The 72,089-nt window shown below is 38.9% G+C and overlaps 2 protein-coding genes across 5 annotated transcripts; one reads left to right on the forward strand and one right to left on the reverse strand.

The window, feature by feature from the left end:
• Nucleotides 1-13,377: 13,377 nt before the first annotated feature.
• ENKUR (enkurin, TRPC channel interacting protein) lies at nucleotides 13,378-30,833 on the reverse strand. 4 transcript variants are annotated; one of them, XM_032473578.1, is made up of 5 exons: nucleotides 30,285-30,395; nucleotides 27,483-27,629; nucleotides 25,312-25,535; nucleotides 21,476-21,622; nucleotides 13,378-14,856 (listed from the first exon to the last, which is right to left on the reverse strand). In XM_032473578.1, the coding sequence occupies exons 1-5, from the start codon at nucleotides 30,367-30,369 to the stop codon at nucleotides 14,683-14,685; spliced, it is 777 nt and encodes a 258-aa protein (XP_032329469.1). In that variant the 5' UTR covers nucleotides 30,370-30,395; the 3' UTR covers nucleotides 13,378-14,682. The 4 variants fall into 4 exon arrangements, with proteins under 4 accessions (XP_032329469.1, XP_032329467.1, XP_032329468.1 ...); XM_032473576.1 differs by having other exon boundaries at nucleotides 13,380-14,856; nucleotides 25,312-25,538; nucleotides 30,285-30,833; XM_032473577.1 differs by lacking the exon at nucleotides 30,285-30,395 and adding an exon at nucleotides 30,144-30,248 and having other exon boundaries at nucleotides 13,381-14,856; nucleotides 25,312-25,538.
• A 108-nt stretch (nucleotides 30,834-30,941) lies between these two features.
• On the forward strand, nucleotides 30,942-40,517 carry THNSL1 (threonine synthase like 1). The gene is made up of 2 exons (XM_006186980.3): nucleotides 30,942-31,206; nucleotides 36,668-40,517. Exon 2 carries the CDS (start codon nucleotides 36,716-36,718, stop codon nucleotides 38,960-38,962), a length of 2,247 nt encoding a protein of 748 aa, XP_006187042.1. The 5' UTR covers nucleotides 30,942-31,206; nucleotides 36,668-36,715; the 3' UTR covers nucleotides 38,963-40,517.
• Nucleotides 40,518-72,089: the final 31,572 nt, after the last annotated feature.

Below are 72,089 nucleotides of genomic sequence, written 5' to 3' on the forward strand. Positions count from 1 at the left end.
TCTCATTAACTTTGAAGGTGGTGCCAACTTTCTCATAGAGAGTAACCGTCCCCCTACCCTGTTTCCTTCTTCCTTTTCTCCCAGTGCCTTGGGACTTTTTCTGGACACCTTCTTCTGAGACTTTGTGGCATCGACTGAGCAGCCCCTGCTGCCAGCCTAGTTCCTGGGTACCTTTTCCATTATGTAATTTCCCTCTGTAGAACGTGCCACCCCACCTTACATAGGCATTAACCTGGATGGACTATGGGACCAGAAAGGTGCTTGGAGATTAAGTGAAGTCTTTGTGAGCTGCACACCGTTTACTGTTCAGGTGCCCGAGTGCATGCGTCTGTTTGTGGGCATCCACACTCTCCTCTATCAACACTTCCATTGCCAATCAGTAACGGTGAGATGTTGGACAATTACCTAAACCGCTCTGTGCCTCAGTTTCCCTATGGCTAGAAGAGGAGGAAAATCATACTTAACCACAATCATAAGGTTATTATGAGCATTAAGTGGATTTATTTGAGTTAAGCACTTAGAACGATAGAGACTCTGGTAACTGCTATATGTTTGCTATTATTACTATTTTGGAGAAGAAAATGTGGCAATATCTCTGTTGCTCAATCTATTGGCTATGTGTGGCTTTTAAAAGTCATGCAATAATTTAGCTTTTTTGGCCTAATTTAATAAACAGATGTGCTCTCTACTATGAACAAGACTCGCTGCTTTGCTCCCCATAACAGAACCAGAAGATTTTAGATTCTGCGAATACCAGGCTCAATCTCTTCCTCCACAGATTTGGAGCTTCTGTCTTCTTTTTCTGCTGTGTGTGTGCGCATACGCATGTGCACACACACATACTCGCAAAAGTGGTAGAGATGGATCCAGCTGGTCTGGACTGCCCATTCCTCTGTCATTACTCTACACAATGAAACCGTGTGATTTCTTCCATCATGTGCAGCTGGTACCACCTGGTCTGCCTTTGAGGGATGGCGTGCCCAGAAATGATGAAAGGCTTTGGATCTTACAAATGAGAATAACCTTCCAAATGGGCTGAATACTCACTGGGGAGGTAGGGCACGAAAGATCATGAATTCTATGTCTTTTCCTTCTTTTAGTTAAGCCCTAGTATTTCTCATTTTCTCTCACTCTTTGCTTAATTATCCATTTAGATCTTTGAACAAAAAAATTATGAGACACTTGTTAGCTGTCTCACTGTGATCCTGACCCTCTTTTATGCCCTTATTTGGAAAGTAATGACACCTATTTATATACATGTGTACAAAATATCTATATCTATATATGCACCCATGTGTTATATGTGTAATTATATATGATATAATTATATCTATCTGTATGTATCAGCTGACCAAATAATGCCTTCACACTCAAGAGACTAAAAGAAATCAGTTGTAGCCTAAAGATATAAGAAAATGCAGTCAAGTAACACAATTTTTAAAAAAGACTTTAACCAGAGACCAAGCTTCTGGTATATCTGGCCATCAGCTACACCATCACTGGGACACCCAAAGAGTGGAAAATATTGCTACCTGGTAGATTTTTTAAACCCATATACTACTAAGATCTTGGGCTCCCATTCCTTCTGCTTCTGATCTGGATACAGGGAGCAGGGTTCTCCCAGGCCCAGGAGGAAGAAGAACTCTGTTTCCTTTCTCTCTGACAACAGTCATCCTGATCCAGGGCTGATGAACAAGGGAAACAAAGCCTAAGCTGAACCTGCCCATGAGGTCTGAGGCAGTGCAAAGTTGACGTCTTGCAGAGCCAACACGGCAAACTTAGAAAGAAGCAAAGCCTTCTCCGTCCTCCACCAACCTCCTTACACAGTAGATGCTGACAACCCCGTGCTCATCTAGCAGCTAATATCCTTCATAATATCCTTTGCTGTCCCAGCTACCCCTGAGATGCCTTATCTGGACCTACCTTGAATGGTAGAACTGCACATCCATGGCTTTTTCAGTTCACTGCGCTGCCCTTCTCCCTCATGTGTCTTCTGACTCCTTCAGTTGGGGGTCTTTCTACCATTTGGCTGATCTAATTCAGAAGTGCTCGATAAGACATAAGAGTGAAACTGCAGACACTGTCACATGTGACGAGGGCAGGCAGGATGTTTGGAAGCCCATAACATCACCTAGGAATCCTGTGTCTTACTCAGGGTTGACCTGCACATAGGGACTGCTACCTTCATTGTGGCAGAGTCCATAGTCATGTTTGCTGAGGATGGGGGTTATGTGTTTAAGGTATTATGAACATTCACCCATCACAGGACTACCACATCCACAGATCTCTTTCTGTAAGTAAGCTCTGGAGAAAACTCCACACACACACAAGAAGAAAACTAAAAATGAAAAGGAGACCATAATGCTGACTTTTCTAATGAATACAAAAAATTATAGTTCTGATGTATTTGTTTCTTTGCTTTAATGAGATTGTAGCATATAATTTTTAAAGGGAAAAAATCATAGAGGCTAAAGAATTTGAAGAAAAAGATGGAGAGTCTGCTGTTTGCAAAATACAAATAAGAACTCTTTCAAAACTGTGGCTTAAGTGATAGTAGTAGTTACAAAAACCCTGGAACTGATTAATTTCATCATGTGGAATGACATTTTAGGCCATTATCAACGTTTACCCTTTCTTATCACGAGCTTTCTTGAATCATTCCCTAAGGAATTCAAAAATTTTTTGAGAAACTTTTACCTCATCCTAAACTTGCATTTTCTAAGCTTGATTGCCTTAGGAAAAAAAAAAAAAGACTCTTTTATATCATTTTGCATAGCAACATTCCAAACACAGCAAACATGATGATGCATGGAAAACAGAAAGAGTCTGGGAGAAATACAGCCATACAGAGATTGAGCATGTGTTCCCAGAAACCACTGAGAGCTGTGTTGTTTTCCCATGACAGCTGCAGGGGCCAGACCCATCCACATTTCTCATTTCCTCAAGCTCTTCCTTAGCAATTCTTACAAACAAAGTTTTATTTTTATTCTGAAATCAGGTGAAAGCGGGGAAAAGAAATCGATGTTTATTGAAGGGGGAAAAATCCTTTCAAGATGATGTGTATTCCCCTAAGGATGAGCTGCATATTTTAGAAGTATAGTAAGTATGCCCTGCTCTACAACAGTTACCATAGGAACAAAACTTTTTCCCCATTAGATGGAAGAATAATCATGGAAGTAAATTTCCACACAAATATCTAAGCTACACAAATCAAGCATTGGTTGAGAGGCAAATCCAACAGATTGTGGATTTAGTAGGCAGGTGTTACAGGCGGAGAAGAGCTATAATAGAAGGGAAAATGTCTGCACATCTGATGATCAAACTGTAAGTTTGCTAAACTGACCATCAAAGGGGGTGCTTTGATACCCACTGCTTTTTTAAAATTTTGCTGTAATTTCCCAGGAGGGCATCACCCCAGCTCTCAGTAGAAAGCCATGCTGAGCAATATCAAAGAGGATTCTTACAGCCTGGTTCCTAAGAATTTATTCCGAAAAAGAGAGCAAATATGAAACACCACTGCGTAAGTGGATACACAGGGTTCTGTGAGCAATGTGATGTGTTAAGTGATGTGATGATCACAGACGTTTCCACCGTGAGCTGGATTTGAGCCAGGTTTTAAAAGAAGGGTAACATCAAGGAAGTGGTGGGATGTTTTAATAGAAGGGCTACTAATATATTTCGTCTGTTTTAAGATGCGTATTTTTCACATTTGAGCATCTCTGAAATGAGGCTGCCTTAGAGTTCATGGTATCTCATGGTTACTATCAACCAAGTGGCAGTGGTGATCTCTCATTATACACATCTGAGCAAATTTGGTCATTGTCACTTCAACTGAGTTTTGCCCATTGATGGTTCTACACATGTTGAGTTTAGCTGACACTTACAAATGGTGATACTACTTTTGTGTACACAGAAAGGCATGGGAACAGAGCAGAGTGGCAAAGATTGATATTAGTTGAAGGATGGAGTTGTCATTAGAGGAAAGACCAATATCATCAGAACTTCAGTAGCCAGGAATAAAATCTCAGAGACAATATTGGAGTCCTCTTGTATGAAATGTGTTGTCAACACTCCTGACTGCACGGAAGATGGTAAGGATGAACACTGACAATTCCGCATAGGAGAGATAGAGATGAGTCCAGTTCTGAGTGTAAACATATTTTAGGATTACCCTAACCTTAATCTTCTTATGTCACATGCAAATTGGGGGAAAAAAATCTGCATCTTAAGTTGAGAAGAGCTCTTTCATCAAGTATAAAATAAAACTCCTGAGTGATAAGAAAGCGTTGTGACAGTTTAATCGTTGGGGTTTTTCTCTTTCTTAGCGATACATCTCACTATGATGACATCTGAGATTTAATGAGATACAGGCATGGGAGAAGAATGAATAAGCAAAATATGATCTTAAGAACGTTCAGTATATAAGGTGGAAGAGGGGGTGAATAAAACCCCCAGAAAAATACTGGTTAGCAAATATAATAATTTTAGAATTAGCTTTCTCTTGAATTTGAATAAACTATCTACAACATGTGAATTCTGATGTGACTTGAAAGAATCTAACAATTTAAAATAGTTTTTAAAAATCTATTTTAAGACAACCAGCCTCCATGTGTATATTCAAAGGGATTTGTAATAACAAAATATTAATCTGAACACTCACTATAATTAAATTCCACTTACATGAAAAGTATGAGTCCTAAAAAATACCCAAAGAGCCATATGACAAACCAATGCCAGATAATTAAAACGTACTTAAACTTATGAGATAACACTAGAAACATACAACTAAATTGTGCTAGAATAAAGCATTTTTTTTTGCAAAAAGGATAGTCTCTGCGAGGCCCTTCACTTATGTTTTTGCTTTCTGAAAAATTTCTGTTTATTTAATTTTTAAGGGACAATTGTCATCAACTTGTTTGACTAATACTAAAATGACTAGAAATTTTGAAAACTTGGCACCGTGGCACATTATTTTATTTTTTATGTTATAAAATACTCTTAGAAGAAACAGAGTCTTTTAAGCTTTACTACTGTATTTTGAATCCCCAAAGGGTGTGTCAAAGTGATTTTCGAAGGAATTTTGGACGAGTTTTGGATGCATTACATAAGAACTACAGCACTTTAGTGATACAGCAAGATGGTGGTCCAAATTCTAAGATAATGTTATAATTTGAAGCCTGACTCACCAGGCTCACTGTTTATACCAAGCCTACCCTATAAGGCCTTCGTGTTAGAGCTGACACCATCTTACTACGTGGGTGGCAGCTGCCTGTCATCTCAATAATTCTGAAGAAATGCCAGGGAATTTGTTTTAAAATGTTTGTCCAGATGAAACCACATGTGGCCTCCAGGGTGCTCTGGGCCTGAAGCCTCGCCTGCTGGCTGTGGAGAGCCAGGGAGCCTATCCAGAGGAAAATCTGTCTCCTCAAAGCCAATAAAGATAAAAGAAACCCCTGTGACTCCAAGAAAGCCCAGCTCATATGTGTGGGAATTGCACAAGATTAAGGTTCGTCCTCTGTGTTGGCCTCAGAAGGGCCAGGAGAGAGAAAGTAGACAGCTGCTGGGTCCTTCTGTTTTGTTGTTTTTCTTATTGAAAAAAGAAACTTTGGACCCTACTGGGGAACAGAAGACCCTGAGCACATAAAAGCAAACTCTGGTTACTATGTCCACTTAGATGATACAAGAGCTACATCGCTGGAACAGGATCCTAATATTTGGTAAAACTGTCTCTTGTACTGTCACAGAAGAGAAATCATACAACTTGGCCATGCTCTCAAGGCAGACTGTTTGTAAAAATTTAGACCATTGTTGTGGTTTGACTGCTCCTTGCTGCTTTTAACAAAGTCCTGTGAAAGAGAAGAACTCAGACCGTGGCGAACAGCTTGCACAGAAAGATGGGAGTGGCTAGGGTTGTGTTATGGGAGGTTCTGTGAATGTGGCCTGCAATCTAAAGTGAATCAATGTGCAGGTTTCCTGTGTTTCTCAAGAAACACAGGAAAACAAAGGAATCAGTAGACTGAACGCAGGCCCCACCACTAGGAAGATGAAAACAGATCTCAGATGGCTGCAGTGAATCCTGAATTCAACACGGGATGGCCGAGGACGGGGCAAGGTCCCATGTCCACGGCTCTTGTCCATCTAGAATGTACATGCAGGTGTAGCAAAAGTCAGTAAAAGCACTGCTTTCTTGATGGAACCCACAGCACTGATGGTGTGTGGCTGGTAATGGAAAGTGGGACAATAAAGCTGTTTTTACCTGAGTGCTCACACTGACTGTACAGCCCTCTCTTGGCAAGAGTCTTCTGATCCCCCTCAACTTGACAGAAAAAAACATCTATCTGTGAAACTGGAGTATAGATACTCCTATAGATACATGTATCTTTAAAACAAAATATTTCTTTAAAAAACATTGTTTTCTTGGCTGGGGGAAGTAATTAGTTTTATTTATTTTTAATGGCAGTACTGGGGCTGAACCCAGGACCTTGTGCATGCTAAGCATTCACTCTACAACTTGAGCTATACCCTCCCCCTGGATCATCACTTTTATCTCATAAATACGCATATGCATAGAGTATGATTTGGAAGGTACTCTAGAGGCTGGTCCAAGGGTTGCTTCTGGAAAAGGGGGTTCAGTGGCTGTAGGAAACGGGTGTGAGGGAGACTGACTTCTCCTTACTCACCTAGGGGTAGTTATGAATTTTGAATTTTGGACCATGTATATACATCACCTACTCACACACACACACAAAGAGCAAAATTAAAAGTAGTTTCTAACAAATTTACAAGCACGCATACCTTTTGACCTAGTTATTTCACTCCTGGGAATGAGTTTCTACAAATATAACCAAATGTGTAAAATGATGTATGTTCAAGGTCAGTTACTGTAGCATTGCTTTTAATAGCAAATATTGAAAAAGACTTAAATGAAATAGCTTAAATGTCCATCAACAGAGTAAAATATATTATATACATCTATAAAATTTAATACCAGACATCTACAAAAAGGAATGAAGAACATTACGTATTGATAAAAAATAAGCTCTAGATATAACTAACTGAAAAAGGCAAGTGTTACTGTGTGCTCTTATTCTGAGTTTTAAAAGAGAGAAATATATACGTATATGTAATATATACAATTAGGTGTGTTTTGTGTAATATATATAGCTCATCCATATATATACACATATATATGCATATCCATATATATGTATATTTCCATTCATATATATATCCATGTATATACATGCATATATTCCTTTGCTTTTATAAAATATTTCTGAAAAGGTACATAATAATTGATAACATTGGATTCCTCATGAAAGAAGAACTTGGTGGTAGAGGTTCAGGGGTGGTTTGAATACTTCTTATTCCAAAAGAATTCTGCAGATATTTTCCACATCAACAGCATCATTTAGATGAGTGTATATCCTTGCTTCATAGATAACATTCATCTGAGTGCGTAAGGCAGGTGTAAAACAAAATGTGTGTGTGTGTGTGTGTGTATCCCATCCAGTCTCATTTCCTAAAGAGGCAGCATCTTTTCAAATAAAAAGTCTGTATCTAAAGGCCAGACCTACATGTGCAGTTTTAAAAAAATTAATAAATGCATGGCCTTTTTACACCAATCCTGTGAAACAATATTTTAAGTCTTCAGGAATAGTAGTATTAACTGAGTCTGTTGCTAATTTCAGTTCTTTATCATCAAGTACATTATGTGCGAAGAAAAAATGACCTCACTTAGTATTTTTTTATTATGAATTTTTTTTTGTGGGGGTCACAGGTATTGTCTGAAAGCATAGTGGCTCTGGCATAGTCATAGAGAATGTTCTTCTGTACTTGGAACCACTCTTTCTAGCTATAAGGATAGACCCCATTCCTTCCTACACTCTTCTCCTCCCCTCCCTCCTGCCATCCCTCTTTCCCTCTCTCCTGTTCTCCAGTCCTTCCTTCTTCCTTTCAGCCCTAGTTTTCTAGAGAGACCTTCTATTTAAAATCCTTAGAGTGAGGAACCCCCTGTGATTGAAAACCTCACATGACTGTTATTAAGAAAGTTTGCAGGACATAGCCATTAAAAGAATGACACAGCGATCAGCACCAAGATGGTGAAGAGTCAATTTCCAATAGACCCTGAGGCCCAAGGTGGTGGGAGATCTGACCTCCAATGGACCATGAGGTACATTATACACATTGTAAAGTACTAGCATGGTGAATGACACACCCACATATGCCATGACAGTTCTGAAGTTAAGCATGAAAGGTCAAAGAAAGGGCGGTGGCCCAATTCCTGGGGATCCCAAAAGTAGTTGGAATAATCCTCTCACTCGTTAGCATATAAAAACTAGCAACACTGCACCTCGTGGTTGCTCTCTCTCTTGCCTTCCAAGAAGGCCTGCACTCTGTCTACAGAGTGTGTATCTACCTTTACTTTACCCTTTACTGTAACCATCCTCCCCACCCCCATGTACATCTCTTCTTATCTAAAAAGATCTAAAAATGAGTGATGGTTTTTGCTTTTCTTAATGTTTTTCCAGTATGTCAGGTGGTGGGTTGGGCTGATGAGAGCTGATGCATCATTGGCTCTGGATCCTCTGACAGCGTTCTGCATTCTGCTCAGCCTAGAGACCAAACTTTTGCTTAAACTAAGTTGAAAATAGTCATACAGTTTCATGGTGAGGGACCATTCAAACTGGAAGGAGGGTGGGACAGAATCCAGTTCAGTCTGTTTTGCTGATGGAACTACAGTTGAGGGACAATAAATGACTTCCCAAAGGTCACATAACTAACTGTCACAGTCAGACCGGCTGTTTTTTTCACCATAGCACATCTCAGCAGGAAGAAACCAACCCTCCAGAAAAATTACCTTGCTCTTTTAGTCCTTTATATGTGTTAGTCTCCAACTTGGAGCAACCAGTGTTTATGAATAAATCACCTTCTGTGAAATTAGATTGCCCTCTTAAGAGTGCATTATAATATTAACCAGCATTGGCTTCCTTAACTGCTGAAACATGTCCTTGAGCTGTTGAAAAGTTTCCTTCACTTTGTACGTCAAATTGTGTTCACACGGACTGTATTAATGGGCACGTTAAGCTAAGTCACATGCTAATTTTGTGATATCGACCAATGAGATTAACATATCTAGAGAGATGAAAAGATTTCAATTTGAAGACTTTGGACTGCAAATATAAAACAGGGACAGTTGACCTGTATCCTGCTCAGAGCAGGGGAGAGGAAGGCTTGGCCGGGGGGTTGAGAAATTCATTTCCATTGTGAAATTTCTATCTTAGGGAATAGGTGCTCCTTTCTTGAATTTTCTTGGCTTCCTGGTTTTCTTCTGACCTCTTGGACCACTCAGTCTCTCATCTCCTTGCTCTTTCCAGCTCTCCCATCTGACTTGTAAATGCAGAAGTTGCTGAGAGGTCATTCGTCTTTTCACTCAATACTTTGTCCCAAGGTGATCTCATTCACACTGTTGAATTTTGAGATTTATCACTCTACTTCAGATCACTTTTCTGACTCAAAATATCTATCTGAATTTCCAACTAGATGTCCCAAGATTATCATATATACATGTTAAAAGTTATATTCTTCATCTCTTCATCATAACCTCCTCCAGTCTGCTCCTCCTTCAGATTTTTCCAATTCAGAAAATGGCAACTCCACTGCCCAGCTGCTCAAATCAGAAATGTGTTTTCGTCCTTGAAACCTCTCTCTTCTTCCCCTTTCAACCCACCACCAAGTTACATTTTTACTTCTTAAGTATTTCTGGAAGCCAACAGCTCCTCTTTGTCTTCACTACCACAGTCTTGGTCTATGCCACTATCTTTACCTGGAGGACTATGATAGTCTCCTAAATGGTCTCCCCGCATTCACTCGTTCTTCCACCTCAATCCATGTAGGAAGTGATCATTTAAAAATATTTTTGCATCGTGCCACCTCTCTGCTTAAAGCACATCAGCGGCCCCTGCTTCCCTCTGCATCTTCACCTTGCACTTCCTCCCTTTTCTAAGTACACTCCAGCCCCAGAGGCTGCCTTCCTCTTATGGGCTGAGGGTTTCCTGCCCCAGATCCTTTACACATTTTATTCTCTCTGGTTGGATTCTTTTTCCCTCCACAATATTTCTCTTCCCCATCACTCATTCTTTAGTCTATTTTTAAATGTCAGATCCTCAGAAATGCATCCTCCTAACTATAAAATATGATTTAGGACTCCCTTGATATTCCCCTGCAAAATAGTCCCCCCCCCTTTTTCTTTCAAATCACTGATTTCAATTTCTAATTAAAAATGCATTTGTGTGATTATTTGTTTTCCAACATAGTTACTTTGTTCTCTCTTCTGCCCAGCAACCAGAACAGTTTCTGGCATGTGGTAGACGGTTAGAATTTGCTGAATGACAATGAATGAGTTATGTTAGCTGAAGAGATTTTCATAATCTAAATTACTTTTTTTTTTTTTACTCTTTTCTAGCCAAGATATTCTTTTGATTACCATTTTTCTTCCCACATAGCTTGATATCTAGGAGAGAATGCACTGATCATTTGAGAGATATCTCTTAGGTTAAAAAGTAATGTTCACAACAGCTTTTCATGATAGAAACACACACACATGCACACAAAAACCAAAACTAGGAATAGAAGGAACTTAACATAATAACAGCTATATATTAAAAACCTACAGTGAACATCATGGTGAAAGATCAAAAGCTTTTCCCCTAAGATCAGGAAAGAGGCAGGGGTGCTTGCTTTTACCACTTCTATTCAACACAGTACTAAAAGTTCGAGTCAGAGTAATTAGGCAAGAAAAAGACATAAAGGCATCCAAATCAGAAATGAAAAAGTAAAAATATCTGCAGATTATTCACTATTCCATGTAGGAAACTCTAAAGATTTCATACACAAAAATCTGTTAAGAATTAATAAATGAACTCAGTAAAGTAACAAAGATATAAGGTCAACACACAAAAATCAATTGTATTTCAATAAGCTATGAACAATCTAAAAAGGAAATTACAAAAACAATTCCCTTTAAAATAGCATCAAATATACATAAAAATAAACTTAACCAAGGAAGTTAAAGACTTGTATAGTGAAAATTACAAAACATTGCTGAAAGGAATGAAAGAAGACAAAAATAGATGGAAACACAGCCCACATTCATGAATTGGAAGACTTAACATAGTCAAAATGTCAATATCACTTAAACCAATCTACAGATTCAATGCAATCACTATCAAAATCCCAATGACCTTTTCTGCAGAAATAGAACCCATGCTAAATTCACGTGATCTCAAGGGACTCTGAATAGCCAAAATGATCTTGACAAAGAAGAACAAAATTGGAGGATTCAACACGTTCTGATTTTAAAACTTACTACCAACTGAAAGTAATAAAAACAGTGTGGTACTGGCATAAAACAGACATGCTGACCAATGGAATAGAATAGACAGCCCAGAAATAAGCCCTCACATGTATGGTCAAATTATTTTAGACAAGAATTCCGAGACCACTCAATGGGGAAAGGACAGTCTTTTTAACAAATGGTGCTGGGAAAACTGGATATCCGCATACGAAAGAATGAAGTTGGACCCCTACCTAACATCACATACAATCATCAAAATGGATCAAAGACCTAAATGTAAGACATGAAACAATAAAACTCTTAGGAAAAAACAGGACAAAACCTTTACAACATTGGACTTGGCATTGATTTTTTTGGATATGACACCAATGGCACAGATAACAAAAGGAAAACTAGACACACTGAACTTCATGAAAACTGAAAAGTTTTGTACATTGAAAGACAATATCAGTAAATAAAAAGGCAACTCATAGAGTAAAATATTTGCAAGTCCTATATCTGATAAGGGATTAATATAAAGAATATATAGAAAACTCCTAAAACTCAACAACAACAAAAACCAAACACCACAATTAAAAAATTGACAAAGGACTTGACTAGACATTTCTCCACAGAAGATACACAAATGACTAATAAGCACAAGAAAAGATACTTAGCATCACTAATCAGTAGGGAAATGCAAATCAAAACTAAAACGAGGTATCACCTCACACCTATTATTACATGCTACTATCAAAAAACAGAAACGAGTGTTGACAAGGGTGTGGAGAAATTGGGCGTCTTCTACATCATTGATGGGGATGTAAAATAATATAGCTGCTGTGTTAGAGAGAATGATACTTCCTCAAAACCTTAAAAATAGAATTACCACATGGCCTAGCAAATCTACTTTTGCCTATATACCCAAAAGAATCAAAAGCAGGGTCTTGAAGAGATCTTTGTACCACCTATATTTATAGTAGCATTATTCATGGCAGCTAAGACATGGAAGCAATCCAAGTGACCACGAACAGAAGAATGGATAAGCAAAATGTGGTATATACATACAATGGAGTATTACTCAGCCTTAAAAAGGAAGGAAATTCTGCGAAGTGCTACAACATGAATAAACCTTGAGGACATGATGCTAAGTGACATAAGCCAGTCAAAAAAGATATATACTGCATGATTCCACTTATATGTGGTATTTATAGTTGTCAAAACCTTAGAAACAAAGTAGAATAGTGGTTCCCAAGGGCTGGGGGGAGGGGAAAATGGGGAGTTGTATAATGGGTATAGAGTTTCAGTTTTACAAGATGAAAATAGTTATGGAGATGGATGATGGTGATGGTCATTCAACATTATAAATGTATTTAATACCACTGAACTATACACTTAAAAATCTCTGTGTCTTTTAATTCATCCTGTCAAGACAGAACATCTGATCAGTCACCTGAGTCAAGTGTCTGTGCCTCCTCTTACTGGTAGGATGATCCAGTGTGTGTGTGTGTGTGTGTGTGTGTGTGTGTGTGTGTGTATGGGGGGGTATGCTGCACTGGAGGTTTTCAAGGTTGGGATCCCAGGGTAGGGAGAACCTTCCCAGGAAGAATGGATGGAAAGTTTCCCTAGGAAGCCTGTGAGTGAGAAAGACAGTAAGTCTATCTACTACAGAATTGTGGGCCATGAAGAAAAGTCTATACTCTTTAGTAGACATTTACAGAAAGCAAGAGAAAAACCATCTGTTAAAAACACAAAGTTATCATTTTAACATTTAAGGCAATTCTCATTCATGACTCCAAAACATAACCACTGTAAGGCTGAAGCAATTAGAATATTTTTTGCATTGCTACTGATTTTGAATTATTTAAAACTTAGTATGTGTGGGAATTATCTTAGAAAGAAAACACTTAACTTAAACATTTATCCTTAACTGTGGCAGAGGAGGCTGGCTGTACCAGCAGAGCCACTGGATAGAAGGAGACGAAGTCCCTGAGTGACAGCATGGAAGAGCGTACACTCCCACCCTCATTCACAGTGCATGTGATATAGATGGGAAATTTATCTTTTTTTTAATCAGACAACTAAAATTTGGAGGTAGTTTGTTAAAGCAACTAGTGTTACTTAGAAAATGCAAGTGGAAATGATGTGCACCTGTCTAGGCCTGGCCATGCCACCCCTCAACTCTGCAGAGAAGGGAGCTTACCCAACCCTGGAGTCTGGGGCCCTGAGTGACTGAGTGGAATAGGGATCCTGTGGGTCTCTTCACAGCACAGTCCTGCTATGGGAGCCAGAACTGAGTTTCTAGTGTGCTTTAGTAAACAGACATTTTGGGGTTTCTTGTTACAGCTCTTCATCTTCCCTCAGTAGCAACCAACCATTCTGGATAAGTGAGAATTTCTTATATACAGTATTGCTCTGATATTTTATAGTTTCATATATTTTACCAAGTTTCTCTAAAAATTTCACAAGAGAATCTTTTCCTTCTTGGTTACTTATAGGTTTATTTATTTTGGGTTGAAGACAGCTCTACTTGCATAAACTTACTGCTTAAGAAATTATGTAACATTAAAAATAGAAACATCAGAATTCACAAAATAGAGAAAACCAAAAAGGAAAAGTAAGATCCTATTTTAGTGAAATACATATAATAAATTATGGAATAAGGCACCGAGAGTAGCCAAGTTTTTAAAAGCTGGATGTCAGGAAAGAAGCTCTTCTCTTTATCCTCAATGAATGCATTTGCTAAGCTGTCTCCTTGACTTTATGTTAGCTTCTTAATTTTTCTTCTTCCAAATGTAAGCCTCTCAGCCTATATAACATTATGGATATTGAAAATATTTATAGGTGTAAATAGCTGAAAATGACACAGGCCACCAGAGAATATATGTGATTTGTAGCTCTCTGAGACAATATGCAGAAAACACTTCAGAAGTAGTAAAAAAGCTTACAGCACTATTTCTCATTCAAAATGTTAGTTTTGAATGTTATGTTTATTGTATTATTCAGTGTAGAAAGAAATGTGAATTTCTGAGTACTGACTTTTTCAGGGCCTAGAAATTAGTGTTTATCTGAAATAAGTACACAATAACAATTAATTATGCTATAGAGCTGGAATACCTAACATCAAACTTTAACTGGGTTATACATGGAAACCCAGACACTGGTAAAAAAAAAATTTTTTTCTCTGTTAGTAAATAATCCATTTATTCTTTAAACTTTGCCTAAGCCATTTCAGTAAAGACTATTTTCATACTCCCCATAGCATTTTCCGCTTTGAATACTTATGGTTTCATTTTTTTCTGTGTTTTTTCTACGTTGAAATGACTATGTTTTTAAAAAATCCACTATTACTTATTAGCAATATAAATGATTTTGTGCTTTTCAAAGACACCAATGTCATGTTCCAGTTGCTTCATTTCTTCTTCCAGCTTCTGCTTGCGGATCTTCTTTGATATGGAGTCGATGAAGACCGAGAGGGACTGGAATTCTTTGTGCACCTCTTCCCATTTCTTTTTCAGCCCCTGTAAATGGTAAAGGAGGTGTTACATCCCAAAGTAAAAGGCAAGAGTAGAGTGAATCGCAAAGAAAACTGTGCTGGTGAGGAAAAATGTAAACAGGTAGAGAAAACTGACAAAGATAACTAAAAAATGATAAGTGTTTATCAAATTCTTGGCCACAGTAACAAAAAATACTGTACAGAGGCCAAACCCTGTCCTTGACTGTGTGCTCAATTCCCATTGGGGGTGTTTATTTTCTTTGTTTTTAATGTTACTGCACTTGTTTTTACCATCAAATATGCATATACGGAGTTATGAGGAGTATGAAACTAAGCTCATAGCAAATGCTTTGGTAAAAACAACTTAGAATTGATATCCCCAAGCCCAAAAAAATTTATGAACAGCAAATTATTTCTTATAAGAGTTTTTAGGTTTTTTTTTTATTTAGACAAAAAAAAAAAATCCTCATTCTTCAATAGAGAAATCATATCACAACACTTGATTCTGACTTACATGGCCATCTTTTCTTATATCTGCCTAAATGAAGTTGCACAAAATGCCAAAATTCAATTTAACAAAAGATGACCTTTTATGTGTTTGCAATCTTAGAAAGAACTCTTCCTCCATATAGTTAAGGAATCTGTACTTTCTATTAGTTTATTTTAGAAATGATTGAAATGTCATTACATTCAACACATATGCTAATTCAATAATGTAATTAATGTTTTATGTTCTCAGAAACCAACAAATTCAAACTTAGGATCTCTTAGGAGCAATAAAGGTTATTTCCATCTCTGCATAGTTATCATTTCTTATCACAATGGCACTAGAGGCCCCACTGACAAAATGGTCTTAAACTAATTGAACTCATGCAATGAAATTTTATTAAGTAATGCTTTCTATTATTCACTATAGATCCTCAAATCATTTTATTTACACAAAAATTAAAAGTAAAACTGAACATAGAATTTAAAACATTGTCTTGAAATTATGATCCCTGACACACAGATGGAAAAGAGCTCCCACACAAATGCAAACCAAAGGAAAGCTGGAGTAGCTATACTTATATAAGAGAAAGTTGACCTTAAAACAAAGACTGTAATAAGAGACAACAGGCATTACATAATGATAAAGGAGTCAATACAACAAGAGGATATAACATTTGTAAACATTTATGTACCCAACGTAGAAGCACCTGAATATACAAAGTAAATATTAACAGATTTTATAGAAGAAATAGACAGCAATACAATAATAGCAGGGGCTTTTAATACCCCACTTAATATCAATGGATAAATAGTATAGTCAGAAAATCAGCAAGGAAACACTGATTTTAAATGATAGGTTAAATCATATGGACTTCATAGATTTATACAAAACTTTCCATCCAAAAGCAGCAAATACACATTCTTCTTAAGTATACATGGAACATTCTACAGGACAGATCATAGATAAGGTCACAATTCAAGACTTAATACATTATAGAGGACTGAAATCATATCAAATATCTTTTCTGACCACAATAGTTTGAAACTAGAAATCAATTATTTGAAGAAAATTAGAAGATTCACAAATATGTGAAGATTAAACAATATGCTACTAAACAAACAATGAGTCAAAGAAGAAATAAAAAGAGAAATTTAAAAAATACCTTGAATCTCACAAAAATGGAAATATGACAACATGGAAATATAACATACCAAAATTTATGAAATGCAGCAAAAACAGTTCTAAAATGGAAGTTCACAGTGGATAAATGCCTACCTCAAGAAACAAGAAAAATCTCAAACAACCTAACTTTAAACCTCTAGGACCAGAAAGAAAAGAACAAACAAAGCCCAAAGTTAGTAGAAAGAAGGAAATAACAAAGATTAGAGCATAAATAAATGAAATAGAAACTAAAAAGACAATAGAACAGATGAATAAAATAATAGCTGGTTCTTTGAAAGGATAAACAAAATTAATAAAGCTCTAGCTAGATTCACAAAGAAAAAAAGAGAGGACTCAAATAAAATCAGAAATGAAAGAGGAGATATTATAAAGGATACCACAGAAATACAAAGAATAATGAAGACCACTATGAACAATTACATGCCAACACATCGGACAACTTAGAAGAAATGAGTAAATTCCTAGAAACATACAACCTACTAAGACAATCATGAAAAATGAGAAAACATAAACAGTCCAATAATGAGTTAAGAGATTGAAGCAGTAATCAAAAATCTCCCAAGTCCAGGACCAGATAGTGAATCCTACCAAACATCCAAAGAATTATTACCAATCTTTCTTAAACTCTTCCAAAAATAGAAAAGAAGGGAACTCTTTCATACTCATTTTACAAGGACAGCATTATCCTATATCAAAACTGGACAAGGATGCCACAAGAAAAGAAAATCACAAGCCAATTATCTCTGGAACATAGATGCAAAAATCCTCAACAAATTATTAGCAAACTGAATTCAACAGTACATTAAAAGGACCATACACAGGCATACTTTGGAGATATTTCAGGTTTGGTTCCAGATCACTGCAATAAACTGAATATCCTAATAAAGTCAGTCACATGAATTTTTAGTTTCCCACTGCTACATAAGTTATATTTACCCTATACTGTAGTCTATTAAATGTACAATAATACCATTATGTCTAATAAAATAAATACCTTAATAAAAATATTTCATTGCTAAAATATGTTAACCATCATCTAGTTGTGCAGGATTGCCACAAATCTTCCATATGTAAAAACCTCAATATCTGGAAGCACAATAAAATGAAGTGCAATAAATCGAGGTATATCTGCACCATAATCAAGAGGGACTTATTCCAGGAATGCAAGGCTGGTTCAAGTATCTGCAAATCAGTCAATGTGATACACCACATTAATAAAATAAAGGATAAAAACCATATGATCACCTCAACTGATGCAGAAAAAGCATGACAAAATTCAACCTCCATTTATAATCAGAACTCTCAACAAAGTGCATATAGAGGGAACATACCTCAACATAATAAAAGACCAAACATATATGACAAGCCCACAGCTACTATCATACTCAACAATGAAAAGATGAAAGCTTTTCCTCTAAGATCACAACCAAAGATGTCCACTCTCACCACTTTCATTAACATAATATTGGAAGTCCTAGCCAGAGTACAGGAGTGGAATCATTTAAAACTACTGATTAAAAAAAAGAGAAAGAAAGAAAATATGTTCCTTGAAAATCATGGCCACAGATTTAGATTTATGAGCATATTAGAAGTGTCCTATATAATATCTTCATAATGAGCCCTAGTACAAATTTAGTCTCGTAGAAACTTTTTGGGGACAAGATAGCTTCAGTGATTTATTTCCATGCTCAGGTAAAAAAGATGACAAAATTGGGCACACTTTATAGGAAAACGGGTTGAGAGAAAAGGTCACAAATATTGAACTCTTCCTAAGTGAGATTAGGATTTGGGAAAGGGGAAAAGACAGAAGGGAAAGCATCTTTTAAATTTTAAAAAGAGGGGAATGAATTAACACAGTTCTTGATATTGTATGAGAAGTATTCCAAAAAGAAATCCTCAAAAGAATTCTATTTTTCCATAGCCTTTCATTATGAAATGGGGTATATGTTTCCACAGCGCTCCATAGGAGTGCCTATTGCAGAAAAGAAATCTATGTTATTTAGACACTTTGAAATATCAAAGGTTTTTCACAGCTCGTTGGGTGATATTTCCCTATTACTTATGGTCATAGCAGCTACACATTTTGCAGTATTTCTTTTAAAGAATACTTTGCTTTATCTTCCAGTGTGTACAGTAATATTTGGATCAAAGTCAACAGCTAGGGATGGGAACTAAATGCGATTCATATTTCGTATTATATTGAAATAGCCTCTTTTCTGTTTTTAAGAGGGTTTTTTTTTTTTGGTAATTCCATCTTAAAAAATGTTTTATCCACTGCAGCAATAGAGATTTTCCCATATTTTTATTTCTTAATTTTTCTCTCTTTTAGTTTGGCACCGAAATAATACTGCTAATTTTGGAAAAGTTTCACACAGGGAGAAGCAGTCATAAAATAAGTAAGAAGTGCCTTCAGTTTCAGGCTCCTTCTGTCTCCACCCCACCCCATCCATTCTGCACCTTCTTGTCCTGCCCTATGACTGGGGTGTGGTGGGATGGGGTGTTAATTCCTGTGGGCTGCTCCTCCCTCAGCACTTTTGCCCTCCAGCCTCTCCCTGAGTTCAGCCAAGGAAGGCACTGGTGGGAGAAGAGACCGCGAGCTTGGGGCCTTTCTTTCCCCCTCACTTGACATGACCTGGACATGGTCAGCTCTTCCGTTTGTGACTACAATGCCTATCAGGGCCCCTCTTCCAGGCTCCAGCTCTCACCCGGCTCTGGTAATGCTGTTTCTTCCTCTGCCCTTCAGCCTAGGGTGGTGGTGATTCCCACCGCCCCTAGTCCTGGTGCCTCAGTGTTCCTTGTTGGTTCCCTTAGCCCAGCTTCACTTCTGTAAATAGTTCCTCCATAAATTCTCTTCAGAATCCCAGCCCAGGTTGCCTTCCACTTCCTGCTGGATCCATAGCAGACAGAGCTTCCGTCTGTCACCTCCTATGCACGTGTGTATAATGCGGTGGGAAAACACTGGCCTGGGAATTGGTTGATGTGAGTTTTAGTCCCTCTTCAGCTACCTGATAATTTTGTGACCAGAGCAAAGGTAAACCAAACTGCAAGTTCACTGACAGTAAGGACCACATTTGCTTTGCTCACAGTAGTATCTCCCAGGCTGGGTACAATGCCCAGAACATAGAAGATGTTCAGTAGATGAATGGACAGATGAAGGAACAAATAAGCCCACTTAATACGGTTGCATTTTATATCCTCATCTATGAAATGAGAAGTTTGGCATCATTAGACCAAAAGATCCTTTCCATAATAATGAGATTGTTATTTCATGAAGAATGAGCAGAATGTGTCCTCCTCGGGGACATGTAACCATGCTGTCATATAACTATATGCAGCTCTTAACCAGGGAGGGGAGCAGGGTTCAGGGCTTGTCAGGAGCATAGCTAGTGGCTGTTACCATGGCAGCTACATGACCTGGCTAACAAGGCATCCAAGGGAGGGTTAGCTATTGTCCATCAACGTGGATGCAAAGGAACTCTGTAAGTGACCATGTTAGGAAGCTGAGACCTGCTTACTCACCTCAGCCAAGAAGGTGCAGGGTGGAAGAGCCTTTTTCTTCTGGGGGAAGTTCTTCCTCTCTTTATTTTTCAGCATTATTTTAGATATAAAAACCTGGCTTTCACAAAAGCATGTCTATTTTAAGAATGGCAGAATCCAAATGAGAGAGGGGGAGGGAGAGAGGAAGAGAGGGAACCAAAGAGCAGTGCTCTTCCTGCAAGGGACATACTGTCCCACCTGCACATCTGCCAGCCTTCTTGCCTGCCTGTCTTCCTTTCTTCTTTCCAGCATACCATTATGAAACACCTGTGTTTATACCAGGCACTGGGTTAGGCACTGGGGAGACTGATAACAACAAAGAGACACAATCCTTGCCCTCAGGCCACTCCTGCTGTCTGGGAAACCCTCTTACTCTGCAGCTTAAGGCCCAGCTAAAGACCTACCTACATCCTGCAGTGAATGTTCATGCCTTGCAACCTGGTAAAACATATGATCTGTACTCACACAGACTCCTACCTCTATATGTACACATATACACAGCATCTCTCATCAATTAAATTACAACATTATCCATACCAGAAATTTTATCTTATGCCCCTTGGGGCTCAGCATGATACTCTGCAGAACAGGCATTTAATAAATGTCTACTGATGACTGTGTTGACATTGATAAAACATTAAGAATTTAAAACAGCATATGAATCCATTTTTCAGTAGAAATTATGCAGTAAGACTTTTTTTCCTGTTTTTAAAAGGTCACTAGATAAAGCTTTGTAGAAATCTTTCAAACTAACAAAACAAAGACTAAAGTGCTATCTTTACCTCTATAAGAAAGAGCATGACTACAGAAGAGCGTAAGCAGCTGATTAATAAAAGCCCTCTAATGATGATGGAGCAACCCTGATCACATTCCCTGATGTCTGAAATGCTTCAAATTAAGTCTCGCATTAAAAACTCCAATGTAAGTGTCTTTAAGTCTATTTTATTCAAAATAAAGAAAACATGTAAAACCTAGCACCTGGTTATTTTGAACTCTGGACATTTGGCTTAGAGGAAAGAAAAATAAAGTTGGTCTAGGGACAGTTCCAATTATTCTAGAGCTCCACCTAGTGAAAAAACCTCTATTTTATGGATTTTTTTTTTTTTAAATTCAGGGACATGAGAATGAAAATAATGCTCTTTTGCTTTATTAATGCATGTGTGTTGCAGGAGAATGTGAGCTTGCTTACAATACTACTTCAGGAAAAAACAGCAGCTCACTCAGTTGGAAACAAATCATTATTCAATAATCTCTATGTTACAACTTTTTGCTCTCCCCAAAGAGCCAGCTTTGCTGTGTTTAGCTGCCACTGTAATCAAAAGAGAGTGTTCTGATTTCAAAATCAAAGTGCTGGCCTTAATAATCATTGATGGTGGACCTTGCTTTTGAGATGTTCTAAAGACTCACACGTGAATGTACATTACAGAACACTTACTTGCAGAACTGCCTCCCTTTCTTCATCAGATACCCTTTTAATCGCTCCTTTCCTAAGGTTTTCTTGGATATAGTTATCATACTCCTCCTGGGCTTTCTTCGCTTCCTTATTTCGCTTACATATATATTCAGGCGTGACACCATAATCCTTAAAAGGAAAAGATAAAAAAAAATCCAACAACCTGAAAGTAATCTTACACATGTGTACATACCAACTGATGATCAGGAGAAAAAGACATATTACAGACGTAAAGCCTTTGTTCAGAACACTGCAAATTGAAATAAGTCAGTGATTTTTTTTTCCCTATTGGGAGCTAGTGGATTCTGGTCATTTAAAACTGCCTGCACTGCTATTGTGGCCCTTTGTTTTCCCTCTTCTTCCCAGTGCCTGTTCTTGCCTGATGACTGGGCCCTTACTTTACCCTTAAGACTTGGCTTTTCTTTATTTCTTCAAGGTGCTTCAGCTTTTACCTTGAACTATCTTGAGTATCTTGAGGTCTGTTTTGCATGCTCTTGTTTAAAAAAAAGAAGAAGGTAAATACTTCCAATGTGTTGCAAAAACGAAGTGAAAGATACTAAGCACATCTGCTTTAAGTAAAAAACTGACTTGGGCCCCTAAGGCAGTTTTTGGAAATGCAAAATACATTTTTAGGCTCCTGGGCTGCTTACAAGGACTGATGCTGAAGCAATCAGCTGTGATTCTTTCAAGCTAGTAAACGTGTTGACACCACTATAAAGAGGACTGCTCCCTGTTCATCCTTCAAAAAATTATTTGAGAATGTACTTGGTGCTAGCTACACTAAGGAAGAAGCAAGGCAAAGTTTCTGTCCTCACAGAATGTGCATTCTATGGTGAGAGGAACTCAGCAAAAATAAAGTATTAACTTGTGTGTGTGTGTGTGTGTGTGTGTGTGTGTGTGTGTGTGTGTGCGTGCGTGTGCGCACGCGCACGTGCCAAAGCAAAATCCAGTAAGAAGAAAGGAGAGCTATTTTAGGTAAACGATGCCAAGGAAGACCTCTCTGAAGAAGCAGCTGTTGAGATGGTAGGCATTAGAACTGTTTACAAATATTCTGGTTCTTCTCCTTCTAGGCACTTGGCAGGACAATGCTTTCCCCCTCCCCTTTGAGTAAGATGTAGTCATGTGGCCTGAATTACCCGATGTGGACGGAAGTAACCTTTGCCCTCCTTGGGTCTTGTTAACCATAGCATAACCTAACTTAATCCTGACTGAACCAGGGGTAGAAATCCTAGTTATAAATGTGTTCTGGAAAGTTGCAAAGCACTACACAAATAAACTCTTAAGAGCTCAGTATTCTGGTAAGTTAGTTCAAGGGTAATCAGTACAAGCAGTTTCAGGAAACAGTGAGGGCAACACCTCATTTCAGCTCAGTACAATCACTGATGTTCATAATGCTGATTTTGCGTCATCACAAAAGATTAAACTATGTTTGGCATACTCTGTTTAGGAGAAAAAACTATCTCACAAATGGGTTAAAGGTGCAGTGATCTGAAATATTTGCATGTGCGGGATCACTGAAGAATTAATCATATCATTAATAATTGCATATATTATAAGAGCCACTCTTTATCAAACATTTATTAGGTGCCAGGTATTGCATCAACTGCTTAATATATTTTACATCACTTAATCCTCACTACAGTGCTGTGGTAAATCCAATAACTTGTTCAAGATCACAGAGTTAAGTAAGTGGTGGAGTTAGAATCAGAAATGCTGCCTCACTGTTACTGCTGTAATACTCAGGCAAACATCCAGGCTTCAGTTTGCTTACACAAACTGTCCTCGTGGCACAAATGGACATGTAATATTTTATTTGGAGCTAAAACATGAAGGTTCACCCACTTTTTAAAAAGTGGCATTGCCCTTACAAGGACTTACTATCTCACTTACCAATAATAGGTTTTAAATCTTAACTCTAATAAGTGGCAAGTAAGCTGAATTAGTCCTTCATGAGCCCTGATGGCTTAGCCGGCTGGAGTACATACACTAGGAGCAAAGAATTGCATGGCTCGGTGAACAAGCCCAGGTGGACTAACCTAATATTTTCCTGTCTCCAGGATGGAGACTCTTAATTTTCTGTTCAATGCAGAAATTGTACTGAAGCAGAGAGATTAGGCAGAAGGCCGCCAGAAGGAGGGGCAAGTGTGCGGCTGTTGGTGGCATGACCATCAAAAGAGGAGCGGTTTTACACAATAGTGGAGAAAGGATGGACTGTGAGTGGCTTTAAAGAGCCTGAAGAGTGAAATTTCTGCTTTTCTACACTCTATGGGTCAAGGACTATGACCAGCCTCCAGGGGCCACAGAGAGATGAAGTTTCCAGAGAAGCCTGAAGTCTCTGTTGGCACGTGCTGCCGACTCCTGGATCCTACTAAGGACTTCCAAGGTGTCTCAGCCAACTGAGTGACGAGGGTTTCTCAGGGAATAAGCAGTGCTCCCTGACAACAGCTCTGAGGTTCCTGTTTTGATTCTGAACAGGCACTGGACTTACCACGGCAGATCACTGGACCACCTCAACACACGCCTCTCCTACATCACTGCTGCAATTCCTTTTTTCTCTTCCTTTCTTCCTTCTTTCCTTCCTTTCCTTTTTGACATATGTTATATCATGAATTATTATTCTTTAGGGTTTTGCACTTGTCTTTTGCTATATGTTTCCAGCAATGTTGTGCTCTAGAAGCATGCAAAGTAAAATAAGCTTTATGTGAGGTTTATTTGTAAGCTTTCTTTTTAAATTGATTTTTTTTTTTTTGGTGGGGGGAAGTAATTAGGTTTATTTACTTATTTATTCTAATGATGGCACTGGGGACTGAACCTAGGACCTTGTGCATGCTAGATGTATGCTCTACCACTGAGCTGTACCCTGCCCATCTCTTCTGGTTAGCTTTTTAAATTTTAAAGTTCTCTACTGAAACAAACCCAAGCTTCTACAATTTTCAAAAGTGAAATTATATTCCTATCTGATAAGCACTTTTTCAGATAGAAATGAAGGTCCTGAAAAGACTATTGTACAGTACTTTCAAGGTCTGCTTTACTTTAAACCAAACACAAATTAATATATTCAGGTCAAAATAGTACTGTGAATTATTCACACTACACTGATAGGATGGATGGTTCTAAAGTTGTTTTCCTCTTCTCTTCTCTCATTCTGATGCCAAGATACTGCAAACTGATGGCTAAATATTAGGCTCTTCTGAAAGGTCATTTCTTCTGGATTTACAGTAATGACTGGGCTTCTTATGACATTTCCACCTCACCAAAAATGAGTATCTTTTAGTGAATGTTTGTTAAAATTGTTAAATATATTAACAATGGAAATTAAGGGAAGCAATCAGAGCTTTCCTCTACTGAACCACATGTTGTTATTCATTCCAAATTTTCTGTAATTTCATCACACTAGATTTAGACCAAACACAGGCTACAGAGAAATAAGAAGTGTCAATTTAGATAATAGGATTGTCCAGTGAGAGCACAATTTTTTTTTATTGAGGTACAGTTGGTTTACAACAGTATATTAGTTGTAGGTATACAACATTGTGGTTCAAAATTTTTATGGATTACACTCCATTTAAAGTTACTATAAATTATTGGCTATATTCCCTGTGCTGTATAATATATCCTTATAGCTTATTTATTTTAACCATAATAATTTGTACCTTTTAATCCCCTACTCCTGTGATGCCCCTTCCCCTCCCACTCTGCCCACCAGTAACCACCAGTCCGTCAGTGAGAGCACTATTAATGATCACATAGAGAATCATTATGAATAGCATATTTAAATTACTGGAATCTCAGGTTTCATTAATATATCACAAGACTACCTTTTTATTGATGTACTTCGGAACCAGTCCTGAAGTTTCAAGGTCATGCTTGTCTCCAGTTCTTCTGTCAACATAAACTGGTTTAGGCTTTTTAGCCACTGCCATAATGACATCGGCTGCATTTGTATTTATAAAATTTTTTTCACACTGTATTCCCATGACTGGATGGTCAGTCCTCAAAGGCACAGGAGGCTTTCTGGGCTCACTTCGATCAAACTTTTTTTCTGCAGAACATAACATTCCCTTGTTAATATTAAACTATACATACACATTGCTACTCAGTACTATTTATAACATCCAGCAATTTTACCACTAGTATATTAGAGTTGTATTAAGAATATATTCAACTATTTAAGGTAAAAATCAGTAATCATAAATGCAAAAAGTTAAGTGTAGCAGTCAATTAATATGCTGAAGAACAATATAAAAATCTATGGGAAGAAAATAAACACCTCAAATCATATATTAGCTAACTAATGCGTTTTTATTAGCTATTGTGAAAATATTTTCTTATAATGTTCAGTTTTCCCACTGAAAAAAGTTCAAAGAAACATTAAAACTCTTCTCTGAGTACTTTCAATATTACTAATAATTTCTTCTTCAGAGGAAAGTTACCATAAAAATCACCAAGTAAATAAATCAAACTTGGTGTATTGAAAGTCCAAGAACTTGTGAATTTTTTTCACTAAAATTATTATTATAAGGTATAAAAACCATGTAATAGCTATGTACCTAACATGCAGCTTAAGACATAAAGGATTACCAATACTGTTGAAGTTTCCTATTCATTCCTCCCCGACTACGTCTCACCTCCTAAAATAACTACTGTCCAGAATTTATCTTATTTTTTTCTCTATACCACATTCTCTTCATTAGCAGCAGATCAAACTGGCCATTTTTACACAGCCTCTGACTCATCTATTTTGATACAGGACATCAAAATAGTTTGTCAAAATGCTAAAATGTAAAATAGTTACAATTTATTTTTAAGAACCGAAGGCAACAACTATCTTGACAAAACCTTACTCAAATCTTAACCCCAACACATTCATCAAGGCTCCCCCATTTCATTTAACTCTTTTATTGTCCTAATGGTCTTAGAGATCTGAGAGAGTTAAAGCCCATACTCAAACCTATAGTGACCTGGTAATTGCTTCAACAACTGATAGTAATGGTTGTAATTTTCATCTCTTTGAGAAAAGACTAGACAGGGTTTAGATGCCAAACAATCTTGCCCATTGGGGTTTAGAACTCTTCTTATAATAGCTGTTTGCTATTGAAGTCATTTGGCTAGGGACAAAGATGGTGAGACATGTATGTGGTCCTGGAGGTGGGGCTTTATTGGATAGTCCAAGACGTAGTTCAAGACTCCTGTACCATCCAAAGGAAAGTCTGTTTGGAGGGAAACTTAGCATTGTCCACTCTCTTTTTCTACTACATTCTTTTTTTGAGAAACTTTGAAAACAATATTTAAGTTGAAGTATAGTTGATGTACAATATAAGTTACAGGTGTACAATATAGTAATTCACAATTTTTGAAGGTTATACTCTATTTATAGTTACTATAAAATATTGGATATATTCCCTGTGTTGTACAATATGTCCTTGTATCTTATTTTATATATAATAGTTTGTACCTTTTAATCCCTTACCCCTGTATTGCCCCTCCCCTCTTCCCTTTCCCCACTGGTAACCATAGTTTGTTCTCTTTATCTGTGAGTCTGTTTCTTTTTGGTTCTATTCACAAGTTTGTAGTATTTTTTAGATTCCACATATATGTGATATCATATAGTATTTACTTTTTTCTTTCTGACTTATTTTCCTTAGCATAATACTCTCCAAGTCCATCCATATTGTTGCAAATGGCAAAATTTCATTCTTTTTATGGATGAATAGTATTCCATTACATACATATACCACATCTTCTTTATCCAATCATCTGTCAATGGACACTAGGTTGCTTCCATATCTTGGCAATTATAAATAATGCTGCTGTGAACACTGGGTGCATCTACCACATTCTTGACTTCTACTTTTTCCTGGCCTCTCAAATTCTGTTTAATACAAGGCAAAATTGCTATCACTGTGAACATTAAATATTCACAGACAAAATAATTTTAGTTAAATTACCTGTTAACACTTTTAATATTAAAAAGGGTAATAAAACTTACTGGGTGGTAGAGTTTTTTCCTTTGAATGTTTCTTCAGGAAATCCTTTGGGGAAGGTATTTCAAGTTTTGCTGGTCCCATAGTTTTCACTGCAGTTTTAAATTTTTGCATGTCCTCTTTTACAGCTGCCTTAAAAAGCTGATACATACCTAAAATTAAAAAGAAAAGTTGCAGCATATATGTTTCTAGTAAAAATTATTTAAAGTTTAATAAGGAATATACATTTCTAGTTTGTATATGTCTATATTCATTTGGAAATAGCTGTAAAGCATAATTATCTGTATTATCTGAACCCTGTCCATTAGGCTTAGGCAAATTAGGTAGAAGCTTTCCCCTAAGAAAAAGGTGCCAGGGTAAACGTGTTCATAGCATTTCCTTGTTATCCTTTGAACATCTGTAGCATCTATAGTGATGTCACCTCTCTCATCCCTAATGGTAATTTGTCTTCTCACTTTTTCTTTTTTCTTTTTGCTGATAATTCTGGCTAGGGGTTTATTCATTTTATTGATGTTATTAAAGAACTAGCTTTTCATTGACTTTCTCTAATGTTCACATGCTTTCCATTTCAATGATTTCTGCACTGATCTTTACTATTTCCCCTTATTTGGGGTTTAATTTGCTTTTCTTTTTCTTTAGTTTCTTAAGGTGCAAGTTTAGATATTTGACTTTAAACCTTTATACACACACACACACACACACACATACACACACACACTATACAATTCCCTCCAGGTACAGCTTTATAGCTGTAGCCTACAAATACTGATATGCTACGCTTTCATTTTTATTCAGTTCAAAATACCTTTTAAAATTCCTTTATGATATATTCTTTGGCTTAGGTGTTTGTTTAGATGTGTTTTGCTTGGTCTCCAAATATTTGGGGGTGTTCCAGATAACTCTCTGACTTCTGATTTCTATTGTGATTAGAGAAAATATTTCTGTACAATTTCAAGCCTTTAAAATTTTCTGAAACTTGTTTTATGGAACAAACCATGGTCTTTCTTGATAAGTGTTCTACATACACTGGAAAAGCAAGTGTACAACACTGCTGTTGACTGGAGTGTTCTATACATGACAATTAGGTCAAACTGGTTGGTAGTATTTTCAAGTGTTCTAACAAGCATTGAAAGAGAGATTTTGAAATCTCTGACTACAATTTTGGATTTGTCTATTTCTTCTTCTAGTTCTATCGGGTTTTGCTTCATATATTCTGAAACTCTAATAGTAGGTGCATAGCATTTAGAACTATCATGCCTTTTTAAAAAATTTCACTTAATCATTATAAAATAATGATCTTAATACCTTTTAAAATTCTGTATTCTAGAATATACTGTCTGATATTAATATAACCAATCCAGCACTCCTTTGATTAATGGCAACACAGTGCTTTTCCATTCTTTGACTTTTTACTTCCTTATGTCTTTCTTTCTAAGGTGATTTTCTTACAGAGAACATAGAATTTTTATCCTTTATAACAATTTATTTTATTTGGTGTGTTTAGACCATTCACATTAAATGTGATTTTAAAAATGTTTGTGTTTAAATTTACCATCTTGCTATTTGTTTCCTACATATACCATTGTGGGTTCTTCCTTATTTTATCCTGCCTTGTTTTTTGTTGTTGTTTTATTTTGTGGACATTCTAAGGTTTACAATATACATGTTTAACTCATCATAGCCTACCCTTCAAGTATTATTATATTCCTTCACATAAGGTATAAGAACCTTATGAAAGAATATTTACATTTACCCTCCCCATTTTTATCCTAGTGTTCTATGTGTATTATAAAACCCATAATTCATTGTGATTATCTTCTCTTTAAAAAGTCAAGTATATTTTAAAGAAATTCAGAAAGATTCACTCATATATTTAACATGTTCAGCGTTTTTTATTTCACTGTGTAAATCCAAATTTCCAAGTCATACCCTTTTCTTGTGCATTACGGACTTTTGAACTTCTGGCTTCCACTGTTTCTGATGAGATATTTGCTGACCCTTTCTTCCTCTGTATGTAATGTTTCTTTTTTGTTTCCTTTGGCTGTTTTTAAGATTTTTCTCTATATTACTGGTTTTAAGAAATTTGATTTTAATGATCAGTTCCTTTCTTTTCTCCCCATAGATTTAAGTCCTTACACCGGACAGTAGCTGGAATGTTTACTCTGTGATTACTGTCTTGAAATTTGGGGAATTTAAAGGTCCTAACACCTATGTAAGAATTTTTAACTCAATCACATCTTTTTGGGTCTCTATCAACTCTTACTTCTATCACTATTAGATTTAAAAAAAGACCTTAGAAACTAACATGTCCATTTATTTTCTTTCACCAATCAAAAAACTAAGGCTCAGAAACAAATAGGAACTTATATTTGATAATAATCTTGGGGGGAAAATAAATATCTCTTTAGAAGGCATCAGTAGTGTAGTCAGAAGTAAAACAATGAACTCCTGAAACCGAATATCAAGTACCCTAATGCAATATAATAAAATTGTGATTTTTCTCTTTTCGACAATAAGAAATGTCAGGCTATGTTGTATACCACATCATGTACAATTAGATAAAACACAATATAAATACATACCATATAAACAAGAGGCTAACACAAGAAAATGGCCCTCTCACAGCACCTGACCGCCCTGTGACTTGTGAGATGCCAAATACTTATATTTCGCAAACTCTTCTTTAAGAAGCTGTCATTCAAGGCTACTTCACTGAGGTAAGAATATGTTATTTTTTCAAAAGTCATATGATGCTGAAATGGAACAATTATTTCCCATTCCTGTTTGAAGTGATAATTTCTGCTTACCCACATACCTAGGAGGCTGGGGAGGCTCCTTCCAGTCACTGGGTATGAGGTTATAAATGCTCTCAGAAGAGCACGGTGGCTCCATGGCCACCAAATGACTCCTTAAAACTATTCAGCTTTTTTCTCACTAGGCCAGTATCTCCATCCTTTTCTTCGCCGCTTCCCTTTTCTTTCCTACTCTCCTGCCTTCTCAAGGAACTGAGGGTTCTCTCACGTATTTCTCCTTTGACCTCTTCTTAGCAGTCTTCTCTTGGGAATAACATAAAACACCCTTCCTTCTGTTACTCTCGGGGTTGCTTAGAGTTGTTGACGGCACGGTTGCCCTGGAAACAGTTACCAGGCACCGGGGTAGGGGAAGGCGGAACCGCAAACTACATTTCCTCTTTCCCTCTCTGCAGCTCTTCTCCGCCTGAGAAGTTCAATATGTGCCCCTGTGAGTAAAGGGGTGAAGAATGACGTTCCCTTAAAAATGTTGCTCTTTCCTGGCTCTATTTCTGAAGAGAAAAACTCCTGGGAGGCAGTTGGGAAGCGAAGCTGGCGCTCAGGCGTCACAGAATAAGGTCCTTGTGCGCAGGCGCCAACCCGCTTGGGGGCGGGGCGATCGGTTAAGGCTACACAGTTGAGTGGGCTCAGGTGGGGGTGGAGCGCAGGCGAGAGTCCGGTAGCGGGTGCGAGGCTGCTCCGGCTGTGGGCGCGGCGCGCGGACCCGGAGGCCCGCACTCGCGCAGGCGCAGAGGCCGCTGTGTGGGTGCGGGGCGAGCCCAGCGAGGCCTGGGGCCTGGGCTGAGGGCCAGAGGGGGCGAGCGCCAGAGGGGGTGAGCGCCAGAGGTCTGGGGCTGCGTCCCGAGGCGGCGCTGGCGGCTCCTGGACGCTCCTTCCCATTTCCTTTCCTTTCCCGCGACTTCTCAGTGTGATTTTCTTGGTGAGTTGCATGAGGAGAAGGGAAAACACTGTAGATCCAGTCTGTACCCATCGCATGCGTTTTCCCCTCCGCTGCTTCCCCTTTCCGCTGCTCCGCGGTGATCCCCACGCTCTGTCCTCGCTCACCTTTGCGGCCGCAGGCGTCCCGGGCTCAGCCCTGCCGCTACCTGGGCGAGCGCAGCCCGCGCCCTGTCGTCCTCCCCATCCACCTGTCGCGCTGCGTCCTCCCCTCGGCCTCCCGCCTCCCTTCCTCCGGCGCCTCGCCCCTTCTCGCCTGTTTACCTCGTGATTGGACCCCTGCTCTTAGGTCTTGACTTTGTTTCTCAAACAAGCAGCCGAAACCAGAAGAAGCCTTTTAAACGGGGCCTTGAATTTTGCCCGTTTTTTGATGTCCCTTTTTGAAAATAATCTTTCTGAGGTTTTATTCCGTTTGAACCATTTGTTCTTCCGTGAACCTACTTAGGCCCCTTTGACTGCTGAAAGATGCTCAGTTAGAAGCCTTTGCCATCCCGAGGCTCCAAAAGGCATTGTGGCAACCTTACTGAGGCCACTCTGCCCAAAGGGAGTGAGGATGCTCGAAGAGAAGAAAAGGCCGATTTTGGTCGTCTCACTGCCAGGGTGCTCTGTGGAGGGATCAAAACAGCATGGTGGCTTAGTTAACTTAAAAGGCTGTGCTGAATGTGTAGGGCCTTTATCATCTTGGGCTGTTAGTGAATTTCGTTAGATAACAGCAAATTTAGTTTCTTTTATCCAGTTGATGAGATTTTAATTTTTATCCCAGGCGTTTAACAAACATTTTATTTCACATGAATGGCACCTTGGGGATGCTCCTGCTGTTCTTCACATCAGATTTTATATTTTTCAAAACGTAATATATGTATATGCCATCTTGCCCTTTTCTTTTCCAATTTGAGTATTTTATGTTTTGGGGTATTTTGCTTAGCACATTTGGAGAAAAATTCTGTTCTCTATATATGCTAAGATTTGAACTAAGGACTCAGAACGATAACACCGTTAGCCAAATGGATAGTCATTGGCCAAAGCTTATACATTTTCTAATTAGAAGGAACGTTTTGGGACTGATTATGCTAATTAGTTCCTTAAAAAACCAACAAGGACAAAGCATGATTTCTTCAGTTAGGAAGCACCAGCTGGTCTTAGCTTGCCTTGAATCTCCTCTGTTAATGAATACAGTAATTTCACTCATGTCATACTTCCTGTGGTTTTAAAAATATGAAACAATTTAAAGTCTCACTGTAGTGTATTTAGTGTACAGTCTTAATGAAGTTATTAAATCATTTGGAAAGGAAACTTTTTCCTTTAGATACTTGGTCTTTAATTCTTTTTGCCTTTGAAAGCATGTTTACAAAGAATATATTTCTAATTATTATAATTCCCTCAACATGGCAATCATGTTCAAGGAAATGCGTATATCCAGTATGTCCACAAGGAATTAGGATTGGTGTACAATCGGAAGTCATGAACTTTTTCTGTTAAGGGCTAGATAATAAATATTTTAGGCCTTTGCAGGCGACATGGATTCATTGAAACTACTCAACTCCCCCATTATAGCTCAAAAGTAGCCAAAGACAGTAGTTAACAAATGACGAATGAATGAGCAGTGTTGTTCCCATGAAACTTAATTTACAAAAGCAGCTGGGCCAGATTTGACCTATGGATTGTAGTTTGCACAAGACCCTTTATATAAATGGTTGTACATACAAATTATATTTTTCTGCTAAAGATTATCTTAATCTACATAGATGAATAAAATGGGCAGAGGTGGGAATATAAATAAGACAATTGGGAGGAAAATAAACCCTATCTAAAGAATTTCTTTACAATATTTTTCTAAGTCAAAGAATTGCAAAGGATGCTTAAAGATTCATTTGAATTAGATACTCAAGACCATTAAGAGAATATCTAATAGCAAAAGACTAACAACAGGAAAGGCTTAGTCAACTTGGATTCTGAGATGGAGGCACAGATGAGTGGTGAACTTGTAAAATGCTTTAATTGTGAGATCCTTGTGATTACCACGTGGCGCTGAACTGTGGTCCTTTTCCCCCTCCACCTGGCTGTTTCAGTCAGCTGATTGGAAGGCTTTTTAAGAGGATTTTTACTTAGTAGTCAGCAGCAGCAAAGCTTCTAACCTTCCCCTGGTTAGTTTATATTCTAGTATATTTGCATTTTTTTCTTATTACTTATTGGAAAACATTTGATTGCTGTAAAAATGCAGAATTTTTTTTAAAACCTCAGAATATCTTTCTTCATGACTTAATCTAGTCCACTATCTTCTTAAGGCAACAAGGCTGCTGTGTGCCTTACAGAGAAAATGTGTATGTCAGATAAGTTTCATTCAGGCCTGAGTTAGCGTGCTGTTGGCTGAGTTCAGTGGTAAAGAATCACTATGTATGTATATTAAATAAGATGTCTTTAAGTGGAAACACACATAAAATATTATGTATTGATCGGTTGGCAAAATGTTGTGACCAGAAGCTCACAGGAACCTAACCCTGTATTTCCCCTGGGAGCAATGATTCACTATTCACTAATTTGCATTTATGGTGACTTTATGGAACATAACTACCATGAGTAATGAGAATTGACTATATTACCTCTTAAGTAAAAATTCAGTTTTCAGATAAAAGTTATGTGCTATGGGCATTATTCCATCTTCTCTTGTCCTAATTTGCTTACAATGGGTATTGAAACCCTAAAATTAGTTTGTGGCTAAATGTTACAAAACAAAATTTAGTATATAGCTTCTTTATTTTTCTTTAAAAATGATAATATTTGTTACATGTTATGGCACTTAATAACTGCTTTCTGCTAGTTTCAGGAAGATTTTTATGATGAAATATTACTGATACAGAATTAATGCATTGAACTGTCAGTTTTCTACTTTGGATTCATATAAAACAAAGGAAGAATTATAGTTACAAAAGATAAGGTGATGTTAACATGCATAATATTTGTCTTTCAGTCTTCTACTTATAATGGAGTTGATGTTAAGCGTTCAACTCACATAAAGTGGAAAGGATCAGATAATAGATTTAGTGTCCATAAAACAAACCAGCTGCTCAGGTAATATACAGTTATTACTAATACAGACATCAGAAAATTATGCGTTGGGAACTGAAAAAGAAGACACTTTGTGATGTTATAAGCAAAGGCCACCTGAATAAGTGAATCAGACTATTTTATACAGTTGCCCTCAAACAGCTAGTGTTAAAGAACAGTGCCAGAATGCAGTTTAATAAAAGAAATTACTGATAAGATTCAAGTGTACAGTTCCTCTGGTCCTTGGTTTACTCTAGGGAAAGGATTACACTGTACATGTCAAAACAGTTCTTGATTCACAGATGAGTATCACTATTTTCTCAGTTTATAAACAAACCAAACCATTAAAAAAACAAACCTTGTGCCTAGATACTCTGATTGAATTGATGTTTTTAGTCCACCATCACTGAGTGACAGTGATTAATATTACAATATATGTGAATATTTCTATGTGCTAGCCACTATGCTATGTGCTTTGAACTCATTATAAACTCATTTGAATAGCCAAGAGGTACCCATGTGTGGCAGACTTTCTGCACTTTTTACAGTAGATACTATTACGTCCAAATCATGTAGTGATTCAGATGGATAAAACAATTTAAAAGAATAATTCAGACACCCATTTCATATCTTCAGTCCACTGACCTTCTTCCTCTGATCATTAAACATACAGGTAAATCATTAAAATTTTAGGTGTCATTGGGAAAGGTTTATATTTATCATTTGGTTGTATTGTCTTGTGTATTGCTTGATGGCAGAAATTCAGTACTGGTTAGTAAAGTTCTTTTCTATCATAAGATACACGTGTTGAAAAAAAAGACAGTATTGTAATCTTTTAATAATAGGTTTAGGGAACCATGGAAAGGGTCAGTTTATTATTTTTCTGTACTTAAATATTTTCAGGTGGATATTTTAATAATAGTCTATGTGTGGAGTTTTATGATATTATATGCAGTTATGATTAACTGGAAATTTTTTCCACTTAGAGACCCCACTTTTTGCAAAGATTGACTTTGCCTCAGCATTGACAAACTCTTCCCCCTAAGATTGGTTCCTGTGTGTCATTTTGCAAGTCAGTGGGATTTAAACACATACAAACTGAAAAGCCAAATAAGGAAATGTATCCCTTCTCTTGACAGTTCTAATTTAGCTTATAGGTTAAATTCAGTGTTAGCATAAAATGGTCTAAGTGTTTTATTAAAGAACACAGTTTGAATAGCATAGATGATTAGAGTAGTAAATGTAAGTTTTCAGAACACGTTTAAACACACCATCTAACATTTAGTAAGACTTAGTTGCATACTGGCTCTACCACAGAACATGTGAAAAGCCCCACTACACGTCTGTAAATTAGTCAATTTAAATAAACATTGCTGCAGTTATTAAATTGTACTTTATATAAAAATTTGACTTGTCTGGCATACGTTTGTGTTTTAATGGTGAATATATTTCCAAAGACAGAGATGTGACCAGTATGGGGAATTACAGAGTTTCTCTGGATGCCAGAATAATTTTGTCCTCTTATCATTGGAAACATTCTTGAGGTTTTTTGCTGTCACTCTGGAGTCTGGAATTGGAGTTAAGCCTCTCCACTGATGACGTTTATAGGACAGAAATAAAAGTGACGGTCCCATGCAGATGAGGTTGTAGATATATAGTCTTTGACTTTGCTACTGATTATCAATTTTTTTTAAGTATTTGTATGTTATTATTTCTTTCACTAGCTTTTTAAAAAATCCTTCAATATGAAAAGTATGTAAGAATGATTCCTAACAGTATGCCTGTAATAGGCACATAAGAAAGAAAATGTCATACCTTTGCCCCATCGTTTGGAAAATTACTTAAGCATTTTATAAGCAAATCATTTTATTCTGGTTTCTTGCTGTGAATTCTTTGACTAAGAAATTCATGAGTAACGCAATAGTCTATCAACATGTTCATATAACTAAAGAGAAGTCAAATGTAAAGAATATTGTTTTGCTTTTTACATTGCAAGTAAATAAATAAATAGCATTCCAACTCCTAATAATCCTTATTTGCATGGGTTATAAACCATGAGACAGTTTCATTACAGGAAAAGAAAAACTAATTTGATTTAGTATCTTTAAAAAAATCATCTATGATATGGCATTTTCTGAATAAAGTTTCCGTTGCTCATACTTACAGATTGTTTTGATTACTCACTGTCTTGAGATTTGAAAAGATTATTAAAAGAATAATATGCAGTATATGAGAATTTGGGTTCCAGTACTTTTTAAAATGTCCCATAAATTTGGAAACATTTTTAACAGTTTATGTACTGTGGCATGGTTATATGCAATCCTAATGGGGTTTGAACTCTATTGACATTAGTAATCAGATGTCTTTGCTTTGTTGTTTTGTCTTCCTGTTTTGCAAAGGGCTAAAGCCAGTTTCTAGGTTGGCTTGGGCAGAAAAGTGAAGAGAGAATGCTCCACCTTAACCGATGTCAGCATCTGAAACGAGTCATTCAGAAATGTTTTGCTAGTATACATGTTAAAACAGATAAACACACACAGCTGTTTCTTTCAAGAACCTTTGCACTTGCGGAATTAAGGAAGTCATGGCACTCAATATCCTCTCTTGTTGGAGACAAAAATATTATCCTGATGGGACCGCCTGGTGCTGGGAAGACAACAGTAGGCAGAATAATAGGTCAGAAACTAGGCTGTTGTGTCATAGATGTGGACGATGATGTCCTTGAAAAAACCTGGAATATGAGTGTGTCTGAAAAATTGCAGGATGTTGGTAATGAGCAATTTTTAGAAGAGGAAGGAAAAGCTGTGTTAAACTTCTCTGCATCTGGAAGTGTGATTTCCCTTACTGGGTCCAATCCAATGCATGACGCTAGCATGTGGCATCTGAAGGAAAATGGAATAATTGTGTATCTGGATGTTCCTCTAATGGATATAGTTAGTCGCCTAAAATTAATGAAAACAGATAGGATTGTAGGTCAGAATTCTGGAACGTCAATGAAAGACTTACTTAAATGTAGAAGACAGTATTATAAGAAGTGGTACGACACTCGTGTTTTTTGTGAAAGCGGGGCTTCCCCGGAGGAAGTAGCTGATAAAGTGCTGAATGCAGTTAAAAGATACCAAGATGTGGACTCAGAAACGTTCATTTCCACACGACACATTTGGCCTAAAGACTGTGAACAGAAGGTTCCAGCAAAATTCTTTAGTGAAGCTGTGATTGAGGGGTTAGCCTCTGATGGTGGACTCTTTGTTCCCGAGAAGGAGTTTCCCAAATTAAACTGTGGGGAGTGGAAAAGCCTAGTAGGAGCAACTTACATAGAAAGAGCACAGGTACTCTTGGAAAAATGCATACATCCCGCAGACATACCTGCTGCCAGGCTGGGAGAAATGATTGAAACTGCTTATGGGGAGAACTTTGCCTGCTCAAAAATTGCCCCCGTCAGGCACCTGTCTGGCAACCAGTTCATCCTGGAGTTGTTTCACGGACCAACGGGATCGTTTAAAGATCTGTCTTTACAACTTCTGCCTCATTTTTTTGCACACTGTATTCCACCAAGTTGCAATTACATGATACTTGTAGCCACCTCAGGGGACACAGGGAGTGCAGTCTTACATGGCTTTAGTCATCTTAATAAGAATGACCAGCAAAGAATAGCTGTGGCCACATTTTTCCCTGAGAACGGAGTGAGCGATTTTCAAAAAGCGCAAATAATTGGCAGTCAGAAAGAAAATGGATGGGCAGTGGGTGTCATGTCAGATTTTGATTTTTGCCAGACATCTATAAAAACAATTTTTAAAGACTCTGATTTTACTGGCTTTCTTACTGTGGAATATGGAACGGTCTTAAGTTCAGCTAATTCCATAAACTGGGGCCGACTGCTTCCCCAGGTAGTTTATCATGCCTCTGCATACCTTGATCTCGTTAGCCAAGGATTTATTTCTTTTGGAAGCCCTGTCGATGTCTGTATTCCCACAGGAAACTTTGGTAACATTTTAGCGGCAGTGTATGCCAAAATGATGGGAATCCCTGTTCGGAAATTCATTTGTGCTTCTAATCAGAACCATGTTTTGACTGATTTTATAAAAACAGGACATTATGATCTAAGGGAAAGAAAATTAGCACAGACCTTTTCGCCAGCCATAGATATTCTCAAATCTTCAAACCTGGAACGGCATTTACACTTGATGGCAAATAAGGATGGACAACTAATGACAAGATTATTTAACCAACTGGAAGAGCAGCATCACTTCCAGATAGAGAAGATCCTAGTTGAGAAACTTCAGCAGGACTTTGTAGCCGACTGGTGCTCCGAGGCAGAGTGCCTGGCAGCCATTCACTCCACCTACAACACCTCAGGCTATATTTTGGACCCACATACTGCTGTCGCGAAAGTAGTTGCAGACAAGATGCAAGACAAAACCTGCCCGGTGATCATCTCCTCTACAGCTCATTACTCAAAGTTTGCACCTGCCATCATGCAGGCTTTAAAGATCAAAGAAATCAACCATACTTCCTCCAGTCAGGTTTATTTACTGAGTTCATACAATGCGTTACCTCCACCACATGAGGCTTTATTAGAGACAGCAAAGCAGCAAGAGAAGGTGGACTACCAGGTCTGTGCAGCAGATGTGAATGTCCTGAAGAGCCACGTGGAAAAACTAGTAGAAAACCAGTTCATATTAAAGGTTTCTGAGTAAAATAAGAAATTTTTTCCAGTGATAAGCATTCAATAATAAATCACAAAAGTTGATTTGGAGTGCAAGAAGCATTTTGTTTTTTATGTAAATATGTATGCCTGTATGTAGATCTGTTAACTTTTGGAATTTCAACAGCCTAATCTCTAGATCTGAACATTGTGCTTGCACATGCTCCTTGGATCCCTGATCTAGAAGACAAAAGTTAGCCCAGAGCACAGATCCTTGTGCTGTGCTTTGCACTCATGAGAGATGTATCAGTTTCTAGTCCCTCATCCCCATTTTTAAGTGGACCAAAATACCTGGTATTCAATCTAGCAATTAAAATATTTAAGCATAGCCGTTACGTGGTACATCTGTAACCATTACTGGTTCTCTATTGCCTAGAAAGATAATTTACCACTCTAATGGCTAACTTCGATGTAGTAAGTGCATCTATTAAGACAGGGCTAGTGTTTTTAACTCTCCTCAAACCCCATTCTGGACTGTACTTAACGGTGTGTATCCTATGCCAACCAGATTAGAGAAGTGCTCTGTCCTTCACTCTACACTTTGGATGTTTATAGTTAAGGTGATGTGGTTTGAAAATCAGGACACAAGATTTAAATCCAGGATTTAACAATCAACAGAACTAGTTAGTAGTGGATGCAGAAATAAAATTACTTATCTATTTCAGGAGAAACGCTTTCCAAAAGTATTTGAATAGTCTTAGTAGAAGTATGTTTATAGTTATAACAGTTTTCATGTTTATAGTTATAGCAGTTTTCCTGTATTATTTGGGCTCCATTCCTATATAATTTGTTTACTGTCTCTCTTTTCAATGAACATTGTGGTTTTTTTTGGCAACTAAAATCACATACAATTGAAGCAAGTATTTAATTTGTCCTTCTTTGTGGTAACAGTACATTATAACTGTGATTTACATTTGTGAATTTCCTGGATGTTTTATTTCTGACTTAAAGATGATCACTGAAAGGACCTGTTAGTGCACTGGACCACTCTCAACCACAAGATGGCATTCCTAACATAATTTGTCTTTGCTGATAGGGAGGACTTCATTTTCTGGAGAACTACCTCCAAAAAGAAACATACTATAACTTGTCAAGAAAAAATTGTAAGTTTAATAAGCAGAAATAATTTAAAAATTAAAAAAGTTAAACCAATTATGTGCTAACTTTGGCTCTCTGGCTTCTAAAAAAGTAAGTTTAAACCCAAAACTTGAAAATCAAGAGTAGTTGTAAGACTTTCGAGAAAAAAGAAATGAGATTTTAAAATTACATATTAATGGAAATTGCAATATAGTTTTTCATCAAAATAGAGTTTAGAAGGTAATAAATTGTTTTGTTTGAGGTTTTTGTTAGGTTGTAATAGCAATTCACTTTCAAAAACAATCATTTATGGCAAATACTGTTTGAACCCATTAAATCATTTATAAATGTTTTACAATTCAAACTACTCAAAAAGTAGCTGTTTTCATGTGAGCATCAAATTCAAGGAAACAGAAATAATACAGGTTTTGTGCCACACAGGAGCATGAATAAAGTCTATGTATGAAATAGTTATTTGTGTGGGCCCTCTCTGTCTACTGTAACCACTAAAATCACTCGTTTTTTATCTCTTGGAAACTTTAAAGACAAATAGCCTCCTTTAAAATCAGTTTCAGTAAGCCCCTCTGATTCAAAGAAGGTGAAGCCAAGCAAGTTGCCAGTGTCATGGAGTAGGGAGCTGTGAGACACAGGAGACCAACTGAGCATCGGGAGAGCAGTTCTCTGATCAGCTGGCTGCACCGAGACCAGAGCTCTCCATCAGGAAGTTCTCTGCTTCCTACAGAAGGTACATTAGTCCATTTAGCCATTTTCCTTTCTAGACTCTTTGGGTTCTTAGGACTTTTTCACAATTGCCTCGAGGAGTCACTGCACTGAAGTTCCGCATTACTACTCATGAGGTTAGCCTCACAGATGGACTTTATTGAGATTTTAGTGGCCTGTACAATGTGGAGTTGCTAATGGCAGGTTTAATTTCATTTAAAAATATTAGGAGAGTTTATAACTTTACATTACTTAAATCTACAATGAGCTGATTTAAATAAATTCTCGTATTTGGTGAATGAGTCCTAAAATTAGTCAACACCATTTTATAGTAAACTCAGCAGTATCTTTGTAGGGTTTTTAAAAAAAAAAAAAAAAAACATGCTTTATTGCCATTTTTCAAAATGGAAACTTTGAGGTAGGGATTCCAGAGCTCATAAGAAATGCTAAAGTAAGAAATACTGAATAAGAAAAAAACTTTGAGGCAGATATTCCAGACCTCATAAGAAATGCTAAAATAAGAAAAAAACACTAAGAACCACATTGAACAGAAGAAGGTAAAAAAAATGTTTAAACAACAACAAAAAAATTTCCGTGGTACTCTTTTAAGGCACAAAGATTAACACGGGTTAATGTTTAAATCACTCAGTTTTATTTCAGATTAAACTAGGCTTGCTTGCACTCATGGCAACATTATAGTTATAGATTAAAATAACCATATACCCAGCAATAGGTTTTCTTTTGAAGCCATGTAAAAATATTGTTTTGGGCATCCTTGGCCGCACATGCCCCAGATTTGCATTGCATGTTGTAGTATATCATTTTCTTTAAAATTAGAGATCGTCTAGGTTCTCAATCTGTTTGGTTTGGTTTGGTTTGCAGCATTTATTGCCTCCTGTTCACACTGAGTCCTTCACTGTCTTTCTGTGCTGCTGGTCTTTTCACCTGCCATTTTGGTCAGTTTATAACTTTCTTTTTAAATGATTTTACTGCCACTTTAATGGTCCCCAAAAGCAATTCAGTGATGCGACCTGGGTATTGTTTCTGGTGCCAACTTCTAAAGTGGATTCTCTGGTTTGCTGGAGATTCTTTGGTCCACTTATTATCCTTTTAATAAATTTATGTTAAGCTTAAGCTTGTTAAGAGTGATTTATTTGCAATTAACTACCCTGCTAATACAGTACTAAACAATGGTTTTAGGTAAAACTAGTGATATTGGCACCTACTGGTACAGAGTAGTTAAACATTTTTAAATTGTTCCATGAGACGGAAGTATTTTAGCAAACAACAAATATATTTAGTCAAATAACTTTAGGAAATGTCACATTCTATGTCTCCTTTTTAAAGATTTGGAGTACATAGTAGCATGTTAGTCCTGCTTTAAGGAAACTTGTTTCAGCTTTGCTTAACCCTTTTATTCCCAAATGTATTTGTCACCTGAAAGAAAACTTGTAAATATGTTCAGGACACACTTCAGAAATGTTGGAATAGGTAAATACAGACTGGAGAATTTGGAGAGGTTTATTAGGTCCTCAAGTAGTGCCTCTACACCATTTTTTTTTTTAAATCAAGAAACAATCCAACCTATTTGAGAGTCAAATGAAAATCAGAAAATTTGTAGGGATGCAGCCTCAGTGGGACTTAGAAATGTGAGGGCTGAAATACATTTAATAATACATTTGCATGTGTGTGTGTGTATATATTTATATGTCTATATCTATTTGTGTATATATACATACATATGAACTTAAATGAGCAGTTATTCAATTAAAGAAGTTAGAAAGAAGAACTAATAAGCCTCCTCTCCAAAGATTTAAGAATTAAGGAAAATATCACCAATATTCATGACAATCACATTCCTTCATCAATCATAGCCATAGTTTGACTATGGATGTAAGAGGCAAAAATCAATTAAAGCAGCCTGTGAAAATTGATTCATTACATGCAATTACAGGGAAGAGTATTGTATATTTTATTATCATTTGTAATTTTGTGTTATACATTGTTTAATCATAAAGGTCATAATGAATTTATGTATACACACACACACACACACACACACACACACACACACACTTTTTTCAGAGAACCATTTACTACTACCACACTGAATATATAGCAAACACATGGGATTATCTTTCTAAAATCTCAGAATTTCAGAGTTTCAAAACATTCTAACCCAGGAGTTTTGGATGAAGGACTGTTAACCTGTTCATCTTAGCACAACACAGTTTCTTAATCTAACAGAAAATATGTGCAAGAAGATAGCATTTCTACTGGGTCAAGTGACCTGGTTAAAATGAGTCAACATCCTGGTTTAGTGAAACTTGAGATTATTCATATTTGTTTTGAATTTATAAGGCTCAAGTCAAGTAGTAGAAGTTTTCAGAAAATAATTTTACTTGCCCTTGATATCACCTTTTTTCTGGGGCTAGCTCTCTGTTTGAGGTTTTAAATATAATTGGTTGACATAATATTTAAACAACTGCCAAATCAACATGGATCATTACCCAAAAATACATCATTTCTTGTAAATTCCACATCTGCGTAGGGTTGTTCTCTATTAAAGTAATGTAACTTAATCCTAAAAGATCCTAATTGCTTATTTATTCACAATATCCTGTATATTTTCCAGAAAGAGTCATCAGGTCAAAAGGTACCCTTTTTTTTCCTTCAGTGTTATAGCCTACTTGAAGAAATATAGAACATCTTTTTCTTAAGAAGAGTTGAGTATAACAATATTTAACTGGCAGCAAAAAGAAGGAAAATATTAGTTTAAATCGGGTCAGGAGCATAAAATTTTTACTGGCCCAAAGTCATACCGAAATGAAATGAAATTTTAGGGAGAAAACAATCAAAGCTAAAATATCCTTTGAAATATGCAGGTCATTCTTGTCAAAGGGGAAAAAACACATGTAGGAGCTTTGTAACTTTGAAAATGATTACACGTATATTATTTGATTCTCCCAAGACCTCAGAAAGGGAGATGGTCACCAGAGTGAGCAGTCCAGAAAATAAATTTTGTTCATGTACACAAAGTTGATCAGATTTAGAGATTTTGAACTGATAATCACACTTACAAGTTACTATACAAACTGCAATGTAAATTTATTGATTTATAATGGTTAATATATTTTTCCAGTGACCACAGATTTGGTCTTCTCCACCCAAGACTCTCCAATCCTTATGTGAAGATATCTAAGAATAATCAGTAGTTTATTTGGCAAACCAAAGAGAGAAGCAGAGTTTTCAGGGATATTTTATTCACATATTACTTTATATAATTTCTATGGGTACAGTTACTAATACTGTCTTAAATTTTGAAAGAACTCAGAACAGTTTTTTTTTTTTTCCAGTAGTAGTTTTATTTTCTGAGACTGTGCATTCAGGAATAATCCTGCAATCCTAGTAGGTTGATTTCTGAAGTGAATGCCATTTTCTGACACTGGAATAGAATGGGACAGTATGATTTTAAATGCACACTTTTGTTTCAAGCTATATTTTTTTTAATAGTTCCTGAATGCATCCTTTTTTTGTTGTTGTTGTTGAGAGTAAAAGCATTAAAAGAAAAAAAACCTGCAAGAGGTTGTGGAGCATCCTTAAACAGTGCTATGGAGAAGGGTTTATTAATTATTATGATTCAATCTGTCTGTTTTCTTCACGGGAAAATGAGAAATCTCCTCGTGGTACAATCAGAATGATGCTAGAAGCCATATCTTTGCAAAGCCAAAATCATCCATTAAAACTTAAGTACATTGTATCAAGTCCAGAATTAATCTTACTGATAAAAAAGAGGAATTCAGGATCACTAGTATCATGGGCTTTTTGATGAAAGCATATGTCAATCATTAGAAGTATCACGTCCATATCCCAGTGTGGTTAGTAAGCTCTAATTCCCTAAGTTAAAGGTTTTCTTGCATCTTACAATCTTTATAATTTCCCGTATGCTTTAGAGAGACAGTTCTGGACCTGGATCACCTGTAGCCTGACCCTGGTTCCAACACCAGCTTAAGACCCTGAGAAAGTTATTAAATCTTCCTGTGCGTCATCGTCCCATCTACAACATCGGATAAAAATACCTGCCTGGTTGGGCTGTGAGGACAACATGAGATAGTGCATATAAAGCACCACAACACTTTGCTTTCTCCAAAAATATGATCCCTTCCAAAGGATGAGCCTAAAATAATTTTGTTCCATAAAACTGAAATCTCACTATACCTTTCCTTAAATAGATTTACTTTTTAAAACCAAACTATTGTGTTGTATTCTAGGCAAAATGTTTATTTACTGAAATGCCCAAGGGTCTTTAGTAAATGGTTACTGTACTTAAAAGTAAGTCCCATATGTTAGTTTCAATATCCTAGAAATTCACATTTAAATAGAAGCTATTTCATTTAGGTGGAAAAAAAATGACAATTTGTCATTTGCAACTTTGGGCCAAACCAGTAGACTCTCACTTTGCTTTTCACCAACTAAAATTAGTTTTTGGCAACAAGAATTGGGGTTATTGACTCTGAAGCTGCTGGCCATATAAGTTTTTATCTATCCAAATTCTTACATTTCAGGGAACAGAAAAACCCAATTTTTCCTCTTATAAGCTTAATCCAATGTAAACACAAACTTTCCAAGTTTGTTCAGGGATGCTAACTCCTTTCTTGTTCAATGTTTCCATGATGAAGCTCTTCTTGGATGTCAGCGAGCAGGACTAAACCTCAGGAGCATGTGAGGCCACTCAAAAATGCTTCATTGTCTTTCAGTCTTTCTGGGCCACTCAGTATTTGATTATCCAGACTAATTGTGGGCAAGAAAAGCATGAATAATCAAATTGTACAGACAAGCTCTTGTACCTTATTTTGGCCGACGACTTCACCCTCTTCTCAAACCTTTTTTCCAGAAGAGCTAACAAGGAAAGTAGAAGCTTTGTTTCCTGTCTCCGCTCAACTTCCTCTGTCTTTTCAAAGAAGTATTGACAAATGACAAGCTGTCCTCCTCCCAGTGTCCCCTTCCTTCTGCCATAAAGTAGTGCTATCAGCAATATGTCTAGGTAATAATTCCTTGCCTGTTCTAGAACTTTCTGCTATAAAAAGGAAAGCAAAACTTGAGCTTGAACTTGGCTTCTGGTTCTTCTTTTTCTTGATCATTTTCCAACAATCTTAAAGGCTATTTTCCTCCTTCTTCCCATTACAGGATTTCTGGCTCCTCAGAAGTAATAATGGAAATAAACATTTAGCAGATGGTCCCCGCAGCTTCCCTGACATACACGCTTAAGCACAAAAGGAAAGCATATATAATAAAGTTGATTAGATCTTGCCTTTATTTTATTTCTCACAGAATATTCTCCTGGTCACATTTGTTTGTTTGTTTCTGCTTTTTATTTCCGTGGTCCCTTACACACAGTTTCTGAATCATTCTCAAGGTCAAGACCCTGTACCTCCTTTTGCCCCATCTCGGCACCAGAGAGAAACGTGGGTGGACCCTAGTGTCAGCACTAATGGCTTTGCCACAACAAGTCTGCAGAGGATCTGTGGGGACAGTTAGGGAGTGTTCCCACATCTGCATCTGGTTCTCTCGTGAAACTGGAGGTCACAGGGTGGAAGTTAGTCAAGGAAATATCAGCAACAAGAGGAGGAAAGGAAGAACTGAGAGACTGTACTAAGGGCTTTTCACTGATAAGGGGGAAAAATCCTAGAGTTAGAGGGACAGAAAATACTCCTGGGTGAAGTGGTCTGTATGTTCCTATTCCCACAAAACTTTGCTGGGTCCTTTCCTGAAAGTTCAGGAGAGATCACTAAACTGTTGAAGCGAACAGGGCAGAAGCAGGGGTCTTGAGGAGCAGAGGACAAACCCAATTCACCATTCTGTTTAACACCTACCCTGGTGATGCTCTGAAATGACTCTGTGATTCACTGTTGTGACACCTAGTGGCTGAAAGCCATATCTGCATCAGCCACATACATATTTACAAAATGTTATTTTTGATTTTTAAAAATGGAAAAAATAAAACTTACATTGAGCTGCAAGATCACAGTTTAATCACCCAAGAACAGAGCAGAAAGCCAGTTGTCTTTATAATTGACTTGAAAGCTACATTCCTTAGAATTCTCAGATAGGATGTGCAGAGATATTAAATCCTGGCAAGGTCCTTGACTACACGATATCTGTCATAGGGGCTAATGAAATAAGTGAGAAACTGTTCCCTTAGTTTAACAATCTGATAAGAGAAAGGAAACAAAAAGTTAACCTAAATCAAACCTTCTCATCTGTAAAGTAAGAGGCAAGTAGGCTAAATAAAGGCTAAGTCCTGTAGGTCATGACAGTAGATGAGCTCACTTGGGCCTTTCAAATGTTTCCTTCTTCATATCTCGTTTTAAGTACTAAATATTCTTGTATGTTATGGGACAATGCATAACAGTGAATGGACATTTTAAAATCCTCATACACATTCACCTAGTGAATACATTTATACTGATCATGGGTTTAATAACTGGAGAAAATAAAGTGGGAGGAATCCCATTTTCAATTAGGTGCCAGTTGTCTACCATCTTCCACTCTCAATGGTAGGTAGCAGCTACCTCAGTAAAATTAGGTGACTTAAGGTTCATAGGACAATAATAATGAATATTAACAATATTATCTGGCTTTCTTTACTGTGCCACAATTTATTTAGCCAATTTTCTTTTGTTGCACACTCGGTTGAAAATATTTTGACTGTTGCAAATAACCCTCCAGTGAGCATCCATGCGCATAACCCTCTGTATCCAGCACTGATACTTTGTTTTTAGAATTATAATGAAATATTTGAAAGGCATAAATCATTAAAAGAAACCTCAGGTACCCACAATTCAGTTTAAGAATTTGATCTTTACGGATATAGTCGGAGCCCCCATGCATTCTTCTCCATTCCATCTCCTTTCTTATCCCAATGGTCATTTTATCCTGACGTCAATGTGTATTACTCTTCCTCATTCCTTTATACTTTCACTACATGGTGTATATTTCTAAGCTGCCCATATATTACCTACTTAATGTAACTTTCTCTGATTGCAAATGTAATGCATGCGCATTGTGAAAAGGTTGCAAATACAGCAAAATATAAACAGAAGTACAACTAAAACTACAAATAAAATTATTGCCCCAAACACATTATGAAATACTGACCATCTGTTAGTATTTTGATCTATTTTGCACTTCTTATTACATACTTTATAAAATCAATTGGGTTCAGAACAATTGCTTTAAAGTGAAGGGGGCTGTTTCATTTACCAGGTGCTTTTGTTTCCCATATTCCTCAGTTTCCCCTGCATCCCTGTCAGGTAGGTGATGTATTTGTATCTCCATTTTGGAGATGAGGAACAAAGGTCCTGCGAGATGAGTCACTATCTCAAGATCTCCCAGCTCTCAAGTGAAGGAACCAGAACTCACATCTGGATCTTTGGAGTCCAATTCCCGAAATTTTTCTGTTAAAATATCCTGTCACCACCATTGTCCCTCATTGAAATCTCCAAGTATCAATGATGGCTCTTCTTCTCACTTCATCTCTTTGCCCTTTTGTGACCTCTTCAATTTAAGTGCCAACTTCCATCTTTATTTTAAGTTGATTTTGCCTGTGTGCAAGGCTTGAGTGGGGAGGAGAAAAACAGTGTAATGTATGTTAGAGGCCACATCTCAAAGAAATGGTCCTGGTTCGCAGCTGTTACTGCCATCACCCACCTTGCTTCCCAGCCAAGGCCTTATTCTGAGGAACGGCACAGGTTTCACCTGCTGTTGTCAGAAAGGTCCACGCTTCCAAAATGTGCTTAAATTGCTCTCATGTAATAGAATCTATCTGCATGGACATGAGCTCCAGGGAGCAAACAAACTGGCTGAAAAAAAAAGGGGGGGGCGTATTTCCATTAAGATAACTCTAGATTTGGTCTAAATTGGAATAACAGTCAGAAGATTCCACAGACATACTGGTGATCCAAAAATTATCTTTTGGGGGGGAGATTTTATTATATTCCTTTATGAATAGCTGATAAAAGGGCACAGAGAAGCTCTTTTACGTATCTATTCAGCTGCTCTTTTTTTTTTCACTTTCACTGAAGACGTCTCAAAATATTGTGATTCATCCATCTATTCCCACAGCACTGCCAACCTTCTTTACTATTAGAAACTCAAATCACCAACTAAAGCATCTCCAGCACGTCAGGTGTGAAGACGACCCTGGAAGTTCTCACGGAGCAGTTATTTTCTGGTGATTCTGGTGATTTCAGGTTTATTATACTGCTTGTACACAAGAGTGGGTAAGGCTGTTGTATCATCATCCACCGTCATCACTGTAGCACAGGTCGTGCAGCACAGGGTAACTGCCGTATTCCTGGCACTGTCTTTAGGCTCCTTTGAGGACATTGTCATCTCCATTTTACAAATGTGGAAACTGAGGCTCAGGGCAGGTTATCAGCTAGCCTGAGTTCACCTTAGTAAGAGATAGAGTCAGAACAGGAATGCAGGTCTGTCTGAAATCCAAGCCTGAGCTCGGCAAAGCTTGGTACATTTGTGAAGTCCTAGTAAGCAAACTGTCATATGAGCCTGGGGGAAGAGTCATTCATTTACGGGAAATTAGGGATTTAAGGAATGCCTTGAAAAGATAGAACTTCTTGGGTGTCACTATCGAGAATAGGGTCTGGCACATGATAGCTGCTCAATAAATTTTTGCTGAGTAAGACTGCAAAAGCGTGATATTCTGAGAGATGTGTCAGCTCTCTGGAGGACAGAGGAGTAATATAACAATCACTACCACTTGTGAGCAAAACCAAGTACAGCCTGCTGTTAACTGCAGATTACAAGTCACCATTACACACTCAGAAGGCAGGGTCTCTACTGGCAGCCCCAGGGTCTCCTGGTTGACTTGCTTTTGTGCAAAAAGAACCTCACACACAACACTATTTCCAGAAACCCCTTATCTTCTCACTCTGCACACCTGATCACTCTTCTCTGGCACAGACGGGTCTTTCTTCTGTTCCCTCAAATTGCTGCCAAGGGTCCTTTGTGAAGGAACAGAAAAGTTAAGTAAGCCTTTTTTTTTTAAATTGACTATTCTGGAACGTTTGAGGAAAACCTTGGGCTTTTATAGCCACTCCCTGTCTGGGAAGTCTCAGGTCAGCCAGCCTCTGGCAGATTTTTTTCCTTCTGTTTTTTTCCCTCCATGTGTCCGCCCTGAGTGTGTAGCCCTGTTTCCTGAGGCAGGAATTTGTCTGTGCGAGAGGTCAGGGGTTGATGGCCCCTCCGGAGCCAGCTTTGTGACAGCTGGTGACACAGCAGGCCTGGCCTCTTCTGTTCCTCATGGTCGACACTTGGTCCAGAGCAACGTGTTGGTAACGGCACCGGCCCTCATCAGGCCTCTCGCACGACTGGGCACAGGAGACAGGCAGTGACTCACATCGCGGCGGGAGACAGCCCAGCCACCTGGGCCGCAGGATAGCGACGTGACTGGAGGGGCGGGGAGAGGAAGCTGCCTGTCTCCCCAGTCCCCCAGGGTCTCCACCATCTCCCCCCTCCCCCCTCCCAGGCTTTCCCTGGAACCAGACTCCAGCCCACAGGAGGTGTGTCTTCCTCTGTACTTGGCTTGCTCCTCCCTCCTCTGCGCTTCTGCCTGCCATTCCCTCTGCCCCCCATGCTCTTCCTGCACGTCTATATTGGTTTGCTCTTACTTGTGCTTCCAAGCCCCATTCAAACGTTTTCTCTCCTTGGAAAGCTGCCTCTGCTCCCCTTGGCGACTGGGAAGCCCTCTGTGCAAATCCACAGTCTGTAACGCAAGTGTTAGATTGTGTCACAGCTTGTGTGTATTGGTTTCAGCAGATAAGGATTACCTGAGGGCACCTTTGGATCCACTTCTCCAATCAGGGGCTGATACAGAACAAACACTAAGTGTTCGTGGGCTGACTGCGGAAGGAAGCAGATGCACCGCGCCAGGGACATGCGACACTGGCTTCATAGGCAGATGATTTGGGTCCAAAATCTGTAGTTCTGAAGAGTCTGACATCCCCAGGCCCCCTAGAGTGAAGAGAAGGCCCCATCTCTTCACTCTACCCAGAAGGATCATTGCCACGTATCTGTGGTAGGAGGGGTCCTCTGACTCCCAAGCACAGGGATTGCTGTTTGAAGGTTACGGCATTAGCAGATCTCCTTGGCCGTCATGTCTGCATGTGTCAATAAGAATTTATAAACCACCTACTCAGTGCTCAGCTTTACAATAAATGATGTGGAGGCTCCCAAAGAGGAGGAAGATATACCCTCTACTCCTGTGGACCTTAAAACCTAGTCTGAAAGACCGTGTGGCTGAAATGAGAACCTGTCCATCAGCATTGGCTCATCCCTGGTTGCTCAGGAGAATCATTAAATGTTTTTAAATAAAGAAAATCCTGCTTCCCATTTCCCTGGATCTTCCTATATAAAGTTGCTCACGTTAGAAAATCAACGGTTGTGTTTAAGAGAACCAGCTCTTGAATTTCAGCTCAAGGTGTTGGTTCACCAGGCAAGGTGATGGTTTGGGAAGGGGGAAGGAAGAGATGGAGGCAGAGAGTGATCAAGAGATGCTTGGAGTAGTTTGGCAGGAGACCACAGAGGCCAGAGGAGGTTGCCACAGTGAGAATAAAACAGAAGGTGGGGGGGTGGGCAACACAGCAGTTCCCAACTTCTCCGAAGACCATGTGTAACTCCTGAAGGAGGAGGGAGGCTGGAATTGTCCCAGGATAAAGTGAGGGTATCCACAGAAATGGAACCCCAAGCAAAGAAGGGATTTTTCTACCGCTGAAGGCCAACATTCTGTTTGAAAGTGTATGTGCTCAGATTGTGTTTAGACTTTATTTGGCGATACTCAGTTTGTTGCATGCTAAGTTGCATTGACATATGGCTTATGCTTCATGGTTTTGGTGATTATCTCCAGGCAACCAAAAAAATGGAGTTATCATTTCCCAGAATTATTTAATCATTAATAATAATATTAAATAGTGTTTATTATCATTAATTTAATTATCATCATTTCTGGTCTTGAGTTATCCTACTGGGCCTGCATCCAACAACAACAAAGGATTGTATTTCTAAACAAGAATTTGTATTTTAAAATATTGTTATTGCTTTTAAAAAGAATAATAGTCACCCAACCTTGGCCAAACCTTACCAGAAATAAGGAAATCAGAGTTGTTTATGCCACTGTTGGACATTCCGAAGGGCAGACAATTCTGTCTTTATTTTGAGCTAAACTCTGATTTGAAATGAGATGAAATTATAGAACAGGTATTTACTTTATTGTGATATTTTTGCCCTCTAAGCTATTTCTGTCTTAGGCTGGACTCATAGATACACAGTATTTTAGGAAAGGGGGGAGGTCCATGTCCTCCTGAAATTACATACAGAGTGGGGCACACTGGCAGCCCTGCCTGGGTGGCCGGCTGCAGGGGTGCCTGGGCTTATTTGTTTAGCCCAGAATAAGCCCCCTATCCCCAAGCAGAGCCCAGCCATCATGCCTGTATATCAAGGCCAGCCAGGTGGAGACACAATGCTGTCAGAGCCTTTGTTTCAGATCCTGCTCTCAGTGCTCAGGTGTGTCCGCCTGTCTGTGCCTTGACTTCACGTCAGCACCGCCCAGCGATGGAAAAGGCATGTGGGATAATGGTCATGTTTGTAGAGCCAGGGTGTGTCACAAGGACTTCCAGACAAAGGGGTCCAGAGGCTCACACATTCCTAACTCATCATCTGCACACCCGTTCAGGAAAAGGAAATGACTGGGGCCACGTCACTCAGAACGTGTCTCTGCTCATCTTTGGGGCCACCACCTCCAACACATGTATGCAAAGGGACACTCTTCTCTCTTGTTTTCAGTAGCAAGCCCTAACTAGGGGTTACATTGTCTCTGTGTTGATTTAGTTTAAAATATTTTGGTATAATCTACATCCTGAGAGTAGTGAGTGAGAATCTGAAGTGTCTAATCAGGCATCAACATGCCAAAGGTGGTTGGTTAGCATTTGAAATACCCTAATTAGGGATCCACCCTTCAGAGGGGGGTTACCTAGCACTTCAAGTATCATCACTGAAATCAGCACCACAAAGGGTGTCTTCATTAGCATAATGGATGTTAGGCGTAAAATTTTCATTGGTGGAATGGGTGGTATTCAAGTCATGCAAACTGGCAACGCCAAGTCCCAAATAAAATAAAGATAAACAAACTAAAGCCTCCACGTGTAAATACACTTTTTTTTTCTGTCCTGTGTTTGATCCTTCCAAGAGGTTTCATAGCTGTGGGATTAAATCCAAAATATGGAATTTAGCAATTCTGCATTGCTGGCTGCAGCCCACCTCCGCACATCAGCCACCCTCACTCCCGCACACACTGGTTTTGCTTCAGATGCACAGTCCCACCTTCGTGGCTCATGCGGGCAGGCTGTTTCCCTTCTTAAAACCTTCTCATGTGCTGCCTTCTCGTCTGGAACTCTCTCCTCGATAGAGCTCTGCTACTTGCCGTGTGAACCTGCTTGAGGCACTTACCATTTCCAAGCCTCCACTTACTCCTCTCTAAAGTGGGGGGGTCGGGGTGGGGTGGGTAAAATCACTCTCTACTGTATTACTAAGGATTAATGAGATTGTCTATAAGGGTTTAGCTCAGTGCCTGGCATATGGAAAATGGGATTATTGTGATTTTTTGAATAGTCACCTAGCTAACTCCAACTTGATCATCAAATCTCATCTCAAGTGTCTTCTTTCCTAGAGGGTTTCTCCAGTCACCCTCCCACCCTCAAACCAAGATAATGTGTCCCTGCTTTAAGCTTTCCCAAAGTCTGGCCAACCTGTGTGGAAGTACATACCATACTACATAGTGCATTTCTTTTTATGTGTTTATCTCCACTTAGAAACCATTGGCTACACAAGGGCAGGAACAATGTCCCCCACCTCTTCTTTTGTCCCCAGTGCCTAGTATAAAATACTCAAAGAATATTTAATGAATGAATGAACGAGTGCAGGAACTAATTAGGGATGTGTGGCTCTCCGCAGAGACACCTGGGAGGGGGCTTTGAGAATTCCCATCCATTGGTGGAAAGGGAGTCACATGGGAGAGGAGTAAACTGAGTTTCACTTGGAAACTGTAGTTGAAATTCAGCTCAATATATTAAAACACTATTGTGACTATTCGAAAATATGGAAGGAGCTGCCTCAGTGGTATTTCTTTTCCAAAGTTATTTTAACAGAGGTTAATAACAAGGCAAATTGGATTTACCCACGGGATAAAAGACTTGCCTATAAGGTGATGCTGTCTAACATTATGGGATATTCTATGAAAATTCCATACAAGAAAAAAGTTTTGTGAAACATTCTCAAATGAATATTTAGTCTTATTGCATATTGCTTCTGTACCTTAATATCCTTAACTCTTCTCCTAAGCATACTTTTTAGTTTTCAAATGATCTGTGTCTCATTTTGATCAATTATATTACTCACATATATACTTATCATAAATGTAGCTATTCTCAAAGCCAGTCTTATTGATAAGGATGATCTATTCTGAGAGACTTCTGCTTGGCTTTTGGGAAATGGAGGTAGAGTTGTAAATTATTGTATCGAATGCTTGGGTTTTAGGTCCATTTATTGAAAGTGTAGGGGTGGCTAAGGCAGTCATTTTAGCTTTAAAACCAGAATGACTTTAAATGAACAAGGGCTTTAAAACCAGAAATCAATCAAACCTTGAGCTGAACTAAACCTTTAAATTCACAATGCCTTTATTGAATGTTGGAAAAATTTTTAAACTTCCAGAGAAGAGTCAAACCCTAAATAAATCCAAAGCCTGAGCTACTTTGTCCAATTTGAGATAGCCAATTAATCATTGAATGGGGAACATTTTCAAGCTTGTGTACAAACTTCATGTAACCAGGACATTCCTAAGTTGCCTCTGGGGCAAGTCTTTCTTTATTTAGTGGTCTTCTACCGAGTGGACATTTTGTGACTAGGGAAAAAAATAGATCTAATCTACTTATCAAGAATGATCTTGTCTTTTTTATTGGCAACACTGGGTTGAACATTTAGCAATTTTTTTTCTGAGGCTACTTTGGAAAAGCAGACAGACTCATACTACCTTAGGAAAGAACCAGATCACTCCAAGTATTTATATCTTACAAGCATTTTTTTATTTGGTCATTATTTTATAAGTTTTTCTCTGCCTCCATTGAGCAAGTGTCTAGAATAGTGTAAAAGACTAAGACTAAGACTTAGTCCGCCTTAAGACTAAGGTGGCTCTTTTCAACATCAAATAGACTGAAGATCAAAATAAGCAGCTGAAATGAGATGCTTTCAGTAAAATAGGTTTGAATAGATTTGAGAATTATTTGGCTCCCTGTTTTGGTCAGACAGACGAAGAGAAGAAGAGCGTATCTTGACTCCACTTGTCGCCATGTAGCTAGGGTTCAGTGACATTCATCCCTAAAAATTTTCCTAGGCTTTGACAAATTTAAGTATGCTATTTTTCTTAGGATGGATGTGACAACTGGTCACACTTTGAAGATCACATTAGGAAGACTAAAATTCCTGGCAAAAACCTATGAATTGCTAAGAGGCATCATAGCCACAGGCAAAAGTAAGTCATTATAAGTTTTCTGCAGATATTTCATTATTTGAAAATACGCACCCTATGGTTCTTAGGACAGACTCACAGTAAATTTCACTAAGTTTCTTAAAAGATATCATGTTGTATAAAGTTGATAAAATAATGACATTCTCAGTCTCATTATACTGAGATTCCATTTCATTTTCTTTTCTAATATGCCATGTCAAGAAGAGAGGGAATAAAATAATATCAAGCATCTCATCGGCTGGATAGTGAAATTAATCTTATAATGGTGCCTCACTCACAGCTATGTCATTAGGATTTTTTAATGGACTAATTTTAAGGAATCTCAAGGGAATATCAGTCTCACAATATTTTTACCCAGAGAAATAGATGGACTTAAGAAAAAAATCCTCACAACTGTATTTTATCAATTCTTGCACTTTTGGCACTGGGTAGACTTAGAATTTAATTTCTTGTTTAAAAAAGTCCTCCCTTGTGAAGCATGAGGACAAGGAGAATGCCAGTGGTCAAAGTCTGGCTGAAATTAATCTTAAAATCCTATAATTCTATATGAAGACTAATGTTATGTCTCTGAATTTATAACAACTTCCCTGGAGATAATGCTTAAGAGGCTAGAATTTTCTTAGATTAAGCAATCTTGTGAGAATTCTGAAATATTGGCGGCTGTGAGAAAGTCAAGTATCTGAATTACTCACCATTTCTCCTAAATACTGAAATCAAAACAGCCTTGGGCTTTAAGAAGATATTCAGAAACCGCATCCCATAGGATTAACAGAGGCTGGTGACTTGCAGAAATTCTTGAGCCTGTCTTACAGAACAACAGATAAAGGAATAGTTTGTTAAAACCCCTCTGCTTGTAAACTGCCTTCACTGATTAAGCTCTTTTTAGTTCTTTTTTTCTTTTCTTTCTTCCTCTCTTTAATTGCATACCCTCCAAGCTTCACGTAGCCTATGTAATATATCACAAGACTCCTTAACCACCCCTATGGATAATGCCTCTGGTGTATGGGTTGCTATAGTAACAAGGGATTATGTTGTTTTTTAGGAACCTGGAGTCAGCTCTTGTCCAGTTCAGGCTGGCTAAGACTGGTTGGGACCAGCAACCCTAAAACTAGGCCTGCATAGATGTTCAATAAATGACCTTTTGACATCAGAGGCCCCAAAACTCCACCTCGGATCATGTTGAGTGCCTTCATTTTTGAACATGCATCCCATGAAGAAGCATGTAACCCCGATACACCCAGGTAGAACACCGATGACCTCACCTCTCCCCACACCTAAGCCCACCCTGCGTCTTTATCGCATAAATATTTCACACACCTGACCTTCAGGGAGGCAGATCTGAGACTTATACTCCTACCTCCTCACTTGGTTGCCTTATGAATAAATTCTTTCTCTGCTGCAAACCTCAGTTTCCCAGCATCTGGCTTGCTGTGCATCAGGCAAATGAACCTGGTTCAGTAACAATTCTACATAATGCAGCATTTGGGGAAAAATACATCAGTGTATCTCTAAGCAGAGACATATGCAAAATGAATCTGCTCTGGGCACCATTCTATAGGGTATGAATTACATCCTTTGCCCAATCAGGACACTCTAATAGTGATCATGCAGGCCATCTGAGTCCTCCCTGTTCATTTACTGTTCCCCTAAAGTATCTTGAGTTGAATACTAAATAAGGAACCTCACTCCACTACTGACAAGTGCTTTATTCCATGGTGGTTTCTTGTGTTCTGGTACCATGTCCACTATGGCCATGGCAGTATTCCCTTTACTTTTAATTGTTTCTTAAATATGCTTATTTATCTTGATGGAGCATAATAATATTTAAAGTAGAAATCTCAGTAATGTCCTCTCCTGGGATAATTTACCCCCTAAAACCAGGGACATTTGTCAAGCTGAGGAAGGTACAAGCTAAAATGTCTCTGTAATTGTAGAAAAACATAATGGCCTCTCAAGCTACTTATGTAATTCCATGCTTTAAATCAGGTTGGAAAGGAGGGGGTTGGAATGAGGACTCTTGAAAATGGCATGGTGACCTCCACTGATTCTGGGATGTCTGGGCATACCCAAGGAAGCCACTGTTCCATATAGGACACAATACATGTGAAATTAGCCTAGACTGGCAACACGCAGTGCATTTTATTATATTTTTTGGCCCCAAATATCTGAATTCTCCTTCAGTTTTGCTGGCTGAAAAAGCAAAAAGAATATGGGGGGAAACCACTCTAGGCTCTTGGCTACAGAAGAGTGGATCAGGTGGTGTTAAATGTGTGTAATCAGATTTTTAATAACCATTTATTTACTTACAGTGATACAGTGATTAAGCACAAAGTAATTTTTTTTGTTTGTTTTAATGAAAGAACTGGGGGTATTTACTTTGAAAAGAAATGAAGACCTGAAGGATGGTGAGGAGGGTGTAGAAGGGACCAGATGGATGTGTTGGATAGGGAAGATCTGTCCCATGGCAAAAGGATTTGACTCACCTTCAAGGATAAAATTATGCTAAGGGCAGAGTGAGAACCAGTAAGTACACATCCTCATAGAGGAGAATATTTAACTCAAATTATGGACAAAATTTCTACTAAGTGAAATGATCTGAAACTGATTGAGCTGGATGTTTACTTTTCAAGGACTTTGTAAGGGGAATTTATGCATCAGGTGGAGATGGCCCTTAAGATTTCTTCCAACCATAATGTTGGGGGTCCTATTATTCTAAATCTAAATCTGAGCTGATTTATTTCAAAACCTGGGTCAGAGGTCAATGACATGGTTGTTAGAAGAGCGGCTTCCTAGATGACTTCCTGTTTCTTCAGCATACCTTAAAGCCTTGCGTGTGCTTGGAAGACTAGAGTCCTCTGGACTAAGTGTGACTTGGCCAGAAGTTTCTCTGAATGTCTCCAGGGACACAATATAGACCTTTGGCTCAGGAATGTCAATGAGATTCATTATATTAACATATTCAAAAGGGAAAGTTCAAGAAGAGGAAGAAATTTGTATGGACTCAAAAATCTTATATTGTTTCATCAATAGAACTCAGGCAAGGGGCAGATGGACACATAATGTAACAAGAACGAATGTCTAACAATCTGTAATGTTGTTGGAGTGTCTATTATTTCCAAGAATCATCTTATTTCATCTTCAAAAACCTTTTATGAAATAGGTACAGTTATTAGGCTCATTACTTAAGCGCAGAGGTGTGAATTCCTACCCAAGCAGTAAATGGCATTGCTGGGGTTCAAACTCAGATCTGTCTGTCTCTACTCCCAGAGTCTTAGCCACCATCTCAGAGGAGACTGTAGCCTCCCAAATATCTTGGATGCCTGCAGCCCAAGTATCCCTGAATTAGGTTCTCCGTAAAATCTTTAACCAAGAACTTGAAAACAAGCACCAATCTTGGATCTCACCAATCTCAGAACTAATTTGAACTTTGGAAACAATTGATATCACCTATGTATAAACAATAATGCATAGAGAGGACCTGAAGAAATTAGGAATCTGTGATTATTTGAATTGCATGAGAGGAATTTGAGGAAGGAGACCAATAGCACACATAGGCAATGATGTGCAATTCAACTGCATTCAGTAATATAATGTTCTTTTTTTTTTTTCTGAGGACAAAATAAGAGACACTTTTGTGGGAAATGGTCTAGGTCCAATGTGAGGAATAAATTCCTGGAAGTGAGAAGTATAAAACTCAAGAATAGAGTTACCAAAGAAAGTTGCAACTTAAAAAATTATTCACCTCTATGGACTAATTTGTGTTTTGATTACAGGAATGATACTCAAAAACATTCAGTAGGGGAAAAAGCCAGCTAAGTTGTTGTTTACTATCCTGTAGTCTTCAAAAGAAAAAAATATATAATTTTTTTCCTTTGAACTAAGTTATTGAAGAGAAAACTAGGACCTATCTCATTTTCTCCAAATGACTGGGCTGTGACACCAATGGCACATTGCAAAGCACCGTGTGTTCACATTTCAGGTCTTTGCACTTCTGTTGGCCAATTTCTCAGCTGGAAGACTAAGAGGTTATTTGGGTTGAGCTTCCTGCTGCTCTTGCTGCTTTTAGATTATGGATCCTGGTGCTCAGATAAAAGACACGACTCTCTCCAGTGCACGTGCTAAGCCTATGTGAGTAGGGACCAGCGTCGCACCTGGGTCTGCCAGCAACACAGATAAATCAACACTTAAACCTTCGGGAAGCCATTGAATACATACAGTTCCCTTGTTTATTCAATAATTTTTTTCATTCCAGAGTGGATAAAATACTAAGTAGTACTTTCCAACATGAAATCTGGATGTTACCCAACTGCTTGGAAAAGCTGACAAATTTTCCCCCCGGGATTTGGTAAAACTTTGTCAACACAAAGAAAGCGAGACCTACAGGGAACCTCCAGCTGGTGGTGGTGCGTCCAGAGGCTCCTCCTGATGTGCTGTCTGAGTTGAGTCTTTGTTTCTCTTCCTGTAAAATGGGGTCAATGAGACCACACCTACGAAAGCACTTGGTAACTGGCCAAGTCCAAGAGATGGGCTACGTCAGGTGTCGGCACAATGATTGGATTTCCCATTGATGGGGCATCATTTTATAATTCTGAGCAAACACATATTGTTGAAAAATTGCCTTCCAAATTAATAATAATGCCCAGTTTTAGAGCCTTTACCATATGTCAGGTCCTGGGCTAAGCTCATTAAAATACAGGATCTTGCTTAATACTTACCCCATAACTAAGGTAGTATTATTATCTTTAATAATACATTTACTTATATTTATTATTAATTTATAAATGAGAAAACTGAGGTTTAGAGAAAGTGAATAATTTTCTTCATGTTATAAAGCTTGAAAGAGTTAGTAGGCATCTGGCCCACATTTCTCTGATTCATTATGTGAGAATTCTCCCATTGATTTAACTTTATCTCCTCCACTTCTGAAAAGGAAGGACTTTCATTCTGGTGATGTGGGAATGGATTTTAGTAAATGTCCATAGTGGTTTCCTGTCATGTTCAGCCACTGCTCTGCCCAGCCAGGGTCCTGCCCTGTGCATCAGGTCATGGCCTGATACTTGCTTGGTACAATGGATACCATGGGTGTCCCATCCAAGCCCTCTTTATGAGCCAGTGCACCCATCGTGTAGCTGCTGCAACTCACAGATGCCCCCATTCTGGAGACTTCTCCACTCCCTCTGCCCCAGCCAACCTGGGGTCCTTGTGTTGCCTCCCTACCCACCCTAGTAGACCTTGGCAGCAGATGATGGGTGGGCACAGGTCAGCCCCCTCACCTAAAGGTGGGGCCTAGTTCAGGTGCCATTGGTGCTCCACGGTGTCCCAGGGGGCGTCATGTTGAAGCTGGTCTCCTGCTAAGGCTGGGTTCTTGCTTAGCTTTCTCTCTCCACCCCCAGACCCACTCTTTTCCCTTACTCCTCTGTCCTGAGAGCACAAGCCAAGACATCACCGGAGCAAGAATCTTCCTTTTAGGTTCTCCTTCTGGGAAACCTGAGCTAAGACAGTTGGGCATTGTTGGGGTTTTCTGTGTTATATTCCTTATCTCTTTATTCAAAGAATTCCATGCCTTCATTTAAATACATTTTCTCCCTGAGCATATTTAGGACATTTTTATTGTTGTTTGTGACTAATCCTGGATTTTTCCTTTCCATCTAGGGGGGAATGGACCACCTTACAGTGAAGGTGTGATACCATGAACACTGGCTGCAATCAAGGAGTCTCTGGGAATGAGTAGATTCTGCCCTCTAATTACTGACATAGGAAATGGCTTAATACAATCTATTTGGGTCCCTGGTTCTTGTCATACACTGACAAAATTGTTGAGGTCCCTTCTCAGCCAACCTATCATCTCGTTCCTACTTGGCGCACATGATCACTGTAGCACTAATTCCCTGGGGTTTCCAGGCATATAAAGGACAGTGGTCTTTTCCCCCTCTCACCGTGTCTGAAATGTTTCCCCCTCCCCCAGGGAAAGCACCCAATGGCTTTCTCTTTGCCTTCACCGAGTGCTGGTTCCTCAGTCAGGCTGTAAAGGAGATTGTGAAAACTGCTCTGAGGCACCATGACTAGGCTGTTATGTGTTACCCTGAAGCAACAGTCCAGCACTTCTTTGAGCTAAAGAAAGAAAGAAAGAAAGAAAAATGCACATTCCAAAGGGACTAATCTTACAGTCTGAAAGAAAAGCTTCTCCGATAAACAGGCACAATACTGGCTGTTGAGGGAGGACTATCTGTGGAAATTGCCAAAAAGATTAGACATTGAGCTTCTACCAGTTAATCATTTACAGTCAGAAGTCTAGGCCGATCAATAGATCCACCACAAAGAGATAAGAAAGTTGGGGAGCAACACAGGAACATTTACAAGCTCAACGTCTAGAGATTAGTCTCTGTGGCCAATGTGATCAATTTCATGGCTCTGCGGCCCTCGCCTCCCCGGCCGCCATGGTGGGCCATGGCTTGAAGGCAGTGTGAGGACAACAGGGAAGATGATTTCAGATTCCTCAGTGGATGGATGGCACCAAGTTCTTACTAAGATGCTGGGCCTTCTGACTCTCAATGTCAGAACTTTGTCTTCCACAACTTTCCCTGTTCATTTCTGCTCTGGTCATTACTCATAATCTTTGATCACTTAACTTTCTTTACCTTCGCGAGTCTTTCCATTGGTAAAAGCTTTATTTATTCCCCCAATTTTCATCACTTCCCCGTTATTTTCATCCTTCCCCACTGACCTTATTTCAGACCCTGACAACTTTTCCTCATTCCAAACAGCCTTCCTCCAGGTGAGATGCTGTTAAACTATCCGGTACAACTGTTGTTTAGATTCCCATAGTTCAATAGAAAAATCCTGGGTACTCACTTGCACTTTTACAGATATTCCTAGTGAGCCATTCCAGTTTTTTTTGCCTCTTTCTTCCCAGACCATTTTCCTTCAAGACACTGCCTCTGTAGATTACCTAGCAAAAATCACAGAAGGAAATTAGCTTGAAGAAGGATTTCCTGTACCTGGAATAGCTATCCCTAAGCTTTGTTTCAAATAATAACATAACCTTGAAACACCCCCTCATTCAGGTAGTAATTTCCTGCTAACATCACTTTACCAAGTAATGTTCCCTTTCTTCCATGCTAAATATATTCACTCCATGGTGTAGAATGCAAATGTCTTTCTATACATACAACACACCCAATCATAGACACCTGCAAATGACCAAATGGATTCTATGAAGGACAGAAAGCCATTTAGAGCTTATTAAACATTATTTGGGCCATTCATAATCAATGTGAATTGAGCTGAGCAGAGAGTAAAAATAAAACTTTAGATGGTAACTAATTTTTCTTTTCTCTCTGCCTTGCAAAGCCATCAAAGCGAAGATCTCAAAGTTCATGTATTAATCTGTCTCTTACTGAAAGGGCTTGTTTTCATTAGCCAAGGTCTTCTATAATGTCATTCTTTTTTTTTTTTTTTTTCCTGATTTTTGACCCTGGAGAACACTGACTGGCTAAGCCCAGGGCTGCCCCCCACCAGGGAGGCAGGTGAAATGAGTCCTTAGAATCCTACTGCTACCTATTTCTCAGTCTTACCTTCCAGTCCCCCAGCTCACTCCCTACCCCCTCACTGCACGCATGCCTGCTCCTGTGTTATCCCGTCAATCGTCCCTTGGTCTTCGTTAGCAGTTTAAATGTCCCTTTTTTTTTTTGGACTATTATAAAAAGTAAGCTATCACTTTTCTTGGAAATAATGGTATATAAAAATAAATTCTTTCTGATTATAAAATTAGTAAATATTCTTTTTAACAGGTTTTGTGGGGAAATATAAAAAATGAGACAAAATGTAAGTCCATCTGTAATTCTACCTTTCAGAGATATTGATCTCAGGATTTTGGTGTCCTTGCTTTTTTTTTTAATTAAAGAATTGAGATCATTTTTTATATCAGATCTCCAATGTGCTATTATTCACTCACCACTCTTCAGTGATCATTTCTCAGGTCATTAAAATGATCATTAAAGCATGATTTTAAAGTTGTCCTCATACTGCATCCTGTGGTTCCAGCATAATTTACCCTACTAGTCCCTCGGGATGGAACAGCCAGTCTCTTTCTGATTTTTCTATTGTAAATAGTATTTTTAACATACTTTCCCCTACATATCTGTGGTGTTTTGATAGAGGATTCCTGAAGACTCCAAGAAATGTGTCTTTAACACAAAATTGCAGAAATGGGTTACAGGAAGGAGTTACAGTTTTGAAGGGAGAAGGGATTCTTGCTTCATTTGTTTGCTAAAAAGGATAATTTCACGTGTGGCTGAAGTCGGGCAGATGAAGCATCTGCTGTTGACTTGTTACACATGCTTAACTGATCACTTAGGTGGAATGAGTGTGGGGTGAAAGTGTATCCATTTTCAACTAGTAAATAGAGATCACCAGCTTCCCAGCTTCTTGTCTCCATACATCATTCCAAAATGGAAGCCAGGCTGGCCCTTCTGTGCATGATGATGTTCAGTTCCCATTATCTACTTTAAAAATGCATCATACAGCCCCTCAATGACTTTGCTGAAGGAAGAGCTAAATCCAAGAATTAATCGTTCTTCAAAGAGAGGTGTGCCTGAGGCTGAAGTGACTCCTGCATCCTCTCCCAGCTTCCGTCGTTCTGTTTGTATTTCAGATGACTGCAGTTTGGAGAAGTGCTTTCCTGGAGAAACCCACGGAGGGACCACAACTCCCTCTAGTGGACAACAGCGCTAGGCAAACAGGCAGACTCTTCCCCTGCAAGGTTCAGAAGCCAAGAACTGGTGTCCTTAAATGCCCTCCTGAAATAATGGAAGCTGTGTTTCTGAAGGAGACTCTTCCCACTCCACAGAAGCTTTTGTCTTTAACAGGCCGTCTGTGTCTACTGCTGCCACAAGACAAGACATCAGGGGATGTTTTTTTCCTCCTTCAGGGCCACATCCCAGCCTCTTTTTTTCCTCTTAATTAATTCAGCAAGCTACTGGGTTATGGTGCTTCTTTTTCACCAGCGCTAGAAACTTATGTACAGATTCACTTATGCTGTGCCATGAGCTAGAGGCATTGCTAATATGAACAGAGCCCAGAATAAAGCAGCTGGGAACCGGAGAATATTCAGATAAACTACTGGAAAATGTCATAAAATCACTTTCTTTGGCTTTCCTGTAAATGTAAAATTTTAGGAACACTGAGAAAAACAGAAGAGAATATTACAAGAGTTACTGGCAAATCACTTATAAATAAGGTTATATCCAAAGCCTCTATGATTTTTTTTCCCCCAGAGTTCAGCCAGTTACCTCAGATAGCCACACTGCTATTTTAAGAATAAATTGAGAAGCTTTCATAAATGAATTGTCTAAATCCTTTATTGATCTCTTCATGAGCTTATAAAGAAATCTAGCTACAGCCAGATGAGGTGACCTGGTTCCTGGCAGAGAACCCACCTACATTAACTTCTTTCCTCCTTCCCTGCATCCTACCTACCTACCTACCAACGGCAAACTGCTTGAAAGCTCTGGGTCTAGATTTTCTCACTTGAAAAATTAGAGGATTGAATTACCTGAGCTGTAAGCAGCTCTGCCAGTTATAATCGGCATGAAAAATAGCACTTAGCCTCTTCTTAGCGAGCAACCCCCCACCTATTACTGTTGGCTTGTGATCTAAGGTGACTTCCAACAACAAAGCAGGAAACATTTCCTTTTTCTAATTCCAGGCTCACATGTCCCCTCGATATTCCTCTGCTGTTAGGACCAGGGCATCTGAGCATCTCAGTCTGTGCTTGCTGACAAACAGGCAGCCTTCCAGGACTCAGTGTGAAGTTGCAGCAGGTGAAGAAAAATGTCCACCATTTCAAGGGAATCTCAAGGCTGACACTGCTGTACTAGAATTCTTTGCCTTTTTATTTAAGCCGAGATCAGCGCGAACACTATAGCTTTGACCTGTGCAAATACTATAAGCACTTCAGCCCAGAAACAGTTTTACCTCTTTTATTAGATTGGGCTTTCGGTTTGTGTTTGAAGAGGAGCTATTTATGGGCTTGCAAATAAAGCACTGGAGGAAAGGAATTTAAAGGATGTCCTTGAGCGAATTTAGGGGGTTTTATTTCAGGAGGCTAAGCTGCATGTTAACCCTTCATCTCTTGGTGCGCACCACCTCCACCCCACTCCCAGGGGTGCCTGGGAGAGATGAGTGGTCAGGCGGCCTTGAGAAAGTCACTTCCTCGGTGGGCTGGCTCATGCCCTGGAAAAACAGAGGGCTGATGGTGACCTCCCGACCACCAGGAAGGAAAAGAAGTTCAAGATGCTAAAGTCTGCTGTTCGGGGAGGTGGGGCCCGCTGGCTATGACTTGGTTATTTGGCTCATTTGTTACTGGGTGTTTTCAGACCTTAGTCATGGCTATCCTGTCAAAAGAATGCATGAACTTGAAAACAAGAATAATAAAGTAGCCTATTACTCCTTTGGTGTGCCCACTGGAAAGTAAGACTATAGCTTAGAGTTTATAAAATCAGTTTGTTAAACAAAAGTGCAATTAGCCAGGGCGGAGTCATTGTGAACACCTGTAGGCCACCCTCTGCCTCTTTAGGGGTAAACAATGGCGTTGTGATTTCACCATGTCATTTTAGCTTCAGTCTTTTCTTCTGCTATCTACAGCTTAGTCATTTAACATTTCTTACCTCTGGGTTAGGGAAAGTAAGAAAAGAAATCTTTTACTTGATCACTTGGTTACCTTTTTAAAAGTGTGACAGGGGAGGCAGCTTAATCTCCTGTTTGAACAGGGCAGGACTGCAATTCCCAACATACTTGCCCGTGCGTGATGTTACTAGAGGCTACTCCCAAAAAAGGGTTTGTGCTCGAATGAATTTAGTTAGCATTTCTCAGAGTGAATAAAGTCATTCCTGTTCTCACCAGAACCTCGGCTGACCCTGCCGCTGTGTCATCCTGTGACTGGTGATAGAAGGAATGAGAGCATCCTCATGCCCCCTGGCACTTCGACTTGGTTGGAGAAAAGTGGCCAGCCAGTTGCTAGGGAGTATGTGTCTCCTGATCAAATGACTGGATTCCAGTATTGAAAAATGGCTGCATTGAGAGTTGCAAGCACCCCATTATGTGCTATCCCCTGCGCTCTCCCAGGCTGCCTGGTATATCCTCTGCTGCTGCCAAGTAGCACTAGACAAGTGAGCCCTGTCCTGGGCTCCGTGTTTAAGAAGACCCTGCTCTGGCTCTCCTCCAGAGGACTCTCCCCAGAGGGCAATGGAGCTCTGCCCGCCCAGAGCCCATGGCCCATCTTCTTTCTAGACCGATGGCTCTCAGAATGTGGTTTCCAAAAAAAGCATCACATCATCTAGGAATTTGTTAGAAATGCAGATTCTTGGGCCCCAGTCAGAACGACTCAATCAGAAACTCTGAAGGAATTCAGTGTTTTCACAGCCCTCTTGGTTGATCCTGCCTGCTCAAATTTGAGAATTGCTGTTCTGATCTAGACCAGGCTCTGGGGTCTGATGGGGTCTAATACCCCCTCTGATGGCTCTGGGCCCCCCTCCAGGGCTTACTCAGGCTTCTTTCCTGGGTTTGAGGACAGGTGTGCCTCCAGTGGCCAAAAGCAGACCTTGGAGGAAGGTTGGGAGGCAGAGCTTGAATTTGGTGTGCTGGGCTGTTCACAGTTGTACCTCAAGTATCTAAGCCATTGTGAAAGTACATTTTTCAAAATACTAGGATAAAACATACCTTATGTAACAGTCTGTTGGTTTGATTCATAACTTTTAAATATTTAGATGGATAGTAGACAGGCCTCCAGTTTTACTCTTATCCTGGACTCTGCAAATATTAGGGGTCGTCCTGCTGCTAAAAGTCCATTCTTTAATTTACCTGTTCATTCATTCATTCATTCATTCATTCCTATATGAACTTATTTAAAGTCTTACTCTTTATTGATATTCTCTCTTTGATGTGACATCTTCATACCTTTCTTCACTTTTTAAATTATAGTTTCCTTTTGTTCTTTGAACAGACTTGTAACAGCTACTTGGAAGTCTCTTTCTGTTAATTCTACCATCTGTTTGCTCTCACAGGCTCTTTCTGTTGCCTGCCCTGGATCTGGGTCATACTTTCCTGTTTCTTTGCATGTCTTAGAACTTTTTTGTTAGAAACTGGATATATTGTAGCAACTCTGGTACTTCCCTTCCTCCCCTGGCCCAGCGCTTGCTGTTATTTGCCTGTTTCATTTTTTAGTGATTGGCTGGATTGCTTTAGTGAAGTTTCTTGAACCCCCTCCTCCCCCGACCCCACTTTCCACACACAGTGTGGAGCCCCTGACGTTGCTCTGGAGGGAAGCGCAGCATCGGGGGTACCCAGTTGCCCTGAGATGACATGGGCCGGGCAGAGCTTTAGTCTTCTTTTTCCCTGACCATGTCCCCCCGTTAGGCGCCACTACTGTGGGCTGAGTAATCGCTCTATCATTTCCCATAATACCCTAGAGGCATAAATTGCTCTATAGACAAAGCCTATCAGATTCAGGTTCCCTTGAAGGAAAATTTCCTGAGGTCCCTGGTATTTGTTCTGACCCCAGGACAGGTCCACCTAGCCACCTCCATCCTCAACTCTTTTTGGAGAAATTAGCCAGCCTCCTCCCAATTACTCCGCCCTCACACACAGTGTCCACTGTCCTAGAAAGCTCTTAGGCTTGAATTTCTCTACACTTTGCTGCAAATGAAACCAATTCCTCTGGGAAGACATGAGGAGCTATCAGTTTTAGGATCTGTTTCTCCCTCCAGACAAAATTTCTGAGCCAGGGCTCTGGAGCTGGGAGCAGAGACAATGGCACCCTTTCCTCTGAGTGACACCCCCATTTTAGGAGTTGAGCACTTGGTGAAGAGGGGACAGTAGCCTGAGGTCTTCTCAGCTGACCACTCCTGGCTTTATAAGCCGGACCAAGAGTGATGGGGGCCCCAGTACGGCACCCGTGGTAAAGCTACCTTCTACCAGTGGGGGCTTAGGGAACCCCCACCACTCTACCACACTTGCTTACAACTTAGCCACCTCAACTGGGAGTTTTAGCCTGGATGAAAAATGCTGATGTACTGCTTCTGGGAAGAGAGCCCTCCAACTGGGAGCCTTCCCAGAGGAGCCCTGTGATCTTGGCTTCACTAGCCTGGAGGGGCATCTTTGTCTCACCAAACCCTGAGGGCCAGGAAGCAAATGGCTCAAATACCAGGGACTTCCTTTTCTTACTGAATTTTCATAGATTTTCTTGCTTACATGTTTTCCCCTTTACTATTTGCCCTTCAGACCAGTTCTAGGGGTTGTACATGGCTATTTTAGAGTTTCATGCTCTACCGACTGAGCTAGCCTGGCGCCGTACGTGGCTCTTTTAAAAAATAATTTCCACCGATTTCATTGGGAAATAAGTCTTCAGAGGTGCTCATGCTGTCTTGCTGGACAATGACCTTCACTTAAATTTATTTGGACACTTCATATTTAAAATCTTTTACAGCACCTTTTTGAGATTGTTTCTGAGTCAAATTTATGAGTGATAAAGTAATTAGCTCATGGTAACACTTCATATATAATGGAAATGGGCTTCAAATCACAACCATATTTTTAGAGTCAAACTAGCCCTCTGATTTATCAGTCTGGTAACTTTGTGCTGTGTATTAGTTTGAATGAAGAAAACTTTAAACACCAAAAGAGAAAAAAAAGGGGGGGGGGAATAATTCACTTCATATATTGAATTAAAGTTCCCATCAAATTCCAAAATAAACTTAACATTAAATTAAATTAAATTAAATTAAATTAAATTAAATTAAATTAAATGAAAAAGTTATTTGGACATTCTATTGAGCACCTATGTGCCAGGTGCTACACTACATGCTGGTAGTACAGCAGGGAACAAAAGGGACCACAGACTTTGAGTTTGTCATCTAAACTCAGGTGCGTGGCATATAGAGGAAACTCAATAAACATCTATCCAATAAATGAATGGCTGCCAAATAAGAGTGTTTTTTTTTTCTTTGATTTTGTCTTGTTTTGTTTTTTGTTCGTTTTTTACAGGAGGTCTGGGGCATTCCTGGAACATCTTGCTAGCTGAGTTGGTGGACATTCAGAGGCACTCGGATAGGCACGTTATGAGGACAGTAGCCTTGTTCTGTCACAGCATTTGCACAATATTTGTCTAACTTTATGAAAGGAGGACAGGTGGCAGTTGCCATCAAGATTCTCTGTTATTTTTTTTCCTCTGTCTTTGGGGACCTTCACAAAGGGTTAAATGTGGTAAACATGGTCACAGGCTCAGTAACCACGAGGGCATCTTCTTGGCATGGTCCTGGCAGGAAAACCCTACCTGGGGTTGTGCAGCCTCAGAAGTCTGTCCTCATTTCCTTGTCATCCTCTAATTCACATTTTCTTCCAGCCTCTGACTATGTCCTTTTCAATGACCCATGATGCCACTGCTTCCTAATTCTCATGGTTCTCTTAGGGAAACATGACAGAAATGCTGGAGCTGAACTGTGGTATGAAAAAAGTGAGGCGTTCAGTCCCAGAAGGACGTCACTGCCACAGCTCTGACCCTAGCACTTCATGAGTGGAGGGGACAGTCTGATCAGCTGTCCAGGTGGCTTGTGTTTAGCAGGGTGAGGCTGAGCACACATTAGAATTACAGGGAAGCTTTGTCAAAACACATGTTTTGTGTGGGTTGAAAAAGCTCTCCCCTGAAACACAGATTTAACTTCAGGAAACTAACTGATGTCCCTAGAAACAGATCAAGGCTATGATTTCAGTGAATTCCCAAACAAGCATGTCCTGTCTCCAGCTCACTGTGTCTCTGTTTCTGCTCTGAACTGAGGTGCAGCTAGACCCAGTGATAAGTAGGTTATTTCAGTGCCCATGAGAAGTACTAAATAAGCAAACCTGGAGGATGACATCCTTCATGCACAAATTGGGGCGATGAGTCCCTTCCTGGGACTTGAGAAAGCCAGGCTAGGGGAGGCTGGATTGGCTCCTGAGCAAACTTTCCCCAGAAGGACCAGGGTGATCTCCTGTTCATATGACTTTGTTTTTACATAAAAACAGTTCTTCAAATGTATAGTGATATGTAATTTTATTTTTTGACTTTTCTAAGAATATAGACTTAAGTCAAAGAAGCTACTTTGTCATTCAGATACTCATTTAATTAATTCACTCAACAAGCACTCATTAAGGGCCAACTATAGGCCAGACACTGTACTAGGTACTAAATGAAGATTGAGTAAGATACAGTCTTATCTCAGGCATTCCCATCTAATAAGGTTAATGGATCCATATGCACGTAATTACTATAGGAGAACATACAGGGAATGATAGAGGAGTCTTTGGGAATATACAAGAGATGAACTTAGTTCTGACTGGGTGAGGTGTTTCCAAGGAGGCTTCTTGGAGGAGGTGACACTTAAATTGAGTCTTTAAAGGTGAGAAGGAATCAATCAGAGAATAGAGGGTTGGGTAAGGAATTAGGGGCATAAGGTCAACCTATGCACAGACACAGAGGTGAGACGGATCATAGGGCGTTCAGAGAACTATAAGAGCTGGGTGAGTTAGATCATTAAGAGCAAGATGAGGGACAAGAAATAGACGGTGCTATCCTGGACAGCCTTTCCATGGCTCATTAAGGAGCTTGAACCTTTCTGTCTAGGCAAAGAGGAGCTCTTGGAGCATTTTATACAGTGAGGGGGCATGGTCTGATTGTTGGCTTTGGGAAGAATGGATGGGGGAATTGAGGACAATATTTAAGGCAGAGAAACGAGAAGGCTGTTAATTAATAAATGGATAGGAAGGGTTAGATTTGAGAAACAGTTTGGGGTTATAGTCTGTAAGAATTGGAGATTGATTGCATGTAGGAGTGTAGGGGAGGGAGTAATCATTGATGGTCAAACCAAGGGTCCCATTGTCTGCCTCACCTTAAGAGTGCTGTGATAAGGTACCTGTGCCCCTTCTTACTGCCCCAAATAGCATGGATTGCAAATCACAGTGCCTAGAAATGTATCTTTTTATGTCTTCATGTCTTAAAGATTCTTCCCCCCCCCCAAGAACCCCATAATAAAATGTAAAACTGAATAAGAGGCAAATATCTTTAAAACTTGCTAATGTGTTAGTTGATAAAAAATTGTTCAAATTGTTGAACTGAGATCTTTACAATTATGATTGGATTACATAAGGGTATAATTTGGGGACATTTTTCTTCCTCTGGGGACTTTTCACACCTGAACCTTGTAACAGATCTTTTTTGGTGCTTTTTTTGAGGGGATCAGATGAAGATGGAAAAGCAAAGGTATGTTGCCCTTAGCAATGTGACATGAGCTATCATAGCACCACTGGGCAAAAAGAGCAACTTAAAGGACACAGACCTGTAGCAGAAGGTCCACCCACTCTGGCTCCAACTAGCATGCAGTGGGTCAGCATTTCAAGACTGGAATAGAAATCTTCCTTAAGTGTAGGGTAAATTAATTAATCCAATAAATGTTCTCTAAGCACCTTCTATGTACAGTACAAAGACAAACTCGGTCTTTGTTCTCCAGAGACTGCATTCTAGTTGGAGGCCTCAGAGAGAGACAGAGAGAGAGAGACAGAAGGAGAAAGAGGAGGGAAGAATTTCAGGTAGTACAAAATGCTGTGAAGAATGTAAACCAAGATAAATGAGTAGAGGACTGGTGAGTGACTGCTGGGGCCGAGCTGGTCTGGAGAGGGTACACTGCTCACACAGTAT

Source organism: Camelus ferus, chromosome 35, assembly GCF_009834535.1.
Source record: "Camelus ferus isolate YT-003-E chromosome 35, BCGSAC_Cfer_1.0, whole genome shotgun sequence".
Classification (NCBI taxonomy): domain Eukaryota; kingdom Metazoa; phylum Chordata; class Mammalia; order Artiodactyla; family Camelidae; genus Camelus; species Camelus ferus.

Excerpts from the sequence above, each read along its gene's own strand:
- THNSL1 (XM_006186980.3), top strand. The coding sequence starts at position 36,716 with ATGCTCCACCTTAACCGATGTCAGCATCTGAAACGAGTCATTCAGAAA.
- ENKUR (XM_032473576.1), bottom strand. The coding sequence starts at position 30,369 with ATGGAGCCACCGTGCTCTTCTGAGAGCATTTATAACCTCATACCCAGT. Across the intron at positions 25,539-27,482 it reads GGAAAAAACTCTACCACCCA|CAGAAAAAAAGTTTGATCGA; the intron begins GTAAGTTTTATT and ends TGTTATGTTCTG. Across the intron at positions 14,857-21,475 it reads AAAGGGAGGCAGTTCTGCAA|GGGCTGAAAAAGAAATGGGA; the intron begins GTAAGTGTTCTG and ends TACCATTTACAG.